Source organism: Mus pahari, chromosome 1 (genome assembly GCF_900095145.1).
Source record: "Mus pahari chromosome 1, PAHARI_EIJ_v1.1, whole genome shotgun sequence".
Lineage (NCBI taxonomy): Eukaryota > Metazoa > Chordata > Mammalia > Rodentia > Muridae > Mus > Mus pahari.
This window is the reverse complement of record NC_034590.1, coordinates 168,421,439-168,478,938: the sequence shown is the minus strand read 5'-3', so window position 1 is coordinate 168,478,938 and position 57,500 is coordinate 168,421,439. Positions and strand designations below refer to the sequence as shown.

The 57,500-nt window shown below is 46.6% G+C and overlaps 1 protein-coding gene across 1 annotated transcript; it reads right to left on the bottom strand.

Annotated features, from left to right (window-relative positions):
* Positions 1–12,091: 12,091 nt before the first annotated feature.
* On the bottom strand, positions 12,092–40,172 carry Fam160b1 (family with sequence similarity 160 member B1). Its single transcript, XM_021194647.1, has 17 exons — positions 39,501–40,172; positions 32,247–32,325; positions 29,819–29,988; positions 28,086–28,190; positions 27,733–27,855; positions 22,173–22,466; positions 21,833–22,029; positions 20,334–20,448; positions 19,927–20,003; positions 19,656–19,848; positions 19,120–19,289; positions 18,659–18,799; positions 18,293–18,383; positions 17,236–17,379; positions 16,160–16,300; positions 15,268–15,371; positions 12,092–15,173 (listed from the first exon to the last, which is right to left on the bottom strand). The coding sequence occupies exons 1-17, from the start codon at positions 39,543–39,545 to the stop codon at positions 15,068–15,070; spliced, it is 2,295 nt and encodes a 764-aa protein (XP_021050306.1). The 5' UTR covers positions 39,546–40,172; the 3' UTR covers positions 12,092–15,067.
* Between the last annotated feature and the right edge of the window lie 17,328 nt (positions 40,173–57,500).

Sequence of the window (57,500 nt, the reverse complement as noted above, 5' to 3'; positions counted from 1 at the left end):
GTGCTTATGGAGGTGTGTTCCTCTATTGCTGTCAGCTTATTTTTTCAGACAGGGTCTATGACTTGACTGTGGCACTGATCTCCATACCCCAGGGATCTTCCTGCCAAACATCTGAAATGGGAGCCGTGTAGCTACTGAGCATGGGTGCTGGTGAGGTTGTACAGTTTCTCATATACAAACTGAGAATGAAAAGAGACACCAGCGTCCAGCATTCCTGCTCCTTGCTTAGCCAGCTATACTAGATGTATTAGCAATTATGTGAGGGTCGGTTTCTTGTTTGAGACAAGGTCTCCTGTTTGCCCTTGAACTCCTGATCTTCCTGCTTCTGCTTCTCAAGTGCTGGGGTTACAGATATGTGCCATTATGTCGATATTATATTGGTAACTATAATGACCAGGCAATGCGTGATAGTTACTATTCTCTACTTGACAGGATCTAGAACTACTGAAGGGCCAAGCTTCTGGGCATATTGATGAAAGAATACATACAAGGGGATTCTATTTACATTAGCTGGAAGTGGGAAGACCCATCCTAACTGTGGATGGTGCCAGTCTATGCACTGGGCCCTGGATTACATAAGAAGGAGAAAGCCAGCTGAACACAAGCATTCATAGAGTATCCTGGCTGTGGATACAATATGACCACACTGGATACAATATGACCACACTGGATACAATATGGCCACACTGGATACAATATGACCACACTGGATACAATATGGCCACACTGGATACAATATGTGGATACAAACTGATCAGCCTCCTTGCTCCTGCCTCCCTGGACTGTTTGCCCTCACACTATGTGCCTACACCCTTTCTCCTCTAAGTTGCTTCTCGCTGTGAATTTGTTCACTGCAGCCAGAGAAGTTTCTAAGTCACAGTGGAGTAGGAAGTCCTCAGCCAACTGGCAGTTTTCAGCTGCTACAGTTAAACCCATGACAAAGGGAAACCCTTAGGTGACCTCATTTTTGTTTTTAGCAGTAAAGACCGATTTTACACAGAAACAGAACCGAGAGACTTAGCCTAACTTTTATGATGTAAATTGAACTCAGCATAGGTATAACTCTCATGTACAGGAGCATTATCTAGAAGGCGTTTCGAAAGCTGCATCTGAAGGCCACAGCTGGGAAGGTTCAAGTGAAGCTGAGATTCCGAAAGCCAGATTCTTTCTTTGCCAATGAGTGCATTTAGCTTGTAGAACTATAACTGGGGACAGAGCTCCATTCCAGTAAGGAAAAGTAGAGTCCAACAGACATAAAGTTAGCTTATATTCAAAAAAGTAAAATGCAGCATTTGATTAATTTGTAAAGGTAGCAGCCTGAGGCTTGTGGGAATGGAGTCTTCGACAGCATCGAATGCACAGACTTGGGAGTCTAGATCTAATGGGTCAGTCCTTACAGTTGGAAGTGTCACTGGTTTCCTTGGCGGATTTAACAAAATATATGCTTGCTTGTAGCCAATGTTCAATGAGCTGATATCGAACGTACATTAACACAGAAAAACAATCCCCAGATGCAGGAAGATAAGATGTGGTACCTACCTACCTACCTATCTACCTACCGATGCCCAACATAAGTCCTGGGGCCCAGGTGGTAGCCTTTTCCCTCTGATTAGGAAATGATTTATTGAGGAGAACTCCAGAGTCCTTGCAAAGCACTGAGGTTGGAAGGGAGGCTCTCCTGGAAAGCCCAGCAGCCAACAGCAGAAGGAGCTGTCACTGAGAAGGGCTAGGATGGTAGAAACAATGGAAGAGAGACTCCAGCAGGAGAGTTAACATTAACATTTATGACCTCAGTGGTGATGAGCTGAATGAAAAAGACTTTTCAATGACATCATCAGAAACAGCCTGGAAGCTGCTGCCAGGACAGGGGCACTACAGGATTCTACATGGAGATGCTGACGAGAGAGACTTGGAGAAGCATGCTACCGTGCTGCTTTGGAGGCTTAAACCACCCTCTGTGAACCCATTGCTGAGGTGATCCCAACAGACAAACTCAGAGGAAGGTTCCTCTTCCTTCACCTTTCATGAGAAAACCAATCAGAAAGCACATTAGTCACTGGGGTCCAGGAGTCACCCCACATACCATACAGACACAGATCTCTGTTAAACAGGGAGTACCCCTCAAAACTGGGCAACCAGGGCAACAGCTCAAAGCTGTGTGGTGGGTATTTCTCAGGGCCAGCTTATAAAGGCTAATGATGCAAGAACCACAATGAGCTCATACATAGGAACTCGAAGTGCTGCCCCGTGATCAGCCCTGACTCGGGCCATTTTAGACAAAGCAGCTCATATTGACCTTTGATGGGTCCTACATGAGGTGTACAGGTGTGGAATTTCCTAAGATTAACAAACCCCATAACATAGAGACTATAATAGGGTATGTGGTCAGCATGACCCTGCTTCCAGTCAGGATATATTTCTGCACCATTGACTGTCAGGTGTAGGTATTACAACAGTGATATGAAATCATAAGAAGAACAAAATTGCTACAGCTAGGTTGGGGGTCTGGGGGTCTGGGTGGGGGAAGCTTCAGCATTAGTGAAGGAACAATCCCAGGGCTGCATAACAAGACTCTATCTCACCTCCTCAAAAAACCAAAAACAACAAAACCCCAAACCCAAACCAAACCAAACCAAAAAGACAGAGTCACTGTTAAGAGATAGGGAGCAGCTTCCATGGTGCACATCTGGAGAATTTGCAGATAACGGCCTGACACAGGGGCTGAGGAACTGGTAAGGCTTCCAAGTCAATAGAAAAATGGAGCATTTGTATCTATCCAGCATCCTTGTTTAACCAAGAGGTCCATGGTAGTTGAACCATGCTGACACAGATGAAGAAAAAGGACCGACATGCAACGGTTTTGAATCAGAAAGGACAGCAAGAGCAAGCAGTGCAAATGAGGACAAAGAATTTTCAATAACACGGAGACCTTAAAATGGTGCCGAGATTGAAATGCTCAAGCCGGAATTATCTGTGTCAAATTAATCACTCTTCGCTCATCTTTTCTTCCCATTGAAATAAAAATGATAATGAGTAACACCACCCAGCAAGATGAGTATCAGCTCCTCTGAAATGCAAGGAACTCAATGAATATCAATTATTATATGCTGCTTATGAAAAGATGCCAGCCATTAAGGGCTGTGAAAAATATTTTTATTTCAACATCAATTTTCAAAGAAAAACACCCAGAAATTGCTGTGCACATTTGCCTCTACAGCTTTTATTTTTAGGATGTGGTTCTGAACCCAGATTCCAGTGAGTCTGGCGTGCGCCTGCCGGCTGTGTGTTCAGAGAAAGGTTCAGTTGATCGGTGTTACACTGTATCATTCTGTGCAGCTTTTGAAGTATCAATCCTCTTTTGTCCAGGAGTCCAAGGGCCTTGGATCATGAGCCCAAGAGAAAGTGCTAGTTTTCCTTGCTTTCATGTCTGTTGGAACCCAACACCAAGGTGCTGGAGGAAACGATGGTCTGCTTACTAACCATCACTAGAACAGAATGGAGCCAAGCAGGCCGCAAAACTCTCAGGGCCACAGGTTCACTGCCCGCCTACACTGTTGAGAAAAGCAACACAATGGAGGTCTCAGCAGAAGAATGTTAAGTTAGTGGATTTGTTTGCTACTAGAACACTCCAGCTCAGGGGTCTCTAGAGAAGTCTAATAAGTTGAGACCCGCCAAGCTGGTCTACTGGAGAATGGAATGAGGGATACATAGAAGAATCTTTCTTCCAGCTTTGAGGTATAGCTCCACCCACACTAGAGATGTGTGTGTCGTCTTGCTTTTCTGCATCACAGTGACTCTGGCTTTATGGTTGCTCTCTCAACATTTACAGGCTGGAGGCAGTGAGTGGAGGCTCACAACTGATCCCTTCAGTTGCTCTTCTGAACCACACACATCTAGGTAGCTCTTCAAGCTTGCAATTCTGGTGATGACTCTCAACCATGACAGGAATGGTCTCTTAGATACAGGACACGCTCCTGGCTAGTTTGGAGGCTCTACCCTGAGCATCATTCCTGCCCTGTTCAGCTCATCTCTAGAAAGAATATAGTTAAGACTCACGTGGACAAGGTGGGAGGAGCTGGGGGGAGGGGAAAGAATAGGATTGAAATATTTTGAATAACAATTAAAAAACAGAACCATGTGGACACCATATTTAATGATGTACAATTATGAACTGACAACTATATAAATCCAGACATGTATCCTTTCCCCTAAGCCTCAGTCCCTGACTGAGTAGTATTCAGTAGATGGGGGGCAGCTGGGGTGTTCTGCTTCCTGAAGACGAGTTGCTCAGTCCATTGACAGAATCAATACCTTAATGCAGTTTTTCTTTTTAGAGAGAGTTCCCAGATATGCTGACTAATCTAACCACAAGGAAGAGTAACGTCATGGTATGACATTATCAGGCACACTACATGTTTGCTGCCCTTAACTGTCATACTAGAGAAGGCAGGAAGCCCCTTAACATACTCAAGAAAACTGAAAGAAAACTGACATCGTGTTCTCCATTGCTGACAGGTGGCCGGGTGGAATGTTACTCAGGGGAGGTTTCTACCCTGCACCTGTCCACGGCACACACCCACACCTGGCCCCTGGATTTTCCTCACCCAGTCATTCTCACTAGCACCAATTGGTTCTTCTAATTGTATATGCAGCCCCTCCCTGCTCCCACTGAGAACAGTGTTTTCAAGGGCATGCTTAGAAAAGGAAAAGGAGGAGTTTGCAAACATTTGGTCTAAACCAAATCTTACCCTGCGCAGCTGAGGAAAGTGCATTGGTACTGGCTTTATCACCCGCTTGGCTTTTCAAGCCTACCTTTCACTTGGACTTTTGATCCTCTGCTCCCTAAGTCCTGAGGTTACAGTCATTCACCAGCATGCTGGCCCAGGTGATCCACCTCAATAGGTCCAGTTAAGTCTTTTGGTTTTAACGTTTTAGTTGGCCTTTGCTTTCTCTGTGACAGAGCCCCAGAAGGTCATGATGAACAGGACATTTCTAATCACCAGAAGAGAAAGCGCACGTTCCAAAGTGTCCCAAAGTGTCGTGGTGAATACTTAAGCTGCGCTGAGCGGGAAGGTGCCTGCGCCGGCTCTACCCCTGCCCGAAAGCTCTGGATTCATGAAACACACACACACACCAGCTTAATTTTTAATATGCCTTACTAGCTCAATAGTTGAGCCGCTCTTGAACCTCCCTGCAGCTAGCACACACTCCCACCCGGTTTTCCTGAGTTATCACTTTCTAAATCTATATTTTAATATTGCTGCCCTGTTTTCTTCAGGACAGCCCTCCCATGGGGCTGCTTTCCCCTCTGCACCTACATTTCAGCTGTCTCACCCTCTTGCTCCTTCAGTCCTCTGTCCCTCTCACTGTGGGCTTCCTTCTCCTCCCCTGCAGAGGAATCCTATCAGTCCCACCTTTCTCCCTGCCCAGCCATTGGCCGTTGGCAACTTTATTTCCCAGTTGGAGCCAACTGGGGACAGGCTTCCTTTAGCCTACCTGTGGGACACTGCCACCAGGTTTTTGGGAGTAGGAGAACACAAACCACTATGTCAAAGCACAGTTCCTTTCTGCCAGTCTCAGGACATAACAAAATAGTGTGACGTGAAGAACATTGCAGGGTGGAGAGAGAGTTCAGTTCTTACTGGCTTTATTTTAGAAGTGATATCACAGGCTACCCGTGAATCTCCAAATACCACAGCCCCAGTAAGGGTAAAATGTACAGAGTTGGGCTGGGGCTGGGACTTGGTGGTAAAGTGCCAGCCAAAGCACGTGAGGTCCCGGGATGGATCTCCAGGGAAACTATGATATCCAGGTTAGGAGCTAGGCATGGAGGATCCGCCTTTGAGAGGCAGAGCTAGGAGAAACAGAATTGGAGGCCAATCTAGGATACAGGCGATCCTATCTCACTCACTGCCACCGAGAGAGAGAGAGAGAGAGAGAGAGAGAGAGAGAGAGAGAGAGAGAGAGAGAGACAAGAGAAAGAGTGCAGTCCAAACTTGAGCTTCAGATTTTCNAGAGAGAGAGAGAGAGAGAGAGAGAGAGAGAGAGAGAGAGAGAGAGAGAGAGAGACAAGAGAAAGAGTGCAGTCCAAACTTGAGCTTCAGATTTTCTCTTTATTTCCAATTTTTTATTGTTTGTGGTTTTGAGTCAGGGTCTCATGTAACGCTACTCTGGCTGTCACAGAACTCTTTCCTCTGGAACTCCAGGTCCCCATGCCTCTAACCTGCAAGGCTGGAGTAACAGGAACACGCTATCATGGCCAGCTCAGACCTCTCTGTTCAAATGACTCTCCCTGTGCTTGCCCACCTGCATTTTCTCTAAGAGTTCACAAGGTGAGTGTTGTATCTGTGCTAACACTAAGCTGCCACCGCACGCTGGCCTATTGAAGGCAGAATCTCTTCTTTCTCAGTTTTCTACCAGCTTCACAGGAAGTTCTCAGTAAGGATTTGTTGGGTAAGCACATCTCTTGGGTGAAGTAGATATCTTACTTCTGGTGCATTTTCAGAACTGATAGAACACAGGGAAATCTCTGAAGTACTTAACACGCAAGCCCCTTCATGACGGAGGAGGTCAGGAATCCCCATTATTTGGAAGGCCCCCCGGCAGTAAGACTGGGCTCAAGGACAGTCTTGGCTACAGAGAAGAGCCAGGTCTTAGCAAGTTAGCATTTGTCTCAAAATGAAGAGCGATCTGGGATCTAGCTCGGTGGTAGAATGTTTGCTTAGTGAGGGCAAGGCCCTACTTTCAACTCTTAGTCCCTGAGGTGGGATGTGGAGCCATCTATAGAGTGATGTTAAAACGTTGGCTTGGCCTAAGACCATTGATGGCGTGACACTTCTCTGGACCCTTCAGCATCAAACACACCAGCAGCTGGCATCTTGCTTGGTTATTCTTCTGCTTGGAAAAAAAGCTACAGTTTTTCCACTATCAAAAAGGTGACTTTCAAATGTTTATATGACTTCTTCAATTCTTTTAGGATTACTAATTTCCAGGTAAAACACTGTGAGACACTTTGCGGCCGTGTGGATGGGTTTTAGATTGGGGATCCAGTTATGGCTTCCTAAAATTCTATTGTTTTATTTTATTGGAAAATAAACTTTTTTTTATACAATATATTCTGATTACAGTATCCCCTTCCCCCCACTTCTCTAAGCCCTGCCCCACCCACCCAATTTGTATCCATTCCTTTTCTCTCTCACCTTAGAAAACAGGCATCTGCCGGGCTGTGGTGGCGCACGACTTTAATCCCAGCACTTGGGAGGCAGAGGCAGGCGGATTTCTGAGTTCGAAGCCAGCCTGGTCTACAAAGTGAGTTCCAGGATAGCCAGGGCTATACAGAGAAACCGTGTCTCGGAAAAAAAAAAAAACAAACAAAAAACAAAAACAAAAACAAAAACAAAACAAAGAAAAGAAAAAAAGAAAACAGGTGTCTAAGGAATAATAATAAAATACAATTAGATAAAAACAAACCAATCAGATGTGACAAAACAGCCAAGCAAGAAAAAGAGCCAAAGAAAAAGCACAAGATATATGTATAGATGCACACACATGTTCTCACACAGAAGTTCTCTAAAGACACAAAACCGGAAGCCGTAGTACCTAAGTAAGGGGTTGTAGGGTGAGACATGTCCCAAGATACCCCTGAGCTCATTTTCTGTTGCCCAGCCGGGCATGCAGCCCGCTCTCCTGAGTGGTTTGTTTCCTCAGTGAGACGCCCTTGGAGAAAACTAATTTTCCATTTGCAGCGGCTATTAATCTGGGGTGGCTTCTAGGTTGGGGGTGGGGCTGTGTCCACTTCTCCTTTCAGCTCTAGGACTTCTCCTGGTGCAGATCCACGTAAGGGCCTGTTTAGCCACCGCCTCTGTGGGTTCAAACGTGCTCCAGCCCTGTTGTATCCAGAAGGCCTTTGGTATCCTTCATCTCCTCTGGCTTTTACTCCTTCTGCCTCCTCTTCTGCAGAGTTCCCGGAGCCCCAAGGGGAGAGATTTGATGGAGACCTCCCCCTTTGGGCTGACTGCTCTCTGCATGTCTCACTGTGGGTCTCTCTGTTTGCTCCCATTTGCTGCAGGTGGAGGCTTCTCTGGTGCTGAGCCAGGTATTTTATTGCTGTGTTCCTTGAATAGAACAGCAGTATGTGGTTTTACCTTAGGTCCCTGGACTATCTAGCCTCAAGTTGTCCGCAATCTAAGCAGCATTAGGTCTGGGCTCCATCTCACGAGGTGTGTCTTTTGGTTGGCTACCTCCATAAACTTTTGTGTTATTCTACCAATGCGTCTTGCGGGCAGCACCGTTGTAGACCGACCGCTCTGCGGCTGAGTGGTGTTTGTCTTCCTCCTTTGATGGTGTGCAGAGAACCTTCCGGCATCAGCAGCACCAGTTCCTAGGGGTGCAGGCTCTAGGCAGGTGTTCAGTGGGTTTGTTTGGGGTTCTCTTGGCCAACAACTCAGACACATGTAACCCAGTCCCAGTACTGGGAGGCTCTCTTGATGATGAGAGATGTCCAGCTGTGGCTGCTGTCTCCTTGTTACTTGACAATTTCATTTAGATTGCCTTCATATATGTATTTGTTTTAGGAGGCTTCTCCTCAGGTTTCTGTGTGAGCCTTCAATAGCCCTTAGTTTTAGCTGTCCCTCCCTCCCCTCCAGTTTCCCTCCCCTCTCCGTTTGATCTTCCCGTTCCAGTTCCCCCAAGTCCCTGCTCAATTATAACTGTTCTGTTTCTTTCCCCTTCCTAGGGAGACCTCTCTCTGCCTGAGTACCTCTTTCCCCACATAACCTCTGTGGCCCTATGGAGTGTAGCTTGCTTATCAATGACTTAACAGCTGACATCCACATAGAACCAGACATGCACCATATTTGTCTCTCTGGGTGTGGGGTAGCTTACTCAAGATGTTCTTTAGTTCCATTAACCTGAAATTTTTGTTTAATTTTTTAAAAATTCTTTGTGAGTTTCCCATCATGCACCCCAACCCCACTCATCTCCTCCTTCTCTCGTATCTGCCCTCAGTCCTTGCAGCCTCCCCCTCAGAAGAATACAAGATCGAATAAAAACAACACAACAACCCCCCTTGTCATGAAAGCTGCAGTGAGTCCCACGGTGAGTCCCACCCTTTTGTCCACACTTCTTTACTTGCAAATGTTCATTGCAATGAGCTATTGGTCTGTTTTGAGGCCTCTGGCTCCTGCTCCATCATCAATACTGAGTGCTCACTGGGACTCTTCTCGGATATCCTGTTGTTGCCCTGTGTCATGGAGCTCCTGCAGCTTTGGCCCCTTCACATGCTCCAGCAGATCACACACAGATGATATGTAGATCATGGGGTCAATTCAAAACCAAGGATCTAGCTTGGGAGGGCTTTGAATTGGTCGGCCTGCCAGCTCTCCTGAACCTGCAACCCCAGGGCAAGCTCTCCAGCACTGCCCTGGCTAGCTCACCCAGTGCCTGAGATGGCAAGGGGCATCAATGTCAGCTCTCCTGCTGGAGTGTCCTTGGGCTCCTCTCCTCTGTGTCTTCACTACCAGGGCCAACCCTACCATGCTGTCCAGGTGAGGTGTAGAGTCCGTTCTCCCCAGAAAGGTAGGGCCAGCTCTCCTGCTCTGATGACCTCAGAGCCAGCTCTTCCACCTACCACAGGTGATGATAGGGTGGGGAGCGTCTGTCTCCCCCAAGCCACCTGCAGGCAGACAGGGGCAGGTCCAGCTCTCCCGTGCTCACACTCTTGGGGGGAGCTCACCCATCCCCCCACCATCAGGGTCAGCTCTATACTGTGCTGCCCAGGCTTGGGCTGGGGTCATCTCTCCTGAGTATGGCAGCCGGCGAGAGGCAGGGTCAGTTCGGCACAGTGACTCAGAAGGCAGTCCAGACCAGGGACATCTGCATGGCCTTTGGTAGTAACGTAGGTCTGAGACATCAACACAGACCTCAAATCCCTGACATGGTCCCTGGCAATAGCCTGGGCCTGATGTCCCCATGACCTTAGGTGACAGGGCAGGCTACTTAGATCAGCATGTCCTGCCCTTGGCTGCAGTGCCCTCAGATAGCCACCTGGTCTCTGGTGGTAGCCCAGACTACAGACACCAGGTTGGCCTTTGGTAACTCGGGCCAGAGACATCAACACAGATCCTAGCTGCAGCAGGACTTTGGACCCAGCCATGGTCCTTGGCGGCAGAGCAGGGCAGGACCTCAATCTAGTTTCCTCACATCTGCCTGTTCCTCACTGCTGTGGATTCTCTGGTTCCATCTTTCTCTGAAGAGTACAGGCCCCTAGGCTTTGCTTTCTCTTCTACCTCTCCATCCCATAACCCATCGTTTCTATCTCTCCATCACACATCCTCCATTGGAGTGGCACCTGAGGTGGGGGCACCTGAGGTGGGGGCTCTGTTGTCTGTCATTCACTGTCCATCTATCCCTTGGATGTTTCCTGTCATTCACTGTCCATCCATCCCTTGGATGTTTCCNATCCCTTGGATGTTTCCTGTCATTCACTGTCCATCCATCCCTTGGATGTTTCCGGTTTCTGGGTATTATGAACAGAACAGCAGTTGAACATGGTTGAGTGCCCCTGTGGTAGGGTGCAGTGTTCTTCGGGTATATGCCCAATTACGGCATAGCTGATCAGTTCCATCTTAGGAACTGCCGGACCTGTTTGTGTAGTGGCCACGCAGTTTAAAATGATGCTTTCATTTGAAACCCATGGAGAGAAGTAAGGTCGTGGGCTCTTGTCATGTTAACAAAAAGCCTGGTCTTTCCAGCCGACTCCCCATTTCCTCCTGAAGCTATCTGGGTGACAGTGACTGAAAAGACCAAGAGAAACAGGTTTTCATCTTAGGTGTACATGTATTTTGTCCCCTACCCCTTTTCTTATTAAGGTATTTGGGCAAATGCTCAAGTAAATGAGTAAGTCTACAGTCTGTTTTGTCAGCTAAGATGAAATAACAGGTTCAGAAGCAGTATTTGGAGGACTATTTCCCTAAGATTTCCATGAACATCTTCCTTTAGGACAGCAGTCCTCAACCTCCGGGTCATGACCCCTTCTGGGGTTGAATGGTCCTTTCTCAGGGGTATCACATGCCCTGCGTATCAGATACATACATGACAATTCATACAGTAGCAAAATTATAGTCATGAAGTAGCAAAGGAATAATTTTATGGTTGGCGGTCACCACAGCATAAGGAACTGTGTTAAAGGGTCGCAGTGTTGGGAAGGCTGAGGCCCACTGACTAAGCACGTGATTCTCAAGGAGGGAACTGAGAACCACACGTTAAACTGACCCAGGGCGACGATGGGTGCCGAGCTCTCCCACAGATGATGTGGCCTCCTCCCTGTGAAGGGTAACCATGGGACTCAATGCTGTAGTGTCCCTTTGATCGCTAGGGTGAAGAGAATCGCTGTTGCCATGACCTTCAACGTGATGGTACATTGTCACCTGGGGACCTGTCAACACTCCTCACTCTCCCCAAGGAGCCATGTGAATGGCTGGTGGGTCTTGTCCTTCAGTGGGGTAGCCTCTGCTAAGGGGCAGTAAAATTCACACCTTCACATGCTTGGGCCAGCAAGTCTAACTTTAGTGGATCAAAAGGACACAAGACCCAGGAGGGCTGTGTCGGGAAGAAAGTGTCCAGCCAGTGGGCGGGGGATGAGACAAGGCAGCTGGGGGGATGAAAAGTGACCAGAGTGTGCCATATCCATGGGAAGATGTCAGGGCTAAGAAGTGACCAGAGTGCACTGTATCCATGGGAAGAGTTCACTGTATCCATGGGAAGACATCAGAGCTAGGAAGTGACCATATCCATGGGAAGACGTCAGGGCTAGGACATGACCATATCCATGGGAAGATGTCAGGGCTAAGAAGTGACCAGAGTGCACTGTATCCATGGGAAGACATCAGGGCTAGGAAGTGACCATATCCATGGGAAGACGTCAGGACTAGGAAGTGACCATATCCATGGGAAGACGTCAGAGCTAAGAAGTGACCAGAGTGCACTGTATCCATGGGAAGACGTCAGGGCTAGGAAGAATCACAACCTTACACTTAGCAGTGGGCAAAACGTTTTCAGTTAGAATTCTACAAAAATATATGACAATGTTCTGTTTAAGTTACATTGATTTATTTTCTTGATTTCCCTCTTTGTCCTGCATGCACTGTTAGCACAAGAGCTGAAGCTGATGTCCACCTGCCCGGAGGGGACAGTGGGCACACAGTCACCTGAAGAGCTTCCTCATCAGTGGCCTGGGAATCCAGACCTTCACAGCACTGCCAGTGACCTACATGGCGCATGGAAAAATATGCCAAATATTCTGTTTAATGTAAACAAGGCAGGAGGCCACCAGAGCATCGGTGACAGTATTTTACAGTGCAGAAGGGGACTATCTAAGTGTTACGATGACGTGCATATTTTACTTTATTGATCAACCCAAAATGTAAAATTACCATAGTTTATGGGTTTGGCATTTCACCGTAACTTCTTCTGTTACATGGTAAACTTCATAATTAAACAATAACTAGATAGTAATGTAATAACTTATGGAGACATTACCATGAAAAGTATGAAGTAATTCTATAATTTGTGCCCTGTAAAATTAAATGTAACAATCTTTACACTAGCAACAGTGTAAGCAAGCTATGAGGATTTTGGTCCTTTTATAGATATATAGATATATAGATATATACATATACACACACATTTATATATACACATGTACATACAATAATATACAGTTAGGCCAAAAGCTGTGAATCTACAGCTTCATATTGCACAGATATGTTATGAGAACATTACATACTTATGTGAGCACAACAATAGAGACTGGCGAGGACAAATCTGATTCTGTCAAGTGAAAAGTGGCTCATTACTGAAAATAAACCAGACTGCATGGTTAGAAAGTGGGAAAAATGTACATGCTTATTTCTTATTTCTACAAACACAAAGCAGGCTGGAATTCAGTCTGGAACTCAGCATGACAATCACTTGCTAAGGTGGTATTTTTCACTCAACACAGTCTATGGAAATCCTGGAATCTCTGAGACTGTGAGAAAAATCTTAGGTGTGGCTCATGGTTTCTTTAAATCAACTCAAACCCAGTTCTGTGACTTGTGCTGACCCTGGGTCTGAATTAAATATGAAAAAGAAATTAAACTTAGATGAGAAACAGGCTAAGCCTAGCTGGCTGCAGGTCATTACGACAACTTAGGAAACGCATTTCCTCAGAAGCAGCAAACACACAGGGGAAAAGCTTTGCCGAGCTCATCGTGTGGGCACCATAGGTCCAACTGTGAAGCGAAGGATGGGGATTTGGTCTAGAGCTCGCCTCACTGGTACCCACAGAGCACTGCCAGAGCACTCAGAATACCTATGCCTCTCGACGCCTTCTCTCAAAATCACCACCACCCAAGCAACATCTGAAGATGGAGGAGCTCTGGGGATTCTTGCAGAAACTTGTCAATAAATACAACGGAGAGAACCACTGCTCGCTGCTCAGAGCCACGGAAGGAAGGCCACGCAGGGAACTGCTGCCTCCCACTCTGGTTCTCTTAACTGTCTGTCTTAACAGATTTCTTGAAGGAACAGAGAAAGATTCCCATCGTGTTAGAAACAAGAGTAGTTTTGTTGTTTTGTTTTAACAATGATGAACATTCTGGAAATGAGGCTACTCTTCATCTTCTGGTATTTTGTTCCTAAGTAGCAAAACCGAGCTATACAATGAATCTGAAACACGAGAAAAACAGGCTGAGCACAGTGTCAAACAAGCTCCGAGCCATGCCGCGTCCGCGGCTGAGGCTGTACAGCCCCGCTGGTGACTGCCTCCTGATTGTCTCCCCCATTGTAATGGCCGGTGAAGAGGAAGAGTGGGGCTGCTTCACACTTCAAATAAGGACGAGGACAGGAGCTTCAGAACCACAGCTGAGTGACTGGCATCAGTCACCTAAAGACTAGACAGACAAAAGGACAAGATGTCCGTGTGTCCTGCAGCTGTACCCTGCACCTTGGCTAACTGAGACGTTTACTCACATGCACACACATGCGCGCGCGCGCACACACACACACACACACACACACACACACACACATGCTCTGCTTCCTTAAATCCTTTAAGGTGTAAACTGAACATGAAGAGACTTAAAACAAAGTCTCTTTAGAATCACTTAAGACAAAAGACTGAACCTGATAAAGAGAACGGTGAACTCTGAGAGGCCCTCTGCATGCTGACCGCCGCCCCACAGCCAGGTCCCGCTAACACTGCCACGCACGTCAGTACGGAAGTCAATCATAAAGCAATTTCATAAAGCAATTTCAGAGAGGAAATGGAGGGGGGGTCTCAACCCAGCATCTGTTAATTAGCTTGAAAAAATACTGTTTTAGCAAACACTACCAATGATGAGCATAAATCTAATGCTGTTGCAAAAATGACAGCTTTAAATAAACTGGGAGCCACGCATGAAAATCAACCACAAATATGACTGTGTGCACAAAAGAGTAAAAGAACATTTCTTTAAAAATATATATAATATATTAAGAATTTCTTTATCATATTAAAGTGTTATTCTTACAAAAGCTGGAGGAGTCAATGCTGCTGTGCACGCAGCTTCTCCTCCAGGCTCTTTTGATGGTTCCTCAGCGACATTTTTCCTCATTTAGTTTTCCTAAATATTTTGTATGATAAGAATCTTAACCTTAAAAAGTTATAAAATTAGTGATTTTTTTTTTTTGCTGCTAATTAATACAAAAGAATATAAGCATTCGAGTCCCAGAGAATGTCAAATTGCTTTGCTGCCTAAAAGGATATTAAAAGAACAGAAATGTCAGCCAATCCCTGATGTCACAGGCTTCGCAGCTTCTCAGTCACTGGGGACTCAATCTCCTCAGGTCTGATTGTTTCCTGGGCTTGAACAACGTGCAATCATACAGGGAATCATCATGGCAGAGCGAGTGGAAGCAACATCAGGTCTCACTGAGAGAGTCACGCAGTGGATTCTTAACATTCTGCGCAGTTAACTCGATACTTCATTTACAAGGCTTTTTAGCCTCTCGTGGCTGAGTGGAGGAAATGTCCAGTGACCAGGGTCCTTCACGGAGTGGCAGAAGCGTGGTACTTAACAAAGGCAATGGCTGCCAGCTCCTTGCAGAACTCCTCTAACACAATTACACCTTCCAGCAGCGTAATGTGGTCAACACTGAAGAGAACAGACAGAAAATCAGAATAGCAGTGCAACCCTGAGATGGGAGATGGAAGGATTTCCAGCTAATGTCTATAAAACTCAGACTCACATGGGGCCTTCGGGCTCCAGGCCAAGCAGCCGCTTTCTGACCAGGAGAAGCTTGGGGGTGAAGTCTTGAATGCGCTGAATTCGAACCATCAGGTCGCCAACAACCTGCATAGAAGTGAGAAGTGAGGAATTCAGTTCCACGGGGGCTCTTCCTGAGGTATCTTCCTTCCCAGTCACCGGGATCTATGACCAATCATCTTCTATTTAATCTTCAAAATTAAATGTCAGGGCTGGGAGGTGGCTCTGTGGGCGCTGGGCTTGCTGTGCCAGCATGAAGACCTGAGCTTGGATCCCCAAGACCAGGCTGGGAGCAGTGTTGTGTACCTGCAACCCCGGAGCTGTGGGTTCAGCAAAAGCCTTGTCTCAAGTGCTGAGGTGGAGAGTGACAAAGTAAAGTAAGACTTCAACCTCTGGCCTACACAGAAGCATGCCTGGCCAAACACGCCTTCGTAAACACGCATGCAACTGTGCATACACACACATGTGCACGCTATATAAATAAAATGAAATTTTACATTTACTTGCTTTACTCATATGAGTGTTTTGCCTACATGCATGTATGTGAACCACATGTATGCCTGGTGCCTGTGGAGTTCAGATAGTATTGGATCCCCTGGAACTGGAGTTAAGGATGGCTGTGAGTCACTGTGTGGGTGCTGGGGACTAAACCTGGGTCCTTTGCAAAAGCCAGTGCTCTTAACCTCTGAAGCATCTCTCAGGCCCATGTTTTAGTGACCTCAGTGAACTCCTGCAGCTCTCTAATGGTTCAGAATGAGTAGCAATTACCTACAAGCAGTAGCTATGTCTCCCTTTACACCAGCTACACACGGTGAGATGAGGAGGCTGCTCTCGGAGCTGCCTGATCGCAGAGAACAGAACGCCGGTGAACTCACCCTGACAATCACAGAGAAGAGAGACCTGCAGCCAGAGGCCAGGTTCACGTAAGGATCCAGCAGGTACTCGTGTGTGTGTGGGTGAGGGAACAGGGAGAGTCTGGACAGCACTGAGGTCACCTGCAGATTCACATCGTACGGCTGTGAGGAAGAAGAGCAGAGCGTTTGTCTGTGCCTCCAGGGCCAGGGTGACACCGCCCCCACCCACGCAGGCATGGGCACCCACAGAGACAGCTATCACAACCCATCCCTGTGTCAGGTATAGCTCTGACTGTGAACCACAGAGGACACGCCGAACTGTAAATCAACACATGATGCAGCTCCTTAGACACTCCTGCCCATGGGGCCACAGGATTCTGACCTTTGCTGGTCCTGGAAGCCAGCACTAGAGGACGGGGCCTTCTCATGGAGGTACTCACCCAAGCTAGCTCCATCCCCAAGCCGGCTTAAAGCTAACTGCCTAGAAGAGTCAGGCAAGGCAGCCTGGAACAGCAAAGGTGATTCAGGACCAAGTTTAGAAGCACAGTGAACTCTGTTCTCTGTCTCCATGCCCTGACACAGTGAGAACTAACCACCAAATCTCTCGTCCTCAGGAGGATGGCTGGGTGACATGCTGATGATGTTAGACGCGCCCACCCCCATATTCTTTTACAAGGTACCCAAAAAATAACTTCGGGCTCTCAGGTCAACTGTTGGCTTTCTTACTTACCACTAACTCATAAATACAAAGATTTTTTTTTTTTTTTTTTTTGAGAAAAGAAACTTCCTTCAAGTTACCCTTTTTCAAAATCTTGCCTCAAACAAGACAAAGGAAAGGAAATCTGAAGTCCCAAGAAGGGAGAGTTTAAAATATATTTTTTTTTTGCTTGTAAGTATTGGCGACAGAACACACATACACACACACACACACACACACACACACACACACACACACACCTCTCCTTCTTCAAGAGCCCATCAGCTATAGGCACTCACAACCTATGGACAGTCATCTATCAGAAAGACTAAGATCAGCCAAGACTACACCATGGGGTCAACCACAAAAGTATGAAAATTAGGATCTTCCAATGGATTACCTGATCAAGAATTCTTCCCATTCTGTCAAATAAAACTTTCAAAAAATGTCCTTCAAAGAAGGCTGCTTCTAAGTCACACTTCTCCAGTGGTTTGGGGGCTCCAGGCCACTCCCATCGTAAGCAGACAGCACAGTAGTCTCGGAACTATGAGAAAAGCATTTGGATCATTAAAGAGCAGACGAGAAACAAGCCGAGGTTAAACAGAACTTCCTTGGATACTGTCAGCTGAGCCTGAGGTGTCAGAACGGGGCAGGAAGGATGGGGAGCGTAGCACTGAGCCCATCGAGGCTGGTGGCGAAAGAAAGGGCATGTCTGACTTCAAGAAGTCACCCCTTCAGGGCTTGCTGTGGTCCTTGACTGACTCCTTCAGTCATCATGGCAGACTTGAAGAACATTTGGTTCAGAGCCAAAGTCTCATGTGAGGTGTTACATGTAACGTTACATGTAAAGAGTGGATCATGCCTGATACCCGGCAAGCTTGCTGTTCTTAGAACATACAGACAGTGGGTATGTCACTGTGAACGGCTGGAACACTACTCTCCAAAGTGGGGACCAGTGCTGATCCTGAGAGTCTTGTGACCATGAGCAGTGGTAAGAGCGGAAAAGCGGGAGTTAGGACTCACAGCCCTCATGACACGACGAGGCAGTTTCACATCGGCCAGGTCCAACACTGAAATAACTGCAAGTTTTCTTCTGTTCTCGTTTTTCTAGTAATTCATTATTTATTGTGTTTAATGAAGTGTTAGCATATGATAGAGTGAAAATAAAACTAGTCTTCAGAGCCAGGTATGGTGGCACTCATCTGTGATCCTGACACCTGGGAGATGGACGCAAGAGCTCGAGGCCATGAGCAAACTCAAGGCAGTCTGGGAACCAGAGACCTTGAACCATCAAGAGTGAGGAATGAGCAAAGGACGTCTCATTTCTCAGGTGAACCTATGCCTTTCTCTGCAGTCAGGGTTGCTGGCAACTGGGCAGAGTAGTGTATGTGGGGGGTTGACACATGCGTGTGCATTTACACCCCCACACCCCCGAGTCAGTCAGCCGTGTCACTTACCTGCCTGTGAGCGTCTCGGAGGTAGGTGTCATAGCCGGTGCCCTCGACGTGGTACGAGGACTTTGCTTCATCTGGCACTAGACAGAGGAAACTGAGGGGAGGACTGTGATGAGCACAAGAGCTGCACAGCAGCACCGGTCACCCACGAGAGAAACTACACGCAAGAGTAACCGGTCACGCCACGAGAGAAACTACATGCAAGAGTAACCGGTCACCCATGAGAGAGAAACTACACGCAAGAGTAACCGGTCACGCCACGAGAGAAACTACATGCAAGAGTAACCGGTCACACCACGAGAGAAACTACATGCAAGAGTAACCGGCTTGAACACGTGACACACTCATGCCAATCACACAGCGGCTCACCTGTTGACCACTTTATGCACTTCCGTCTTGCCATCATTTTTGGGATGGTCTGGGCTGGTGCGGGGTGAACAGATCCACTCTTGGTTTGGCAGAGTGTTATCTGGTGAAATGTCAGTAAATAATGGATCTTCCTCCAGATCTCTAAGTTTAATTTAATGATGTATAAAAAACAACATTTATTATGATATTTTCTAAACCAAAAGATTCTCTGCTAGTTTCTGAGATATATTACATAATTTTTCTAACACAAAGAAACAAGGACTAATGTATTTAACATGCAAATTACCGTTTTTCACTAACCATCTCAATGGTTCACTACTACTTTAGTTAAAGCTCTAAGAAGAATATTTAGCACCTGCCCTTTATGGGGAGTGGGTAACCAGCTGGAGGCATTGTTTAATGCACCTGTGGAGAACCCAAGTCCTGACTGGGGAGACACCACCCACAGAACGGACACTTACACGGCTCCTGCTATCAGCCCATTCTCTACCACGTCTTTGTCTTCCGGGCATAAAGGTTTGTATTCTGTATAGTTTCTTTCTTCGAGATTTCTTAGGACCAAGTTGTACAAAATGTGCTCGTTGGGCTTTTGTAGGAGATGCTCAAACATCCGCAGGGTCATTATGCTGATCTGAAACCAGGTTCATGGAAGCTGAGGGGGCACCTTCAAGTCAGGTGCCCTTTGAGAGTCAGACCGCTAGGTGTTAGAGCCACATCAAAGAGACCCGTCGGTGACCCAATGGTCACAAACAGAAGCCATTGAGGTGGCTCTCTGGGCAATGGTATCTGACACCAAGCATGATTACCTGAGTTCAATCCTGGGGACACACATGGTGGGCCGAGAAAAATCTGACCTTTATGTGTTCACTGCGACACATATGCCACCACCCCACCCCTCCCCACCACCCCACCCCTTCCCGTCACAAAATAAATCACAGGAACATTAAAAACCAACATTCCAAAGAATCTAAGTCCAGCACAATTGAACATGGCTTACCTCATCAGATATGTGATCGCAATGTTCGATTAACCTATGTCTTAGAGGATGTCCACTAATTTCTGACAGAGTTTCTGGCTCCCTCTGTTCTCCGAGGATGAAGACCACCATTTCCTGAAGCAGGACGTCTGAGGTCACTTGCCGGACAATGCGGTGCAGCAAGGCCGTCGATGTGAGAATCCCCATCTCAGAGCTGGGAGGAGCAGACAGGGGGGTCAGTGGGCAGAAATGACACACCGTGGCTAGTTCTGCAAGGTGAGAGGACACTCACGTCTGCATCAGCTGGGGTTCCATGACACCAACGAAGAACCTTTCGTGGATGGCTTTGGCGAGAGCAACAGCAGCAGTCTAGAACGTGAACATCAATAAATGGACTTGGCCTAAAGACAATGAACTCTCACTAGACATCAGCACCACGTGGAGCGGGGAACCAGCTGGGTCCTGTGCAAGGGCAATCATTTGCTTCTGTACCATCCCACTCCCCTCAAAACTAAGAACGGGGGTGGGGAGGGAAAGAGGAGATCCCAATAAGGTAACATCTCTCCAAAGCGGAGAGTTGAGAATGTTTATAGGCACTGCGTGGGACACTCAAGGCATAACTAAGATACCTTTGGAATAGTGATTCAAGTTTTACTTAATAAATGCAAGAACTATCAATAAACAACAAAGAATTTAAACCTTTTGTGCCTCCTTGATGAGCTGATCACAGTAATCAAACCAGGAAAGAAATGAAATTAAGGCCCGCTTCCCTGGGAACGCCGATGCATCTTCTTTATGGCTATATGAGTCTAACCTGCGAGACACAGAGAACAACCTGAGGCCAGGCAAGCATGGACACAGGGAGAGAAGGCCTCTGAACGAGCTCATTCAATACAGAGCAGCACTGGGTACCAATCAGAAGATACTCATAGGAGACACAGACAAGAGATGTCCCTCCATAGGAAAGCCATAAATCAGTTCACTCCTGAAGCTGGGGGAAGCTAATGCAGAGGGCCGTCCAGGCAGCAGGGACTTGACCAAGGTACTGGCTGAGGGACAGTGGAGGAGCAGGAAGGGAACGGAAGGTCTGCCCTCTGCCTGAAACGTGCTCATGACCTTAGTAACTATGGCTGCATGTGGGACATTAGCAAAACAGCGTGGCAATCTTCAGAGAGAGTGGCAAAGGCAAACAGATTAAAATAATAGGTCATCATCAATTGGACTCGGTGAGTTTAAAACAAAAGGGGCTGCTGAGCAGGTGGGGGACAGATGCCAGGAGGATTTCAGAGGAGTTGGGAGAGGTGTGAATATGACCAGAGTATAATAGGAAAGTCTCAAGCAATTCATATAAATATTTAATTTTTAAAACAAAGAAAACATTAGGCTGCTGACAGGTGGCAAGTTTGTGCATAGTTCTTAATGTTGCTTTTATTTTAAAATAATAAATGTTATGCAAAATTCATATTCTCTTAAAGATTTTTACATTTAGTGTGCAATGTGTGTCTAGAAATGTGCATGTATGTAGAAATGTGTGGTGTGCAATGTGTGTCTAGATATGTGCATGTATGTGTATAAAAATGTGTGGACATGTGTGACTATATGGAAATGTGCATGTGTATGTATGTGTAGAAATGTAGATGTGTGTGTGTGTGTGTGCGCGTGCGCATGCATGCATGTGTAGGAATGTGTGTATAAGTGCAGGTTCCCACAGAAACTAGAAGAGTGGGTCCCTGGATCCCTGAAGGTTGTGAGCTGCCCTGTGTGGGTGCTGGGAACCAAACTCTGGTCTTCTGCAAGAACAGTGTGCTCTCTGAACTGCTAATTGCCTCTCTAAGGCAAAAGTCTTATTTTCTATTAAGAACAGAGTGGGTGAGTTTGAGAAGCAGAATAGAGGGACACAGGAGAGTCCCCGGCACAGTCACAGGACACCTCAGCCTGCTCCAGAGCAAGGACAGTCAGTCTCTCCTGGGCAAGTGATGCCTGAGGCAAAGGCGAGTGTGTCTGAGCTCGGAGCCAGCCTGATCTACAAGGCAAATCCCAGGCCAGCCAAGGCTATAAAAGGAGCTGGCCTCTGTAATCCTGGGCTGTCCCCACAGCATTCTGTTACCGCTAAGTGACTGAAGATGAGAATATCCCACTCATCGATCCCTGGTAGTGCTACATTTTCACAGAACGAACATAGAACAAACAGGGCTTACCCCCAGTTAACTGCCTCCACGGTTTCAATGTCTAAGGGGTCCACTGACTGAGGTAGGGCCTTGTATAGGGAGGTGAGTCTGCCGGTCAGCAGCTCACACAAGCAGGTGCTCTGAGCAAGGCACTTGGCAGCCGCAGGCTCCGGCAGGCTCACCAAGAGCATCAAGCCCTCGCACGCCTTCACAGCTATCCGGCCATCCTGAGAAAGAATGCACATGGTACTCGTCGCATTCAACGTAAAAGGACTCAGTGTTCTTCATTAAAGGAAGAATAAATGTGTTTCTACTTTAAATACGGATTATTGCAATCACATGGGGGGAAGTAAGAAGCTGACTGACTCACGGGACTTCTTGTCAGGTTTAACAAAGAATTCACTAAGTTGTAGTCCTGGTTTGGCCGGATGGCAGAGGCCTCTGGTAGTGAGGTGACGTTGAGGTCATCCAGACTTGCAGACAGGTCATCCATCTGGTGAGGGGGCTCTTCCTCCGACTCCGTGTGCTCCACCCCAGTAGCACCTGACAACTCCTGGGGCTGGTGGCACTGGCTGACGTCTCCTGACCCGGGGTCCTGACCTTTTGGGCCATCCTCTGAGATGACGCTCAGAGCTCCTCTGGATGCCAGGGACTTCGATTTGTTCTGAAAAGAAGTGTGTGTCTGTGAGGGTCACATCCAGAACAGAAATCGTGCTACATAGCTACCACCTCAAATGACCAAAACCTAGCAATCATCGAAATGGCCTCCCTTCTCCCTGTCTTCTTTTCTGGTGGTGTACTGGGAACCACGGCCTGGGCCTCACTCAGCTAGACAAGCTCTCTGCCAGCCTCTAACATCATCTCTGGTGCTAACAGGTTTGGGGGGTGGGGGTAGCCACGGTGCTGGATATTGAATTCGAGGCCTCACACATGCTTGGCAAATGCCGCACCACTGAGCTACGCTTTCAATTTCTATTTTGAAATAGGGCCTTATTTAGTTGCTCAGGTTAACCTTGAACCTCTCTTGTAGTCTAGGCAGGCCCTGAAATGGCAATCCTTCTGCCTCAGCCTTCTAAGCTGTAACAGACCTGTGCCATCAGGCCCAGCTTGGATTTTTCTGATTAGTGTTCCCAATGCCTAATGACAATAGTGGTAAGTGTTACAAGAAATGAAAACATGGGCTGGTGAGATGGCTCAGCAGGTAAGAGCACCCGACTGCTCTTCCAAAGGTGCAGAGTTCAAATCCCAGCAACCACATGGTGGCTCACAACCATCCTTAACAAGATCTGACTCCCTCTTCTGGAGTGTCTGAAGACAGCTACAGTGTACTTACATATAATAAATAAATCTTTAAAAAAAAAAAAAAGACGTTTCCTGTAAAAAAAAAAAAAAAAAAAGAAATGAAAACATACAGACTGAAGCCACCTTTGAGACGTGACGACCCTCCACACTAAGCCCGGGCAACGACGATCTTGGTGACAACCATCTGACTACTATGAAGCGCCAGCACTGGCCGTCACTGTCACTACAGATACATCACCTCTGCTGTTAATCCTGCTAGGGTCATGGAAGAGAGCCCAAAACTCAAAAGCCCAGAGGCCGGCAGCATTAGACTTGAGGTTTTCACAAAAAAAGCCTCAAATTTTCTTCAGTTTGTCAGAACTTTTTCTGAGTTTTTTTTTTCCTTCACCTCTACTTGGGAAAACCTAAGAAACTACCCCAAGGACATTTTTATCTGTGTCAGAGGATACAACGTGTTTGCCTGATCTTCACATCCAAACACAAAGAGAGATTCTTAACTGGAGCAAACCATCACTAGCTTCCTATTTGACATCACAACAGAAATCAAGCAATTTCACAGGGTAAAGTTCACCGGAAGCTAGCCTCTCCACAAGGCTCACTGTGCTTACGTCACCATGGAGGCACAGGGAAGGCCGATCCATTTAAAAGTCTACTCCCTGGCACAGTCATTAGAAACATTGCCACTGCTGTATGAGGATCACCAGGCCAGTCTTGAGATGGATGAGCTCATGCCGCACAATCCAAACAACTCTATGTAGTGAATGACTTGCCAATTTCCTATACAATCCACAGCACATCGCACTTTACCAAAGAGCAGCGCTTGGGCCCGTGAGATGGCTCAGAGCAAAGGCATTTGCTGCCAAGCCTTATGATCTAAGTTGGATCCCCAAAGTCACACAGTGGAGCAAACTAGCTCCCACAAGTTGTCCTCTGACCGCCACACACACCATGGCGTGTGCCTGCCACACGTGCACCAAACACACAGTTTAATTAGAAAGAGCAAGCGCAGCATTTTCCTCTCAGTTTCTAATTCTGTTGGCACTACAGTGTCCAAGAAGAGTGCGGAGGGAAGGCCACTCGCTAGGCTGCCATCGTGGTCTTCTGTGAGGCCAACAAGACAGACAGGCACCAGGGACTACAGAACGTGAGCTCGGAGGCAGAGCCAGGGAATCTTCACTTAGAAAGCTCCTGTGTGATAACTATGGCCATATTGCGTGTGCTCCCCTTTCCTCTTAAGGACGGATCTTATTGGTGCAACAAATCTGTGCAGACAGCTCCTGACAACACAGATATCATTTGTGCAGATAACTTCCGAGCCTCTTAAACCCAGACTTCTCTCCAAACAACAGACCTGTGGCAGTGGCATCAGATACCAGAACTTACACCCATATGGGCATCAGGATAGCTCCAGGTAAGGAGAGCTGAAACCCCATCACACCTCAAAGCAGCCGTTTCCGGGCTCCCCTGCTTTTGCTCCTGTGCTGGCATCGCTTCTCTGTATCACACACTCTAAGGGCCTTCCCCAGTATCCGCACACGAGCATCCTGCAGCACACCGCGCCTGCCTCGGCCACTGCAGACTGGGCCCACTCAGCTAAACTCACTGCTTCCCACTCCCCCACAAGTCTCTCCCTAAAGCAATCTACTCTAAAATGCTGCCCGAAAAGTCAGGTATGAAGGCCCAGATCTGACCACATAATAATAATCCCTGCTAAAATTCATTGGTGGCTCTGAGTGACAAGAACACATGCGAGCCGTTTGGTGCCATAGCCCGTCTCTGCCGGTCTGTCCGGACTTGTCACACCCCGACTTGTGCTGCTTCCTGCACATGCTCTTTCCTTCTGCTCAGTCATTTCCAGGTGAGCATCTCTCCAGGCCCATCTGGAAGATGACCTTGTCCAGGAAGTCTTTCTGATGACCCTGAGCAGATATAATCGACCCGTTCTAAAGACACTTCTCCACTTTCTTTTGCATCCTTTTGATTCTCAGCTTATGTCACCAAATGCACGTCTCACCCTCTTCCTCAGAAGGGCAACAGCTGACTCTCACTCTCCTACCACAGGTACTGAACACAGCAGATGCCTGTAATGGCCAGTTACAGGGACAGTTTCAGGGGAGCAGGACTGGAGAGCTGCAAGGCAGCGGTGGACAGTAATGATGGTTACCATCCATAGTAAAGTGGTAAAGCCTCGCCTCCCACAGGCTGTCAGACATCGAGGATCATCAAGCCTAGGTTGCATCAGCTATGAGAAGCTGACCGGTGAGGCAGAATCATGGACCGCAGGACACAAAGTGACCAACAGGAGGGAGTAAGAGGCACATTAGCAATTCTCAAACTCAGAGGCAGTGATGACTTCGGTGAAGACTACTCATTCAGCGCTGTGGGCTGTCTGAATAAAACAGACATGTGTTCCTTGTGTAAATGGTTCTCCAAAGACAGCATCTCACGACTGACAGACACGAGCCTGCGGATTTTCTGCTTTTGGTCAATGTAATCCATAAGACAAGTTTCAGAGATTTTCAGATAAGTTTGGGGCTAAATCTATGTATCTAAACTACTAAGTGTCTATAAAAAAAAACAAAAAACAAAAAACAGTAAAAATAAGAAGAAAAAAGAACTTTGAAAAGAAAACCCCAGCCAAGAGTAGTGGCCACACTTGTAATGTAAATCTAGACAGCACTGAGAATTCTAGGCCAGCCTGGGCTACAGAGTGAACTTCTGTCTCAAAAAGAGAAAGCCAGCCAGGCCTGGCGGCAGAGGCAGAGAGATCTCTCCACTGTGGTGGATGGCCCGGTGCCATTGGTATGTTGATGCTAATTCCACTCTCCTGGGAGGGGTTGTAGACAAGGAGGGAGTCACACTCACGTGACTTCTTGAGAACTAATCTCCTAATGAATAAAGGAGCCAATCACTGAGCAAGTAGGCGGGACTTCCGGGTAGGAGAGGGGAACAGAGGAAGGAATGCTAGGTCCTTTTGGACAGGGATAGCATGAGGCCAAAATGTAATTACTAGTGTCTCCTGGCTTCAGTGGTGGATCTGTCAGGATTCGCCACCGGAGGAATCGGATTTAATAGGGCTTACAAGATAAAGTTTTAGTTGTTGCTGCAGCAAGTTCACCTGATGTGCACCACAAAGGCCAAGTGGGCTTTGAAGCATGGGGCTGGCGTGGTAATGCCCCACCAGTGGGAACCTAGTGAGCTGGGTGGAGACGTTTCAGTAGCTCCAGGTCAGAGAGTCTCTGAGATAAAAACAGGTCAGGCATTGCCTGCCAGTGCACGGCTGGTCAGGCCGCTGGGACAGAGAGTTGCCATGACACTCGCAGGAACATGACAGTTCATTTTCAATATTTCCCACAACACCAAAGGCCAGCCTGGGCCCACAGAGTAAGATCCTATCTCAAAACACAAGCAAGGTAAAGAAATCTCACTCATAGCAAACCTAACTTTTTCTTATACGTAAAGAATAAAAGAACTGAAAGGCAGCCACAGTAACATCTTTAGAAATGCAGTCTTGACTAACAGAGCGTTCTGATTGAAAGGCAAGACAATGACTGCGTGTGTTAACAGAAACAGAGACGGGCGGTTCATGGCCAGAGTAATAGGCACAAAGTTAAATTCACAAAATCTTGCAGCTGAGCTGCTTGCCCATTGCTGGGAATGTTGCAGGGAGGACCCCAAATTATTTACTCAATAACAGAAGAGACACCAATATATTCGAATGTCAAACTCTAAGAAAAACTGAAAACCTCACAGTGCCCTGAAACCGTGGGCGACCACAAACACTGCTGATGGAAGACCTGACAGCAAAGCCACGTTTCCTAAAGTATTCCTCAACGATTTCACTGCAAAGGAAAAAGACAGGGGCTGAGGCCTGGCTGAACTATCAGAATTTCCCCTGTAAGCATGAAGGCTTTGCTGAGAGTCCTGGCACCTGGCACTGGCACCGGCAGAGCAGCACAAGCCATGCTTGCTGAACTGGGGAGGTGGGGACAGGAAGCTTCCTGGGGCACCTGGGAGCCAGTCTATCCTAATCGGCGAACCCCAGGTTTGCTGAGGGACTCTGTCACACATGCACACATGATATGTATGCACACATATATTTTTTAAAAAATCTAAAAAGAGATTAAAGGAAAAAAGAAAGTGAACAAAAGCAGAAAGTAGACATGGTTTATTTTCCTCTCTTAAACTATAAGTAAAATTCAAAATATCAATTAAAACAATGCCTTGATTATGGCTATAAAGATAGTACAAAATACTGTGCATTCAAAAGGGAAAAAAAGCTGTAGGCACCTCAAGATTCTGTTCAGCTTGCCCACCTCTGCATCTGCTGTCCTTTCCCTCCCCCTTCCCCAGTGGTGTCCTCCCTCAGAGCCTCCTCCCTCAGAGCCTCCTCCCTCAGAGCCTCAGCTTGGTGTTCAGCCCGTCTCATCTCTGTCATACCCTATGTGGCTCAACTGCAGTCCTTGAAATTCTCCTTCCAGAATGACATAACCACTGCCAGCTGAAATAAACACTGATCTTAAATGAAAGCTGCTTCTTGTCGGCAGACTTTGCAAACCTGAATTGCTCCTGAGAGGATTTAATTTCACTTTTTATAATGAGCTGCAGATCAGAGGAGCCCCACATACCTCTAGGAAAAAGTTGACCAAGTAGGGGTCCTGTTTCAGCTTTGCACACACGATGCAGAGAAACTGGATCTCTTCATTCTCCGTTGGTGTTGCAAGGACCTCACCACAGAGTCGAATTAATTTCTGTCAAAAAAATTTTTTTTATTTAAAATTCTCTTTGTGATGTTATAAAGTATAGAACATCACAGAGAAATATAAACATGGTGAGATATAAGGAAAATCCAAATATTTGCAAAATTTCATGGTATGTTACATTAATTTTCTCCATTATTTTTACTCTTAGAAAAACAATAAAAAATTCCTTGTATACAGAATTCAATGTGCTTTTAATCTGGAGTCAGGGGAATGGATACCTGCACAGGCCTGTGTACGTTGATGTGTGGAAGCAGGGGCTGCCGGATCCTTCCCAGAAGCTTGGTATAGAACACCAAAACCTGCTGCTTCATCCCTGGAGGACACTGCGGGTGGGACAAGCATAACATATGCAAATGTTCACAGCAGGACAAACTGTGTCTGTAAGTACAGTCCCCTACAAAGGCAAAGCCACTGGCCAGTTAATGATTTTGCCAGAATAAAATTTTCCACTAATATTCACAACTGGCCTTCTAGCGACACAATCATACACCTGAGACTGAAACATGACTATGTGGTCACAGCCTCAGGTGATTACCACGGGGAACATGTGTTGTTGAGGCTGGCATGCGCTTCAGGTACCACCAGGCTGGGACAGGAGCCTATGACAGCCGACTCCCTGCCAGGCGGAGGGGAGATCTTATGATTTACAGCAGCAAACAAGTTATAACACAGACACTAGTAAATAGGAACCCTATGGCATGGACTCTGTTAAGCTAACTGCGAAGGTATTTGCACTAAGAGAATTATAAAGAACATCATTAGGAAGTCTTATAGCATGCCAGCTATTCTACTGAAAAGCAGCAAGCCTGATGACCACTCTGGATTAGAAGTGCCTGAGTCAGACAAGTTGTATGCGCTGTGATAAAACACATCACAGTTAAAACGGTCATGAGATGTGTGCACCCAAGGATCATCACAGAAACGCTACGTCAAACAGTCTAAAATCTAATCTTCAGCACAATGGTATTTCTAGGGTAACAACTACCTTATATCATTCAGATAAAATGTTAACGATATTTATAATCACTTCTATCAGAAATAAATTTGCTAGCGTAGAGTTACTACCATTTTGCTAAAACATTAAACTAATTGGATTTAGTGTTATAAAATCCCTCACTGCAAAGACAGGGACGAGGAACATAAAGGTACGGCTCTAGTTCTTAGGAGACAGGGTCACTCCTTAGAAAAGAGTGCACTTAACTTAAAGGCACCTCAAAATAAGCTGGGCATTACAGACTGTTAAAAAGAAATTGTCTTTAATACGATTTGCAACTATGTGTCATTTAAATGTCCATCATACCCTTTTACGATTTGCAACTATGTGTCATTTAAATGTCCACCATACCCTTTCAGTGTTCTACTTTACAGAGATTCACAGAACCACCGAGTTTTCCAACTGGAGGAGGGTTCTACAGTTACTTCCAACTCCAGTTCAAACATTGCAGGTCATACCAGCATGTAGCTGTGCGGTGGGCGGCATCCTGGGCCTGTGCACACTGTGGTGTCCACAGCAGAAAGCCAGCTGACATTTCTCAGAACATGCCCTTGCTCTGGTGCGAAGGATGCATGAATGTGACGCTGCTGTGGTGGAAAACACTATTTATAATAATATTAGATTTGCAATTTTTTTTCCAAAATTCATTAGGCCTAAAATCTGCATGACTCCGTGAATGGCAGAATAAGCAATAGTGTTCCCTTTTAGGACTGAACTTGGATCTCAATTCTCTTGGAGCTCTTACCCTTTAGATTGTGAGCAACTTGTACTTGTTTATCTTCATGAATGTTTGCCCTGGGAGTCTATGTGGCTAAGCAGAAGTGTGGTCAGAGCACTGGCAGGCTCTGCTCTCTCTCTGTGTATGCAATAGCTGCACAAGACACATCCCATCCCCTCATTTCCCCAACTCTGCCACGCACCATTCCCATCTCTATACACAGAAGGGCAGGGACTTACGTCGGCTTTCCCTAAGGTGTATAATGTTTCCAAGATCTTGTGATGGAGCAGGTATTCCATGCATGGCCCTGTCTCTCCAGATTCCCGCTCATTTTCTTCTTGGACCAGTATGTCTAACATCTGTTCCAGGTGGGATGGGATGTTTGTGTCAGTCACTGGGGCTTTATCATCTAAACAATAGAAAAACTCATCAAATAAATAGTCAAAAAACCTTTTTAAACTTCTTATGTGCAACTACATTACCCTCCTCTCCCCTCATCCCAACTCAACAGAAAAGTCTGAACTACACAGGTGAGGTTTGCTCATAGAGTGGCTATCTTTGTTAGAAACTTATCCATTTCCTAGAACATAGTTCGTCAGTGACTATTCACCTGTTATCAGTTAGAAACCGTCCCTGAAAGACAAGCTCTAGCTTCCGTCTCCTCTTGTACGTTGTTTAAGCTCTCACAGATCCTGTGCCTCTGCACACACTTCCTGCTACCTACTCAGGAGCTCGGACATTTACAGCCCAGGTCAGACCCTGCTTGCTCGCCCCGACTCCCTTTCTCTCCATCCTCTCTATCCCAAGACCGCCTGACTCAGAGCACACCTGTCTCTAATAACTAATAGGCACACTTTCTTCTGCTACCAACTAGAGAAAAAGTCCTTTAACTTGAGAACCTGTGTTTCCTTAAAGCCCCAGAGAAGGGGGAAGAAAAATCACAAAAGCTGATAATAATAGGGGAGTAGTCTCAAAAAAACCTTTGCAGATGAGCTGCAATGTGCTCAGTGCATGCAGTCTGCACATTACATGTGAAGGGCTGCCCCAGCCTTAGTTACTATAGAGTTGCACAGGATTCTTGTCTTTAAACACGAGTTACCCCTGACCTCATCAGCTTGCCAAGCAGCCCATCCCAGTTTTTCACTTGGCCTGTGTTAAAGGATGTGTGTTTCATCTGCATATTTACCACTGCAACTGCACGATTCTCAAGACAGCAGATCGTCAAACCTTAGCACTCAGGACATGTAAGGCCCACCTCAGTTCTTACGAAATGATATCGGCACAGCAAGGAATGGCCATTGCTTATGTTTGTGGGAGCTTCAGCAGCAGATGAAACATGCAAAGGATACTATGTAGCCTAGAAGGGCCAAATGATACATAGTTTGCTAATCCTTAATACACACTACTGTATCCACCATATTTACCCTTTCTGCTCACTGATTAAAATGGACCTGCCTATCCTGGCTGCCTCATTACCATGGGCAAACCGTTCACCAGCCTCCCAAAAGCCAAGCCCCTACTTGAGCACTAGCTTCTCTTTCCTACTAATGACGATGCTCATGAACAACCTTACCAGTGAACAGTCTGACTGCTATCTGCCCTTTCCTCCCCCGGATTCTGTAAAACCTACTCCCAAGACTTCTTTCCCTCCCCCCTTCTGTTTCTTTCTTTAAATGCTGGTGCTGGAACCTAGCATCTAACACTGAGATGTACCCCCATCCCCAAACCTTACACTTTTTGAAATAATTAAAACAAAAATTATGGTGAACAGAGCCATCAAGACCGCTCAATTGGCAAAGATGCTTGTGTGCAAGCCTGAGGACCTGAGTTCAATCCCGGGAGAGAACCAACTCCACAAAATTATACTCTGATCTCCTTATATACACCAAAGCATGCTTATTCATATACATCACATGTACAGACATACACAGACATCTGGGGACACACACATACATGCATGTGCACGAGAGAGAGAGAGAGAGAGAGAGAGAGAGAGAGAGAGAGAGAGAAAAAGGTTGAGTGCTTGAGGAAGACACCCAGTGTGGTCCTCTGTCCCTCCCTCCCACCCACACACTGAAGAAGTAATAACCTCCTTTGCCAAACATTTCCCTCTCAGATCTCTTTACACAATAATCCTCAGGAGAGCAATCCACACACTATCTATACATGTTTTCTATACATTTTGCTCCTAAACTTAGTCATGGACCATCTTTTCTCAGGCACTCAAACAGGTTTCCTCACAAACACCAGTGAGAGGCTGAGGGATGGAGCATTAGATGTGAGTACCAGAGTGAGAGCCTCCCCAGAAGATCATGGCCAAAGGGCATCATGGTCTTCCTTAGCCTGAGGTAGCCACCAGTCCACCCTTCACCCTAACACCCACTGCCACCCCCTATCATGCCTGCTTCACTTCCCCCCAACACCTATCTGACACATTGTGTTTCCACTTACTAGGTGCCTCCCCCAGTTGACACATGAGCTCTGTCAGGTCAGGGCCCTGTGTGAGCGACTGACTACTCCACTCCCCCGTGCCTAGAACAGAGGATGCTCAAAAGCTACATTTTACATGATCCTAAAAGATGAATCAAAGGGAAAGTTGTTTAAAGTTAAAAATAAAGTAACAGAAAGCTCATCTTGAAGCGTATCTCAGGAATGAACGCTGCTTACCTGAAGTCTCTATGTAGTAATGGGTAATCGCCTTCCAGTGATAGACAAAATCCTCTTGTAACGGAAGAGACGGGGCGAGCTACACAAACACAAAAGACAGACTTAGAGGGCCGCATTAAAGGCTCCTGCAAACCTTAATATCACACGCGTCCATGACGCAAGAGAAGCACCACAACTAAGGGGAAACTTGATTTTATGTCAAATATCAAATAAACCAAAGTGAGTTTGAATCAAAGGAAGCAGAATTTATTATTAAAAAGAAAACCACCTTTATCTATATTATTATTAAACTAAAGCATTGACCTTTTCCCCTCTTCTGTTATCACATGGCTTCAAAAGTGACAAAACCAAACCCCTATTATTCTGTGACTGATGTACCTGTAAAATAACATTACTGATAACCAGAGGCCTTTGTACCTGGGACTTTGGAAGGCGAAAGGGTGAAGAGTAGCTGGCAATTGCTTGCCTATCAGCACTACAAATACACTGCACTGCTGGCGTCATAATCTGATTAAAACTGTTCCCTCCTTTCCACGGCATTCTGATGTAAATCTTTTCCTTTCTAAGCCTAGATCATGCAGTGATATTTTTAGCAAAATAACTACATGAACAAGACACTACACATTTAAATTCTACAAAGTGTGTCACACTGCAGGCTTTGAAATGCACTTCATAAGTTTTAAGTCCATAATTATAGCCTTCAGCCATCTTGCTGCAAACTGGCCAGCGTTGGGGAATTTGTGTTAAACTGGAGAAAGGTAGGCCTGACCTCTCCTTCTCCATCTCTTTTCCTTGAAAGAGTGAGAATGGGAGCCAGGCAGCCTTGAGCTGTCATCAACCTCTGTCAGAAAGTGCTGTGCTGACCCATGGAAGGGTGTAGAGCTAGAGGTTTCTGTCCTGGGCACAATTACATTACAGTCTGGCTGGATAAACTGCCACTTCATGTTCCTCCTATAAGTAAGTGCCAAGAATGTCTAACCCTTGGACATTGTGATCAGATGTTGCCATCTACAAAGTTCATGCTTGAGAATGTAGCAAATAGAGTACACACACACACACACACACACACACACACACGCACGCACGCACGCACACACATACACCATGTTTTAAGTAAGTCTCTGGTTTTGTGCTGGGCCACACTCACAGCTACCTATGGCTACAGAATGAGGATGCCTGCCAGCTGAACTCCTGCGGTCAGGCCTCTCTTAACTTCATGTTTCATGTTGACCTTTGGCTTCCCAGTTAGTGTCCTTGAGGTTGACAACTCTGTCAACACAATTTCTCAACTCTTGGGCAACTTATGGGTACAGTCACAGACATGTTAAGTGTCTCAATCCACAGGTGCAATATGTTTTATGAAAATGGAACTGAAGAGTTTTGATCTATCATCGGCTTCTTAAAGCCAATTCTTCCCACACTTGCCTGTGTGCACAGAACTTGAAGAAAATAGAAATTAATATCAGGTGTAGTTGTGAAAGACTTAACAGGTGGCTAAGCTTTGGGGGGACTTAACTTTATGGAATTAAATTTACTAACAATTGGGACAAACACAGAGAAATTGGTTCTTTCAAAGGATGTGGTTTTTAATGTAGCAACATCTCTCCTCTTAGGTTGTTACTCAGTATCCTTCCTCCAGCTTTTCCCCCAGCAATACTACACAGCAGGTCACCAGGCTAGAAGTCTCTGCCAGATGTAGTGTGTATGTGTGTGTGTGTGTGTGTGTGTGTGTGTTTGCCATATAATACCATCAAATCCCAAGAGGATGACAACATTCCTTCAGTGCAGGAGGAAGACAGACAAACTGTTCTGAATTGCTAACCACTTAGATGAATAACAATCCCATTCAAATCAGAATTCTCCTACTCTTTCAGACTCCAGCAAACTTGCCTTTGTGTTAGGGCTTGAAAAATTGCATAAAAACATTCATCCTTTGATAGAGGTCCTGTGAACCAGCAGCAGGAGACTATAATCTAATTTTTTAGTATTTGGAGATTAATTTCTCAAATCTCTCATCCCTATAGCTACTTCAAATCACCAGGACACCTATCTGCGATCTCCTGTTTGTCTCTCTTGGACTTCCTGTTCTCCAATCTGGAATTTTCTTCTCTAGGAAGTTTGCCCTTCTCCACTTTGAAGCACCTGCACTCGGAGGCTTCCTCCAAGCCTTGAGGTCAGCTTCTACCATTGCTTAGCTGTCTCTCCCTTAGGCTGTAACTGGACAAGGGTTGGGTGGGGCCAGCGTTTTCATCATGCAGACCCTGGTTTTTAACTCAGTGATGGAGCAGAGTCAGCATCAAATACTCATCCATGAAGAAATGAAGGGCCGCCAAGGGCTGACATGTGATAGGTAGGCATGCAGGCCAGCACTACACAGGCCACACACACTCACTGGCAGAATTGAATGAAGATCAATCCTAGGACTTGGCAGGAGCAAACATCAGGCCACACCCCCAATACTCCTTTAACATTGTAGCAGGGTCTCACTAACATTCCAGGTAGGCCTTGCCCTTGAGACACTCTTGCCTCGGCTGTACAAGCCAACATACCCAGCCTAAAACTTCGTTAAACTCGAGAAGTTCCTGGTTTTGCTCACATTCCCATCAAAGTCTACCTGTTAATTGACTTGCCTTAGGGAACAATGCTTTTTGCTAGAAACCTGGATTCTGCCCAAATTTTTCAATACACAAAAGAACCTCCTCAACAATTTGGACAAAAGATTCAAGCCATCATCTCTGCTTTAAATGTCTACAAAAATGAACGTTTTAAAAGATCTTTTAAAGTGTCTTTTCCTCCCCCAAACTTATTTTATCTGTTTTGTTGTTTGTTTTGTTTGAGGCAGGGTCTCCTGTAGTCCTAGCTGGCTTCAAACTCACTGCATAGCTGGGGCCTTCAATTCCTGATCCTCTGGCTTCCGGTTCCTGAGGGGGGTTGGGATTATAAGTGTGTTCAACCACATCTGGAGTTCTTGCTTTGCTTTTCCTTCCTTCCTTCCTTCCTTCCTTCCTTCCTTCCTTCCTTCCTTCCTTCCTTCCTTCCTCCCTCCCTCCCTCCCTCCCTCCATTCCATTTATTCACTTTACACCCCACTCCCTGTCCCACTCCCAGTCACTCTGTCTTGCTTTTAAGACAAGGCTTTATGGTAGAGCCCAGGCTGGCCTGGCACTCAGGAAGGTCAGAGACAGAAGTTTGAGCCCTGACCCCTGCTTCCTCAACTTCCTTAACACCTCCCTATCTTTTCCACCTCTCTCCTACCTAGTTCCAGTCTTACCTCTTAGAACCTTCTCCTACTACCCTTAAGATCTGCTCTCTTCCTCCTACACCCATCAACCCCTGCAGCCTGGTCAAACCAATCTTTGAAGCATTATCAACAAAACTCTCCTACACTTTAACCTCTGCAGCCATCCTGTGCACAAACTCTGCATGCTCCGTGTCAACTAAGAGGGACGGCGGCTGGACTGGACCCTGCTCTGTCTGACTCCAGGGCAGATCAGCCCTGTGCATTCCTTACACTATGACCTCCCACGTGTGCTTAGCCAGCTGGCACTGTGACCCAAGACGCAGACACACCGTGTCCCCTTGGTGTGCGGGTGCTTGCTTTCACTCGGGCTCTGGAAACTCGCTGAGTAAGAGAGGGGCTCAAGTCCCAAGACAGAGCAGGTTTCAAGAATCGGTAGCCAGGAGGCAAACTGCTAAAGAGAAGCAGAGGATCAAGGCCAGGCTGGTCACAGCTGAGAGATGGCTCAGAGGTAGAGGGCTTGCCTAACAGACAGGAGGCTTGGCTTCAGACCCCAGTGTGATAGATAGGATGGGATGCTGATCCCAACTACTGTCTATTAACAGTGCTTTGAAAACACTGCCTTCTGAAGACGACATCCCCTGAGTTCATTAAAATAGACAAAAGCTCAGGGGCTTGCCCGTAATCCTCCCCGGAATAAAGGGAAAGAGCCATGATGGTTGAGCCACAAGGGTAGAGGCATGATGATGGTAGAGCCACAGTGATGTCTCTGCAGGACCTGGCCCTCAGTAAACGCTAAATGGGAACTGCTAAGACAATGGGATCTAACCTTAGGACTAACTCTAGAAGAGGCCTCATCAGAGTTGAGACATGTGGCAACTGGCTGACAGAACACAATTATTCCTAAGATACTTACTAATGGATTCCAGCTACGTGGATTTGAGCTATGTGAGGGGAAAGCCAGCCTTGTGGGAAAGAGAGGAGAGAATTACACCACAGGTCTTGGCTCCTCTTCATGTGTGAAAGTCTTTCCTAACCTCACATCCTGTCTATCAGGTTAAAACACATAGACACAAAGCGATGAAAACATCTTCTATTTCCCCTCTTTGTAAGGAGTTAATGGCAAATGAGGAAAAACCATTTAAACGATACACGCCAGGTGTGATAACACTTTCTTGTAATCCCAGCTACTTGCAAAGCTGAGGCAGGAGGACTACAAGTTTAAGGACAGTCTGAACAGTTTAGTGAGATCCTAGTTCAGAGTAAAAGTTTGAAGGCTGGACTCAGGTAAGTTAAAGCCAGATTCTGTTTAGTAGTTAAGAGGCCCTGTGACTCTTGGAGAGGACCAGGTTTGGTCCCAGGGAACTCAGCATCCTTCTCTGACTCCTAAAAAGGATAGGTACTAAGATGGCCTAGCAGTCAAAGGCAGTTGCTGGTGTCTGACTGCTGAGTTTGATTTCCCAGGACCCACACCTGTGAGAGAGAAAAACTGACTCCCTAAAGATGTCCCTCAGACTTTCGCCTGATCATGTGCTTGTGATCACACATACACATGTACGCTGGTGCACACGCATGCACAAAAGGACACGCATGCTGAAAAAGCCAGAGTAGAAGACTGTGGGACAGCCCTTACCTATCATTCACCAAGCCCTGGGTGAAACCCCCTGTACCAGAAACTAAACAGAATACAAAGCATGAGCCTATAACCCCAGCTCTGGGGGCGTGGGGGCAGGAAGATCGGGAGTTAGATCAAGGGGGCAGGAAGGTCATTTTTGGCTGCACAGCAAGTCAAAAGACGTGAGAGGCCTTGACTCAAGAACAAAACAAACACAAAACTCAAATACCTCATCTAACCTCATCTAGATGAATATATATCTGGTCAACTTTAAAAACCACTGCAGGCTGACCTGACTGACTACTGACACTCAGACGCTGACACTACAAAAGGCTAGGACACCAACAGAAAACAGAATCAGAAAAACAAAAAAGAGGTCTGGTCACCTGCGGGTCTGGGGCTCCCTTCCAAATCTGCAGTACCCCAAGGATTCTGTTCCTTGCTGTGCTGGGTCAGAATGTAAAAGGTTAGAGAAAGAGCCAACAAGTTAAGGAGCAGGAAGACCTGTTTATGGACAAAAGCAAGCAAAACAGTCAGGGAGACTGCGTAGCTGAGGAACTAATCTTGGGTTATGAAAAACATTCTTCAGTTACCAGACGATGGCTTGTTTATCACTGTCTGGGGGAGTTCTTTCCCAGGACAACGTTGAAGGGGCAAATCAAAAAAAAAAAAAAAATTCTTCAAGGGATGAGGGACCAGATCCATAAGATCTTAAGTTCAGGGCCAGCCTGGACTACATTCGACCCCTCCTAAAAGCAAAGCAGAACCAATCACATATCAGGAGCAGTCCTTTCTCTTGGCAAAGCCTGTGGGTGGTAACGCAGCTTAGAGACCAGCATTGAGCAAATGAACTTGACATTTCCACAGGCCGGACATTTATTCCTGGGACTGGGTGAACCTAGTGAGCTCTCTCCTCCCGGCAAGATGGGGAAACTGGATACTACAGAGCCAGAGGCTCACGAAGGTAATTTGATAGATGCTAATGATACATGTAATTATTAAAAGATTACAAAAACAGAAAACACAGGCCTTGGGACCAAACAGAGTCTATAAACCAAAACTCCTAACCAGACTTAGAGACATGCCTAGAACTTAAGTACTCCAGGGGCTAAGGCAGCCCTTAGTTCGAGGCCAGCCTGAGCTGAGTTCAAGAGAGTTCAAGGCCACCGCAGGGCACTGGGCAATTCTCTATCTCAAAAAAAAAAAAAAAGAAAAGAAGAAAAAGAAAAAACAAAAGAAAAAGGAAAAGAAAATTCAGTGGGAGTTTTTAATCTAGAATGTGACAGGCCCCAGGGTTTCATCCATAACTTATTCATAGTTATCTTTTAGTTATCATTATATCAAGCAATGTTCAACTTTAAAAGTCTGATGACTCTTTATAGTCTAAAGTATAATACAAAATATCAATATAACTGTTGTTAAAAGTTTTAAAAATTATTTTACAAATGCTGCTACATGCTGACTCCATATTAAGCAAGGAAAGTAGAAGCAGTATCTTAAAGTGCAGTTCTCTCCCTCATGTGTCAACACTGCTCCTCAGGAAACCCCACTCTTTCTTGTTTGATGTGCCACCAAGAGAAACAAGACAAAGCAAAACCCAATTCCACGAAGTATGTAAAAAGCAATTGTGTTAAAAGTTTTGTCTCCATATCTGAAATTCACAACTCTAATTTTGTTAACTGACCCTAAAAACCACCGTGGTGTTTGTGATCCTTTTATTTTTCTTTAGAAAGTCATGTGAATTTGAAAGTGCTATTAGGCCATTCTCGATATGCAAAGAAGATGCCATTTAAAAAAAATAAAATAAACACAGTAACTTTCTTCACATAAGGTGATACTCAGTCCAAAATTAGCAAGTAAAATAAAGCAAAGGGTCGCGTTTAGCACGGGCAAGGAAGGCATCTCTTCCTAGGTTCTTGGGTGCTGTATGTTTGGCGGTTAGAGTTCTGTCCCCCGGTGCTGTTTAGGACCAGACTCAAAGTACAGCGGTTGCAGGCTGCGCCAAGAGCCTCCAGGAAGCGCATTACAGACAAGAAAAGGGAAACAGATGGTGTGAGCTGGGCGATCGCGGACCCGCAAACTCCCGCAGATCGATCACCGAGGTCCGCGCGAGGTGGGCCGCTGGGGCCGAGCTGGCAAGGCCGGTACCGGTGTGGACCGGGCCCCGTGGTCCCCGCCGTTCCTCTCCCACCCGTAGCAAAGCAAAAGCGAGCCCTGCCCACGGGCACCGCCGTTCTTTTGTCTTGCGCGGCGCTGGCCACGTAGCCCCGGAGGTTAACGGCCAGGAGGCCCCGGGAGCCGCCCGGTCCCGGGCGGGAGAGCAGAGGCCCCGAGGGTGCCCAGGCCTCGCCGCAGCCTCCCTCCCCGCGCCCCGCAGCCCGCCGCACCCCACTCGGCCTCACCGCCTCCACGGCATGCTGCAGGATGGACGTGAGCTTGGAGAACATCCTGTCCCGGGACTGCAGCAGCTTCTCCCGGGACGACCTGGAGAGCTCCTCGATGCGCCGCCGCCGCCCCTGCTGCGGCTGCCCGGGCCGCTCCAGAGTGAAGGCCGGTGCGGGCGGGCCCCGGCGGGGAGCGGAGGGCGGAGGCCGGGCGGGAGGCGCGGCGGCTCTGATCGGAGGACGCGGGGCCGCGGCGGGCGGCTCCGAGGTCGTTCGGCTGCAATCGGGGCCCCGCGGAGCTCGGCGGTGGCGACGCGGACACGGTGGCAGGAGCTCGGGCTCTTCCGGCTACCGTGCCCGCCGCGGCCTGCAGGGGGCGCTGATGAGGCCCGGGGAAGCCCGGTCTCTGCTGCCGGCGACGCTAGACGCGGGGCGGGGCGCGCAGAGGCCACGGCGGGGAGGGCGGGGCAAGCAGGGAGGGCGGGGCCGATGGGGAGAGCAAGGTGGGCGGGGTAGGCGGGCGGCTGAGAGGCTGAGTCCAACCGGGAGGGCGGGCTGGCGTGGTGCACCGGGCTGTGCTGGCACTCGTCTCTCGGTGACCAGAGAGCAGTGTGAGGATTTGGCAGCGACGTGTTGACGCTGCGCTTGCGTACGGTACGTAGGGCAAGTCTGGAAGGCCGCTGGGAAAATACCAGCATCCCGAACGCAAAAAACGGACAGCGGGTCCACGTGCTAGGGATTCGAAGGCATCAAATGCAGGTGGGAAGATCCCGCTAGACTAAAATAGCTTATCTTTATCAAAACCGGAAATGCCAAATGGACACGTGAGAGGAGGGTTCGGTTAAATAACTGAAGATGGTGGCTTACAAGGTTTCAGTGTGCTTCTGGAAAAGGAAATAATATTCAGGATGCCTAACACTGATGAGTGAAGCCTCAAGTTAATGAGCACTGAGCTGGAGGCTTCCTAAAACACTATGCAAATGTGTATTAAACAAGCCTAGGGGAAACGCAGACCGACTGGACCATTTTAAGATGGTTGATACAACTTCTGAAAGTCTGAAGAACTTTGTTTCAAGCTGGTATTAGCATTTCACCAAGAGGATCAGGAAGTTCTGCATTCGGGTGAAGTAGATTTCTCATTAACATGGGTGAAAAATACCTATTTATAGTATAATTCGTTGAACCGAGGGCGCCGCAACTCCGAGCGGGGTTGAGAAGCCTGTTTGGATCCAGCTCTGCCATTCAGGGGCGTGAGGTTACCAATGTAGCAGTGAAGAAAGTCAGGGATCACAGGCTCTCCTCATTGTTATAACATTAGTAACAACACAGGAGGTCAGGAAAACAAGGGAGAAGGTAAGGGGAGACTTGAGTCTTTCCCATGCTTTGGTTGTTTGCTTCTGCTGTGCTCAAAGACAGGTAAACATAGCCTTGATTTCTGTAAACTAAAACGCTGGCGGCATCCTCTGTTATTTGTTGGACATTGAGATATGTTCCTTACCACGTTCAAGGTCCTTGTTCCTGCTCCAACCTAGAGCACACAATGTTTGTTGTTGCTATTCATACTACTTATGAGGTTTGGTCAGTTCATTAACCATAATAATTTTCCTGGCTAATTATATGGCATTTTGTATTTTCACAATGCCCTACAGTCACAACTTGTGTAAGGAGTGATGTTTAGGCGGGCTACAAGTTGTGTGTGATGGATATTTAACTTTGCATACTGATTATAAGCTCAATAATATATATATTTGGCTCTGGGTTAATATCAATACTCAATGATTTATCTGCCTGGTCCCTAATTTCTAAGACGCACAAGTTAGCTAGAACTGTAACTGAGCCAATAGATTGATTTCCTACTCTCGTTCTGAATGCTGGGAGTGGCACTAATATATAGCCTGCCAAATGCTTGGATGCAGTTGGACTAACCTCAACCACTGCTTTGAGGAAACTCAGTAGGAGGCTTTCTTTACCCTTGAAAACACCCTAGGTGCCTGAAGACCCTCAATTGGAACCTCCTGTATTTATTCTGTTAAGGCAATAATAAATTTAGTCCTTTTTAAAAAACGGGACTGGAGTATTGGTTTGTGGCTAAGAACGTTTGCTGCTCTTCCAAGGTACCAAGTTGTGCCGGGTGGCTCACAACCTCCTGCAACTCCAGTTGGTTCCAGAGAGTCTCACACCCTCGTTTGACTTCTGTGGGTACGTGCACACGAGTGAACTTGGAAGAAGCATACACACATTCAAACACAGGGAGCCTGGAGAACTGACACCCAAGTGGGCAGGAGCCAAGAAAAATGGGAACTGTTACTTGATACATATTTTCAGCGTTTGACAGCTTCTGGTGCAGTAGAAGGACATGAAAAAAAAATGTAGCACTGCTCACTCCCCTCACAAGGCCTGATGAACTGAGAGTAAATGAATTCATCCTCTATAAACCCCAAGAACAAGTTGGTCAGAAGAGACGGCAGCAGAGCTAGGAGAACAGGAGGACAGCTGAGGGGTTAATGTGATGTACCAGTGGAGAAAGGCAGGGATGAAAACAATGTACCAATTCTAAGAACTTGTCAGGAGTTAGAGACAGAAAGAGTGTTTTGAAACATTCCTCATGGACTGCTGTTTGAGCACTTGGTTCCACCTGGTGGCGCTGCTAGGGGATGTTATAGCTGGAGGCTTGCTGGAGAAGAGCATGCTGGGAGCCTGGCTTTGAGGGCTATAGCTTGACCTCACTTCCGGTTCCCCTTGGATCACTCAGCTTCCTGACTGCTAAGCTGGCCCCAGCCCCTGCTGCTATGCCTTCCCGCCTTGGCGGACTGTGTAGTCTCTGGAACCATAAGCAAAAGCAAACCCCTTTTTCCCCAAGTTAAGTTGCTCCCACCTGTGGTTTTTGTCGTGTTGACTGAAGGCAACCAGAAGAGCGGGTACCCGAGCCAATGGCACAGCCAGGATCCAGGGCAGGTGAAGTCTGTTCAGGATCTGGGGGGGCCCCTCACTGCACTTCTGCAGACCTGGCATAAGATCTGCTTAACTCAGGAGAGGCTAGAAATGCCATATTAGGAGCATGAGGAGAAACAGACTGTGAGATGGACACAGCCCTCACCCTCCTTGTCTCTGAGAGCAGGCATGTCAGCCGTACCTTGCCAGATGGAAATAGGAAAGGATAGGTTTCCTGTGGAGAATCTGAAAAGACCTGAAGAGATCCTGACCCAATTGCAGAGCTCCTGAGCTCTTGCGACACAACACATGCCCAAGGTGCTCCCTCAGCCTCTCCTAAATGGATCAGACACCATGGGGCCATCAGAAATTCGAGGAATGGTTTCATCAGAAGAGATGAAGTTGTTTATTGAACGGATGGAGACTGAGACTCAAGGAGAAGCAATGTCACTGCTGTTCTCCAAGACAAAAGATTCTTCATCAATGGCAGGAGTGATCTGCTATTCCTAAAACATCAGACAGCAAAGAAGAGTGAGACACAAGTTGAAAATTAGTATAAGATGGAAACATTTTCCACCCTGTTTGCTAAAGACCAGCGAAAAGCCAGCTGTGGTAGTGCACATCTATTATCCCAGCTCTTGAGCCAGGAGTTCAAAGCCAGCTAGGGCTGCATCCAGCATTCCAGACCAGTCTGGATTCCTCAAGGCCCCATCTGTCCTAGGTAGGCTGCTGTGATAAAACACTGACTGAAACCAGCTTGGGGAGGGGATGGTTTATTGTAGCTTGTAACTCTCAGAGAAGATGGCCAGCTGGGGGTGGGGGATTATGTTGATGAATGGAATATGTATGTGTTTGATCAGATTTTCTAGAGAATAGGGAAGTTTGATATTGAAATAGTAATGGAATAAAAAGAAAAGCTAGGTAATGGTGGTTGTGGCGGCTGCAGGAAGAAGATTAACACCAAGAATGAAACATGCAGTGTAGTAGCAGGCAGTCGATCTATGTGGTGCAAACATGGCATTTTCAAAGCCTTTACTATGTATGCTAGCTCATTTATGGCAACCAACAGCATTACTGTATTGGAAAGGTGGTGAGATGGTGTGTGTGGAGGGGTCTGATTCCTCATCATCTCCGTGGGGAAACAGCAATTGCTGAAGAGATGGGTCGGTGCTGAAGATCACATATCGCTCTTGCAGAGAACCCACATGGTTGTTTACAATAAAACCTGTAACTCCCAGCACAGGAGAGCTGATGCCTTCTGGACACTGCTAGCACCTGCACAGATGAGTGCACATGCATGCACATACACATGCATGCATACACATGCACAACTTAATAAAATAAGGGCTGGAGGGAAGTCCCAGAAGAGTACTGGTTGCTTTTCCAGCACCCACATGGTGGCTCACAACTGTAACTCTCTTTCCAGAGCTGAAGCTTCCTCTTGGCCTCCTCGGGCACCAGGCCAACACATGGTATAAAGGCACACGCGTAGGTAAAACATTTGTACACCTAAAAGTAAATACATCGCTTAAAAGCATATTCTTCAAGAAAGGAGGTAAATACTGAAAGCATCCTCTCTCAGTGTTGAAAGGCAGTGCCTCCGTGAAACCGGAAACGGGGAGTTTGAAGGAAGGACCGTGGCTCTCACAACAAGCCTTGTAAAAGGCTCTGGGCAGAACTGCATGCTGACACAATGCAAAGTTTGGCAAAGGCGGAAACAAGAAGCATGGGACCATTCTTAATGCTTCTTAAAAAGGTTCAGAGGGGATCGAAGCCCATGAGGACTAGTCGCCTGTCAGGTAGGAGGGGCATGGTGGACTTGAAAACCAAGGTAAGGTTACAGGAAACATGAATGAGGAGAAGCCAAATACTGCTAAGTTTCTGGCTTGGAGGAGGTCAGCGATCCACATGAAGTCCCATGGCTGGGCAGTGGAGATGAGGATCTGTGAGCTCTGAGCCAATGAGAGACCCTGCCTATAAAACCAAAGCAAGGAGCTCCTGAGGGTGACCTCCGGCCTCTGTGTGCACGCACATGCTCACTTGCACCACCCACGAGCAATGCATATGCACGGGAGGAAAACTGGGAGGGAGTCAGAGAAGTGTTGCAAATATTTTTTCTGTGAAGTCCCAGTGATGTCAGTTACCAGGTGACTGCCAAAGCTGCCGCCGCTGCCACCACCACCACCACCACAGTGCTGCTGCGGCCACTGGACCTCGTTTTTTTCCCTCCCTTGCTCTTCTTCCTCTCCCTTATTCTCCCCACAAAGGCATAGCCTGTGATCTGGAGTACGCCACTGTTGTCATGTCTACTTTTATGAAAGCCCACTGTGCAGGGGGATGGGGTGGGGGCAGGGAGTAAGTGGTGGTGGAAAAAGCCTAATGAGGATGCCAGCTGCCACAAGTTGGGGGAAGGCTAAGGGAGACACCCTTTGCCACCTCCCTCCCCCGTAGCCTACAATAACAAAGCAGCTACGGGAAATGTGCAGTTCCTGTAAAGTCCAGCTGCACAAACCAGCAAAATCCCACATACAGAAGCTTAAAGGGTTTCTTCTTTAAGTAAAAATAACCTGGAGTGACCGGGAAGGTGGCTCAGTAGTCAGGGTGCTTGCTGCTCTTCAGTTCCTAGCAACCACATTGGGTGGTTCACAATTCCATCTCAGGGGAGCCAGCACCTTTTTCTGGCCTCTTGAAGGCACGGCACATACATGGCATACAGTCACAGACATACACACATATGCATAAATAAAAATAAATACATTTTTAGTTAATTTTCTTGATTATTTAAAAACTGTGTATGGGTGTTTTGCCTTCATGTAAGTGTGTGCATCGCATGCCTAGGTGGACAGAGGAGGGCACTGGATACCCTGGGACTGGAGTTGCAGATGGCTGTGAGCTGCCACGGGGGTTCTGGGAATCGAACCCGTGTCTTCTGCAAGAGTAGCTAGTGTTTCTAATCACAGAGCCATCTCTCCAGTCCAATAAAATCAAACTTTAAAGAAGTTTCCCGGGTTGAGTCGGGGCCAATATGATAACTGCGTAATCTTAACATTTCTAAACCTCCCCTTGGCACACTACCTGGGCCACTTCAGGATCAAAAACACGATTTCCAATATAGGTAGGGGCAGGAGGAAGGGAGAGAGGAGAGCTTCCGTCCTCTACATAGGAAGTACTTCCTCACACCCCACACATCTGCTTACATTTTGTCAGTCAGGAAAGAAAATTAGTAAATGAAATGTTGAATTCTGGGTAACCAACAGAAAAATAGTCTTGCAAGTCATAACAATCAAATTCACTACAAATTTCCCCTCAATCTAATATAGTATATAAAAAGCACGAGACAGAAAAGAAAACATGAAATAGGTCTGTGATGAATAAAAGACAAAGGATTTTAAAGTAATACTCTATTTTGTTTTGTTGGTTTTGTTCGATGTTTGTTTTTGAGGTTTGTATTGCTATTTTATAAGCACACTAGGTGGTTGGGCTCACCGTGACATCTTTGCTTGGATTTGGCTCTTACTCATCTCCACGTTCTGCTTGTCCTCTGCTACCCCTGTCACCATCCTTTACTCTTTCCATATTGCCTGCCCTTTCTTCCTGATCTTCCTTTCTTAAGGACAGAACTTTTTCCAGCCTCATGACCTACACACACATATACACGTAAGACTGGTGGACTCCGACTGATCCCATAGTTTGACTATTACAACATGACAGCAGTAGCCATGAGTATGCATGTATCTTTCTGCAACTGCCAATGAAATGACAAATCATTGTGTATACACCAGGGAGTGATATAGGGGGATCATGTGATCGTTCTGGTTTTTATTAGTGTTCTTTTTAACCAAATTGATTACATAATACACAAATGGACAGAGGTAATATGTGTCTGAGAAAGGCTGTTCTTACAACGTGTTTTCATGCTCCTCCCAGGTGTGGCAGACAGGACGGCGTTTACTTCAGCTGCTGTTCTTCATATGCCTCTGTGGAAAAACTTGGCCTTGCCCCTTGCAGCTTGTCCTTGTGATCTTAACCCATGTGACACTTCCTAACCCTCAGAGTACGAATTGTCTGATGCTCTGAATAAAGCTGACTATTGCGTGAGACTTTAGTCCACCTAATTTCTAGGCTCCACTCTCCCAGGTTCACGCTGCCTACTAGGGTGGTAAACATCGAAGCACTTGCATAGCTGTAAAGACCACGGGCTCTGTATTCTGGTACTGCAAAGGAAGTAAAAGAGTGAGTCAGTAGACAAGGAGTGCAAAGGAGAAGGTGTCAGGTAAACAAATCCGGGGACATGGATCACCTCTGGCAGGGAGCTCAGTGAGCACAGACTCCCCATGATCTAAACGCATTGTGCATGCCTAATGAAGATTGCGCATGCCAGATGAAGGCCAGCTTGGCTGCAGCAGGGAGCCATCAGGAACAGAAGCCAAGAGGACAATTACAGAGGCAGCCAGAGGTCAGATTCCATAGAGCCCTATCAGATCCCAATCCCTATCAGATCCCTCTTTATGTTGTCATGTAAACAGGTTAATAGTATAACACGTGCATCCTGACATGTTAGAAACAGCCCTGCATTGGGGAGATTTGCTGTTTATTCATGGCGTTATTGTTGCTCTTCCTTCGAGAATCATCCCATCAAACAAGGCCCTATGCTTGTGAATTGCCCAATTTTAGATACTCTGTTGATACAGCCTGATTCAACTCTTTAGCTCCCAGACAAAGCGATGCTTTAATAGGCTAGCTGACCAAGTTCCATGAGCACCCTGATCAGTAACTTGCCAGATCGAGACAGTCTGTTTAGAGTGACTCCTGCTGCCATTACAACAATCTCTGCAGGCTAGGCTCTTTCTTGTCCCAGTGCCTGGCCAGACCACTTCAGATTCATCCTGCACACTGTAATTGAGGTAATCTCCGTAGCAACAGCAACCTCAGCTCTGTCTTCCACCGCCAGAGAGCCTTCCAAGGATGCTGGCGACGTTTGACTCGGAGCATCTCATCATGTCTAGTCCACAGATGCCTTCTTAGGTTTCCTGAAAGATATAGTGGGGGATGGGGACACACGTTGCAAATTATAAGTGAGCTCCACACTCCTCCACATCTGTGCCAAGAATGCTCTAATGTCAGTTTTGTGGAATCTTGAGCCCAAAGTTCAATCCATCCACCAAGGAAAGGGTCAGATCCACTTCAGCTATACTAGCACATGTTAAATCTAGACTTACTTTTAAATGCATCCATCTGAGTACATTTGGGCTGGTCTAATTTTGACTTTTTTCCTCCCTGGTGTAGCAGTCTTCAATTTCATTAACAACATGTTCCTCGGGCTTTTTATCTCTATACATACTGGAAAAATATGGAAATTCTTTCAAAATGTAAGCCATATGCTCCCGGCTAAACCTGGCATTCATCTTCTTGGAGCATGTTGGGACCTGACTCTAGGTATGAAGCTGGAGTCATCCACAGAGGACAGAAAGGGCCTTGAAAAGGACAGACATCTTCCTCAAGGAAACCCGCCCCTCTCTGTGTCAACCGGGAGGCCTCTGATCCTCGAGTGAGCCAAGTGTAGGGGAGTAGATTTGGAACTGATTTGGATGCAATTATATGCATTTAACAACACACACGCAGGGACTTGATTGCAATAACATGATGAAATAGTTAGGCTTTTTATGTATGTGGAGTCAGCATGAGTGACAGCTACTGATGTGTTCAGACAAGATCGGGTGTGTTCAGGGTGGATTGTAGCAGCACCCAGCTAATATACCCAATTCCATCCCGGCTGCTGCGCATGTTCCTCGATACACGCCCCAGTGGGTTCCCAAATGAAACACACACACATGCACACCCACATGCACACAGGCACAGCCTTTATATTTTACATACCTTAAACAGCTCAATGGCTGGACCACTTCCTAAACTCCACGTGGCCGGTCTACCTCTGAGATTCCCAGGTTGTTACTTACTAAAACCGATATTCCATCTTGGCCGCACGAGACCCAGTGGAACAGCCCTCTTTGGCTGCTTTCTCCCAGCTCCTACATAGCGGCTATGCTGTCTGTGATGTGTTTATAAAAAGACAAAGCAATATAAGATATGTTCTATGGGGGTGTGGTGTGGTATGGGGAAGGGAATGTCTCAGTGGGCCCATGCTGAGGCATCCCTTCCCCCTGAGGGACCAGCCACATGGTATAGTATAGAATAGAGTTTATTTAGGGTATGGAGAGGGGAGTTAAGAGGGTAGTAGAGGCAGAGAAAGGCAGGGGGGGGGGAAGGAAAGAGAAGAGAAGAGAAGAGAAGAGAAGAGAAGAGAAGAGAAGAGAAGAGAAGAGAAGAGAAGAGAAGAGAAGAGAAGAGAAGTAGAGGCCGGCCATGGCCATGAGCACATGGAGAGAAGGTTGGGAAAAGAGTGGAAGAGCAAGAGAGAAGCAAGCGGGAAGCAAGAGGGAAGCAAGAGGGAAGCAAGCAGGAAGCAAGAGAGAAGCAAGCGGGAAGCAAGAGAGAAGCAAGCGGGAAGCAAGAGGGAAGCAAGTGGGAAGCAAGAGGGAAGCAAGAGAGAAGCAAGCGAGAAGCAAGAGAGAAGCAAGAGAGAAGCAAGAGTAAGAGAGTAAGAGAGGGAGGAGGGGGCAAGCAGTCCCTTTTATAGTGGGTCAGGCCTACCTGGCTGTTGCCAGGTAACTGGGGAGGAGTTTAGACAGAATGCTAACACTCTGTCCTGCACCTCTCAGGGATGGTGTCTTTCTTCTCCTTCTCTCATAACAATAGATCTCCCTTTTCCTCCCTTCTCCTTCCATAGCCTGGGAATCCTAAAAGTCCCATCTGTCTGCCCTGCCTAGCCACTGGCTGTCAGCATCTTTACCAGTCAGAACCAACTGGGGGCAGGGTCCCTAAGCCTTACGTGTACAAATTACAAGAATGGTAATACCAAGAATAAAGTAATTTGCTAAAGTGGTGAGCAGTTTTTGGTAATATTCAAAACAAAATAATGTATTATTTCTCTTACAGAGCAGTGCAGTGCAGTCCTGACATTTTATTGCACACTAAATACTCAAGCAGGGGTAAATACCTTTACCTAGATGACTATCCACTAGAAATGAAAAACTTGTGTAGGAAAAAGGCGGTTAGCACTTTATGGTTGTGTACTGTAACTGCAAGAATAGCCCTCTGTAAGATCTCAAAAGAACTGCTAGGAGATGGTAATACCATCTTCATGAAGACTAGCCAACCAGAGTGTCCGCTTACATGTGCATCTCAGCATGAATGACATTGGAAGTCAGGTGGCTTTGGTATTGCCTGTCTGTCTGTCTGTTTCTGTCTGCCTGTCTGTTTTTGTCTGTCTGCCTGCCTGCCTGTCTGACTGACTGTTTCTGTTTCTTTCTGTCTGCCTGTTTCTATCTGCCTGTCTGTTTCTGTTTGCCTGTCTGTCTGTTTTTGATATGTTCTCATAGGCTGGCATTGAACTCATGATTCTCCTGCCCTAGCTTACTTAATGCTGCGATGACAGGTATGTGCCACTGGGCTCAGCTTACCCCAGTGGCTTCTGTGTGGAGAGTAGCCTGTGGGGAAGACAAGAATGGCAGGGGAAACCCTAGAGTAGAGGTCCCAGAGTTCCAGAGAAACTGACTACTGTATTACTTTACCGAGAGAATTCAAGGAAGGGAAGATTTATTTTGCTTTTTGTTTTTTAGGGTTCAGTCCAAGGTTGCTTGGGCAGAATAGACAGTTGTTCTTTGCCTTGGAGTGAGCAGAAAACAGAAACTACATTCAGGAAAGAACAAGGGCAAGTAAAGCCTCCAAGGACAAGACCCAGGGAGAGCTGCTTCCCTCCAGCCAGGCCCCACCTCCTGCCATCAGATTGTGAATCTATCCAGGGTCTGATCTGCCCATTAGGTGGGGGTTGAGGTTTGGTCTGTTGCTAGGTATTGTGATGCTAAATTCTGTACCCAAAGGTCTCCTGGCCAACAAGCGATTTCTTATGTTGATCAGCAAGTAAACCTTGTTATGTAACTTAAAACAGTTGGTTAAATAAAAATGGCTACAGCCAATTACTGGAGGGATTAGAGGAGGGCAGGTTTTCAGTTACCTGGTTGGAGGTTGCAGAGGGAGGAGAGGAGAAAGGACTCAGAAAGAGGTGGAAGCAGCCATGAGAGAGGAGAGATACCATGACCACATGACCAGGAGAAACAGCAAGTATCTGGGGTACGCCACTGGGGAGGTAGCCAGGCAGCGGTTAGAAAAGTAGATTAGTGACCACAGCCATGTCAAAGCCAAATAAAATGTCATAGCCTGAGTCTCATCTGTTCATAGACTAGACAGGGGTACGTTTACATTGGTTCAACCACAGGGTGGAGCCTCTTGAAGGTTCATGACATATACCCCCCAAACTGTACTTATGAAATCTCCTGGTGTTTCTGAACCAAGTAGACTTAGATTAACCTTAACAGAAGAGACAGTGGCTTGAGTGCAGGGGGTGGGGAGAAACAGCCAGGTTCTGAGTGTGATTCTCCAGAAGCACAGGTAGGGCGGGCTTGCTGAGAATTAGTTTTGAATGAAGGGGAAAGCAAGGAGAATGCTAGCAACAGCGCTGAGGAGATGCTTAATGGAATTTTAAGTGCGCAAGCCTGGGTGTGATCACCAATGAGGATGACTGTGGGTAGGAAGAAGAGCTGAAAGGATGCATGTGGAGGCATCTAAGAAAGAGAGTGATGTCATGTGCTGTAGAAAGAGAGAGTGATGCCATGTGCTCTAGAGAGTGATGTCATGTGCTGTAGAAAGAGAGAGTGATGTCATGTGCTCTAGAAAGAGAGTGATGTCATGTGCTCTAGAAAGAGAGTGATGTCATGTGTTCTAGATCATCTGACCATAAAGCAACAGCTAGTTTATAATAAGTGGCGTCCTGTTCTATTTCTCAGGAGTGCCAGTAAGCAAATGGTGAGCCTTGTGCTAGCTCAGCAAGTACTTCATCACGGAGCTACAGTCCCAAACTGCACACTGATATAATTTAATATTAGTAATTACTCTATGTTTGACTTGTTGATGACAGATAAACTCAATGCTGAGGAGAACAGATCCAACTAGACATTCAGGCCAACAGGGGAAGTACAGAACCAGACAGAGATGACAGCTACATAATTCTGAGCAAGGATTGACGCCACAGACTGGTTCACGTTGAAGCAGCCATTTTGTCATGTGAATTTCACCTCAACAAGAAGTAAAGGAACACGTGTAAAATCAAGGCAACTGGTGCTGGAGGGATGGCCCGGTGGTTAGGAGCACTGGCTGCTCTTGCAGAGGATCCTAGTTCGATTCCCAGCACCTACATGGCGGCTTACAACCTTCTGCAACTCCAGTTCTAGAGGATCTGGTGTGTTCTTTTGGACTCCGTGGCCCCAGGCACACATGTGAGCACATATATACATGTGTAAGGCAAAATACCTTACATGTCAAGAAAAAAAATCTTCAAGGAAAATTCAGTGAGGTTGGGACATCGGGAGAGATTAGCAAGGCTCTCCAGCAAGGGCCATCTTTTGGATGTCTCCACTGCAGTAGGACAATTGTGTGGGTATCTGACAATGACAGAGAGACATAGACACAAAAGGGAAATCTGTATATTTTCAACAGCAGACAAAAGCAAGGGGCAGATACAGTGAGAGCAAGATTTTCTTAAACAAGACCTTAAAAGTCAGATCACAAAAATATCGGGGGTTTGGCAGAATCAAAAATGAATAATGTCCACTCAGCAGTAGACAGCATTGTGAATTAAGGGATACACAGTAAGGCTGGGGCTTGATGACAAAGGGATCTCCTCACAGCCGTGAAGCCCTAGGTTCAACCTCCAGATCTCTCCAGACAAACAAACAATTTCCTTTTGCTTTCATAATGATTTACCACAAGCATGTAGATCAAAACAACACAGACATCTCCTATTCTTGCAATTCTGGAAAGAGGTTCCACTGAGCTGAAAACCCAACATTTCCCTAATCAACTATGAACACCACCGATGGAATTATTAACCTAATATTTAAAAGATGTACAGTTCTATATATTTTATGTGCTATAGTGTGTGGAAGTGCATTATTTTAAGGAGAAGATAAAGGAAAAAAATGTTTTAGTTAACTTTACTGACTTCAAAAGAGCACCACACAGTTACCTGTTTTACAAATCCAGTTAATGTTAGAAACAGAAAGTAATGGCTGTATGTGATAGCCCAGGCCTGTTGCTCCAGGAAGATAGAGCAGGAAGCAGGAAGCAAGAGGACCAGGCACTCAGGAGCTCAAAGGCAGCTTACAATGTGAGTTTGAGGCCAGCCTGGGCTACATGAGATCATCTCCGATAAACAGAGAAAGGTGAGAGAGAGAACGGCCTCAGAATGTGTGAGGAAATAGAATTTTGAGCACAGATGGAGGGACTGGAATCACATTAGAGGAGGAAAGCCCCGCTTCATCCAACCAAGAGGAAGGAATTGGTGCAGGCATAGAAAGAAGTGTTTGCTTAACCCATTCTCTCTCTGGAAAGGAAAGAGAAGATGAGGTTGAAGGGTACACAGTCCTGAAGAAAGCGAGAGGGCCTAACATAGTCTTTAGCCTTTAGAGAGGTGGTGGTGAGGATGTGGGGGACACATTTACTGTGAACGAGTGGGTTTTAGCGACCACGTGACCAAGGCATACTGTTGTGGGGCTTTCTTCAGTGGCTTTCAGTACAGACCTCCTTGTCTGTAACAGAAAGCATAAGCCTGTCACTTGAAATCAGTCCATCAGAACAAGGGTTTTTCTAAACCACTATTCAGGTGGTGACCAGCTAAAGCGATGGCCTCTTAAAGATCTAATCTGAGGGTGGAGGACTGGGGCGCTGGCTCAGTCCACAAAGGCTGGCAGTGTAAGAATGAGGCCTGGGCTAGACCCACATCAAAAGCTGGGCACAATGATGTCACACACAACCCCAATGCTGCAGAGGGAGACAGGTGGAAATAACTGGATCACTGGAGTTCACTGCAGCTAGACTAACTGCAGCAGGTTCCCAGGCAATGTGAGAGGCCCGCCTCAAAAACAGTGGCCAAGGATGACTTCTGACCTACACACACACACACACACACACACACACACACACAAGTTCACATTTACATGCGCACATGAGCACACATGAGCACATGCACACATTCACGCTCTCACATACACAGAAACACACACTCATGCATACACACAAGCACATACACATACATGAGCACATGAACACACACACTCATGTGCACTCATGCACTCACACACGCATACACATGCACACAGAAACTCATGCACACACATGAGCACATACACACACACATGCATGTATGCAAACACACAAAATCTGATTTGAAGTACAAATAAAGTGAAGACGAGAGGAACTTGACACAAAAATCAATGGGACAGTATTCTGGAAATTTCGATGAGGTGACCCATCTCTTGGGATGACTTGATCAGAGAACTGTAAGAACAGAGAGTTCTGATGATAGCACAAGAGACTGAGTTTCCTCTTATAAAGTTAAGTAATTTTGGTGGTGAGCAATTCAGGGGCTGAGGTGGGGCAAATAGGCAGAGACAGAGAAGTCAGGAACAGAAAACTTTGGAGCAGGAAGGATCGACCACAAGGACTCTGAAGTACTTGGCAGGACAGATGTGGACTGAGGGCAGCTGTAGGCCAGGTGGATGTCAGGGAGCTAGTGGGGGGATATGGCCAGGAAGTGCATAAATGGCAGTGTTTAGGGGGCTGTGGTTGGTACAGTCAAAGGGCTCAAAGGCAAAAGTCATAGGGATCTTTACCTGAGAGCAGGAAGGCAAGTCTAGTGGTGGCATAGTGTGTGTGTGTGTGTATGTGTGTGTGTGTGTGTGTGTGTGTAAGAGAGAGGGGGGTCACCAACCAGAAAGGTCACGTGACTCAGACTTCACTCTACAGAAAACTGAGAAAGAAAGGACATTAGCTAACACCTGAGATGTCCTCGATGCTCCCTGCCTGCCGATGCTCACAATCTTCCCACAGGGTACCAGGGTCTGCATGTGGAAGGTAGAACACAGCAGGACCAATGCTATATTGCATGTAAGACTGGGCTATGGTGGCTGTTGCAGGCTCTATCTGGTTGTTCTGTTGTTAGTTTTGGGGGAAGACAGCTGCCACAGCTTAAGGCAGCCTAAGGTGAGACCCTCAGGGTAAGGAAATGAAGTTCTTGATGGATTTGTGAGGGACCTTAGGAATAGTCTCCAGCCCAAACCAGCCTTCAGATGACAGAATGCTACCTCACAGCTCCTTTGCCATCTTTTGAGACTCCCTGAGGTGACCAACTTAGATGCAGCTAAGCCAGCCTACAGAAACCGGGAGATTTCACACACTGCTTGTCCTAATCTGTTACATTTGGAGCAACTTGTTTTGCAGCAATGGGTATATAAGAGTTTTCGTCATTTATGCACAACCACAAAGCTGGTAGCAGCCAATTTGAACCGAGAGCACAGGGCTTCTAACTCTCAATGTTCTGTTAAAACACACCTTGTCCCAGTTATGTTGACCTTCTTTGTGTCACCAGAGATAGGGACAGAGGCTGTAATGATTAATGGTTATTCCCAACTCCACACAATCTCGAATCCCCTGGGAAGAGAATTTGAATGGCATGTCTGTGGGGGATTATCATGATTATATTAATTGATGTGGGAAGAACTGCTCACTGTGGGCAGCACCATTTCTAGGCAGGGCTCCTACACCGTATGAGTATAGAGAATGAGGCAAGCGTAGGACGGCACGCATGCGAATGTGACCAGATGCTTCGAGAGTCTATCACCCTGACTACTCCGCTAGAACAAATAACCTGCCATGATGGACTGTGAAGGGAAATAAACCCTTTCTTCCCTATGTTTTCTGTCAGGGTGTTGTATTACAGCACAGGAAAATAAAGATAAAAACTAAGGCTCCATCCCCTGGAGAAGACTCCATTTTCCCTTAGGGTCCTGTCTTCTTGACAAATTAAACTTGTGATTCTCGGCCTGGATGGATTTCACGGTGAGCTAATAGAAGCAGAGCTGACAATTTGTTAAGAGACATTTATTTATGACATAATCACAAGGGTTAACAGAAACGGGTAAAGGATGAGTCATGTCCAGGTGTGGGACTGGGCTTCCCAAGGGCAGTCACATTTAGGTGTCCTTCCTTCCTTCCGTCAGTCCGTCTGTTTGTTTGTTTTAGATGTGCTTGTGTTTATTTTATTGTGTGAGTATTGGAGTATTGTAAGTATTTTGCCTGCATATATATATATATATATATATATATATATATATATATATATGTGTGTGTGTGTGTGTGTGTGTGTGTGTGTGTGTGTGTGTATCTGTACCTAGTGCCCATGGAGGTCAGAAGAGGATGTCAGATCCCCTGAGGCCAGAATTACAGGTGGTGTGACATCCCTGTGGTTGCTACACAACTTCCCTCCCATTTTAACATTTCCATGAGGGTATTGCTTATGCCAAGGTTAAAAGAGAAAGCATTTTTCTGTAAACGAAATGTTACAAGGTGGATTCTGGGTGGTTGGGGTGCTATTGTTTAGATTTAAAAAAATGACAGAAGAATGCTAAAGCCCACACATGCATTATGTAGGCCGGAAGTAAGTATGGCTATGTCGGTGTCCTTGTCAACTGGAAAACATACTGTCTCCTTGGCAGTTTGGGCTTCATCAATGGTACCTGAAGTTTCCTGCCTTCCTCAACAGAAAGGACAGATCAGAGCCCGGGAAGAAGGACCTGTCCCTGCCACCCCCCAGAACGCCGCCTCTCACCCCATGGCTTCCTCTTCATGTAGCCACAGTCTTCCTGTCTTCCCTTCTCCCTCACTTGGACTTCACATCTGTGATTCAGAAAGTCTCAACAGCGCTCAGGAAATGGCTCAGAGCTCATGGTTCTGCTTTTTCCATAGGCAAAAAAGAGAAACCGCTGCTCCATGCTTCCTCCAGGAATACAGAGGGCGACCTGGCAGTGTAAGTCTTTTCTGTGCCCCCACAAGTCACATGTAAGCGTTTCTAAAGGATTCGGATTAACACAAGGGTGTGCAGTCGCTCACCGGTAAAACCAGAAAAGCAGTTCTGCTAGGCTCTTTACTCTCCGGGCTGGGATGGGTTCATGTATCAGGTATTTCCTATGCCTTTAACATTCTTCAGTTAGGTCTGACCTTCCTGGGCAGTGAATCAATGATTGGATCTAGTGTCTGCATTTCTGCCTGCGACCTTTCTAAATGCAGTATTCAGTGAAAGGCAGGTTGCCAAAAAGGCACTTTGTGGCTCCCATTTCTATGTCATAGCATCCGCAATTCGTATGAGGACGATCGTTGTGCCAGAGAAAGGTCTCCAGCTTCTGTGACCCTTTGACTTCTAACTTGGAGCTCAGGTTTTAAAATAACCGTGCAACTATACCACATTAGTTTCTCCTGCCTTAAGAATATAGCTGGAAGCAGACTGCCTTTAAGATGCTTATCTCAGTACCCACAGGGTACAGAGGTTGGCAATAGATGACTCTACAATGATGCTCATACAGGAAGTACTGATTGGACTCAGTGTGTGGTGATTTGAATGAGAAATGTCCCCCCATAGCTTCAGGCATTTGAATACTTGGTCACCAGTTAGTGGCACTTTTGAGGTAGCTTTAGGTGGTGAAGCCTTCCTTGCTGGAGGAAGTATATCTGGGGGGGGGGGGCTTTGGGATTAAAAGCATCACACACTTCAGTCATTTCCTTTGCTTTGTGGTTGTGGCTGTACTTGTGGCTGAAGATGCGAGCTCTCAGCTTCGAGCTCCTGCCGCCATGTCTGCCTGCAGTCATACCTCCTCACCACATGCACTCTTAGCCCTCTGAAAGCTAACAATCTCAGGTGAACCCTTCCTCCTATAAATTGCCTTGGTTGGGGTGTTTGTATCAGCACAGAAAAGAAACTAATGCAGTAGGCTTATTTTTTCCAAGTGGTTAAGAAGTCGGAAAGGAAAGCCAGGCGGTGGTGGCGCACACCTGTAATCCCAGCACTTGGGAGGCAGAGGCAGGTGGATTTCTGAGTTCGAGGCCAACCTGGTTTACAAAGTGAGTTCCAGGACAGCCAGA

What these genes read in the sequence shown, in the direction of transcription:
- Fam160b1 (XM_021194647.1), bottom strand. Translation starts at nt 39,545, where the DNA reads ATGTTCTCCAAGCTCACGTCCATCCTGCAGCATGCCGTGGAGGCG. An exon ending in ACACCTTAGGGAAAGCCGAC is followed by an intron (nt 28,191 to 29,818) that starts GTAAGTCCCTGC and finishes TCCCACCCGCAG; the next exon opens with TGTCCTCCAGGGATGAAGCA. An exon ending in TGGTCAACTTTTTCCTAGAG is followed by an intron (nt 22,467 to 27,732) that starts GTATGTGGGGCT and finishes ACTTCTTTTCAG; the next exon opens with AACAAATCGAAGTCCCTGGC.